Here is a 72,089-nt window from a genome sequence, read left to right on the forward strand (position 1 = left end):
ATCATGTGGAAAAGACCTTGGCTATTCACCCTATCCATACCTCTCATGATTTTAGAAACTTCTCTAATGTTATCCCTCAACCTTCTACACTCCATCCAATACTAACTTCAAGAACATCTATTTAAAGATAAATAGTGCAAATTTGAAACTATAGTAAACATGACAGGTAAACAATACTGAGCCCAAACTTCATACTGTGATTTGTTTTTTTTCCCCATTACGATACTAAGGCAGCATGAAACGCTTACTAGTGCCAATAAGAAGTCAAGCACCTGATATCCTTTGTCTAAAGGAGGTGATGATCTCGACAGTGAAAACGCATTTATGGCCAGATCTTTATAATGCCACATAGTCAACATTCTCCCTCCTGGCCTCCCTATGACCTTGTGTGCTTGTGTCTTCTTTATCTTGCACTCAATAGAGAGAACCTCCTACTCCTTAATTTAAACCCATTTTATATCAGCTTCTCGTTCACTACTGCTAAAAGCCGGTTTATCTTTGCCACTCCCTCTTTTCCCTGTCACCTCTGGCAAACTATTAAAAAACCAAGTTTCCAATGCTTTTCAGTTGTGAAGAAGTGTCACATTGGGCTTGAAATGCGAACGCTGTTTCTCTGTCTCTGCAGATACTGACAGACCTGCTGAGTTTCTCCAGAAATGAATAGGCACAGAACAAATTTTCACAACACAAATAACTATGGATACTGGCAATAAAAATGCCAAAATTGCTTGAGAAACTGGGAGCTTTGTCGAGGGTCACTGGACCTGAAAGTTTAACACTGCATTCATTCCAGAAGATGCTGCAACATCTTCAGCAATTTCTGTTTTTGGATAATTTTCAATGTAGGATGTCAAAGATGCTCAAACATCCTGTCCAACATGGAGTGACGAATATTGGGAACTGAACAATAACGCATGGTGCGCAAGTTCCTTGACTCTTAAACAACATAAGTCTGGCATCACTGACACTACGGAGCTCTTAATCATGGTCAAGGAGAAAAACAGAGGGAAACACATTCAATTCCAATACAGAAGGTGACATTGTGGAAGAGAAACGATTTAGATCATTACTTTAAATGGATTGAGTTAAAGTAACAAATTAGAGGCGTGACACCAGGGAGAGGCCCTCAGCAGAATGACAATGTGACAATGCAAGTGTTACCGCATCAGAAACCAGGTTAGGTAGAGAATACAGGGCTGATGGGTGAATGGGTCTCGGTGTGAACTGGGGGAAAGTCAGTAGAATTGAATTGTAGATATTGCAACTCAAACTGGGTTATTATTTGATGCTGTAGACCACAGCAGCAGCAGAAACAAAATTGTATTCAATGACAATATGTAATATTTTCCCGACGATAATTCATCAGTCTACCATTAGCATCAGCCGATCCATGGTTCAGTGATGAGTGTGGCTGAACATGCCAGGGTCTAAATCACGTGGACCTAAACCTGGTGACAACCCAATAAAGCTACCACACTTAACTGGTTATATTCCGACCAGCGGAACTAATGTCTGATGGAGAGGGGAAATGATCCTAAGACTAACAGATCAGATCTAAGCTCTGTCGTCCTGCCAAATCCAAACATAAATGTCGATGAATGATTAAACAATTTGCAGGAGGAGAGGACTCCACAAATATCCTCATCCTAAATATCTGAACAGCCCTGTACGTCATTGAAAAAAGTCAATGATGCGGTGTCTGCACTATCCTCAGCCAGACTTGTTGAGTTGATGGTCCAACTCACACTCATCATGATTCCTGTAGAATCACAGACGCCAGCCTTCAATCAATTCGATTCGCTGTACGTTCATGAGGAAACAGCTGAACACGACAGATACGACAAAGGCAATGGACCCTTACTCCATTACTGCAATAGGACTGAAGACTTGTGCTGCACAACAAGCCGTGCCCATGTGGAAGACGTTTCATTCCATCTCTAACTCTGACATCTCCCTGGCAATGAGGAAAATTACTCAACTATGTCCAGTCCCTGAATAGGAGAATAATTACAATCTGACCAATTACCACACCCTCAGTCCCATCTCGACTGTCAAATTGTTGGGAAAGTAGCACCAAAATGATCAGGTCAGTGTGGTTTCTGATCGGTCCCCATGTGGACATGGTGCTGTAGTGGACATAACATTGGATTACGAATCCAGACCAGGCCAATGCTCTGGCAGCTGGTGGAAGTTAAGAATAATTAATAAAATATCGAGACCTAAAATCTGGTGTCAGTAATAGTGTCCAATGTTGATTGTAAACATCGATCTCCTTCCCCAATGTACTTTCAGGAAGTTAATCTCCCGTGCTTTCCTGGTCTGGCCGAAAAGTGACTCCAGACACACAGACATGGTCTCTGAATCGGCCAAGTGAGACACGCAATAGTATCAAACTTCCCTGATGTCTTAAAGGATAAAACCTGACAGATCATCCGGCATCAACCTCGTTATCAGAAAAGTGAATGGGAAACACAGTCCTGTTGACCCTGCATGGACATCCTTCCTAACATCTGAGAGCTTGTGACAACATTTACAGAGCTTTCCCACAGACTGCACAGACACATCGGGAGAGGAGGAGGTCATTCAGCACATTGAGCTTTCCCCATGCTAATTCATGGCGGAACATTTCCTCAATGCAGTTTTCCCCACACAATGTTCATATTCTAAAATATGTTTAAACATGATGGGCCTTCGGCTTGTTTATTAAGTATGATTTGACTGCAATGCGATTCCTGAACCATTTTCTATAAAGTGAAATATCATCTCTGCTTCAAATCCGTCACACTCTGTCAGAGTTTTATATATCACAGAGATCTCCACCCATTTTCCTAAAGCCCGTTGTTTACAGTCCGAGTCACCCCAAACTCTGCTCCCACAACTAACCTGTCATCCCAGAGATCAGTCTGGTCATCCTTCACTGCACACCCTCAATGTCATATTTGCCCTTTATTAGGTAAGGACACCAAAACTGCACACAACACTGCACAATGTTCGAGATGGGGTCCCACCCTTTTACAGTTGCAGTAAATGAGCCTTACTCCAGTATTCTAAATCCCCCTGGAATGAAGGTGAATACACCATTTATCTGCCTACCTGCTTTCTGCTCCTGCAATATTGCTTTCAGTGACTGGGAAACAAGGAGATCCAGATTCTTTTCACTGTTACAGCTCCCCACTTTCTGGGTCTATGTTCACTCTATACAGCGTGCCATTGCCATTCCCAGTATTGACTTCTGTGTTCAGAACTCACTGCCCTACATGGACTCGGAAGGTTGGGCAGAAGAAAACTAAAATGCAGCATAAGTTCATTTATTGCTCAAAATTTTCAACCAATCACTTTTCAAATGATGGGCTGCCATTCAATTGATCCCATCAAAGTACATAACCTGTCATCTCTGCCATTGCTCTCCATCTGCCAGGTATTTGCCCAGTCACTCCACTTGTCTCAATCACCTTGGAACCATTTTTACATCCTCCTCATCCACTCACAAGCTGACATCATTTAGTGCTGTCAGTGGTCTTGGGAATATTGCAATTGAGCCCCTCAACCAAAAAATATGATGTGTATTAGGAGTAGCTAGATGCCAAATCTCGATCCTTGTTATATCCTCCAAGCCTTCCATTCAAAAAACATTGTTTTGTTCCTACTCACTGTTTCCTGTCAGCTCTCTCATTCTAAAACCATGATCATATATTAGCCCCAGTCCCACAGAATTCGAATTTGCACAAAATGCTTGGGGATTTATCAAAAAAATCTTTCTGATTTTCCAATCGTATTGCGTTGATACCTTCTCTATAATTTTGCTCAAATATGATTCCTATTTCATAAACCTCTGTTGACTTTGTCTATGCCTATTAATTTAAGTCCAATATTTTCTCTAAAACGTTTTAGTTGCTAATTTCATTCTATTCACTTTTTCTCACCAGATTAAAGTTCAGCAGTATTGCGAGGAATCTTTGCTTTTTTAAACAGTGGGTGGGAACCATCCCACATCTTGCTAAAGGTTCGGTTCAGTCTGATACATAGAGCCAAAGGTCAAGCAAACATCACACTTTCCATTCACTTCTACAAAGGGCTGACATCACATTTCTTCAGGATTTAAAGTATTTTATAAATTACTTATAAAATCATTTGTCACGTTAAAGAACTGGACAATAAATGTCATTGTATACAATAAGAGTGAAGCCTGTGACAGCAGAGTTAGCTTTGGAGGACAGTGTGTGCACTTTCTAAATTCTGGGAGCAGCACTTTGGGAGACTGCTCCCAGATGGTGATAGTGAGCATATCTGGAATGCACTGTTTAGATTTGGGAATCCATGGGAAACAATCTGTGGTTTCACTAATACTTGGCTTGCGTTGTTGGTGTACAGTAAGCAATTCATAAGTAGCTTTATGTATTGGTGTTGACTACCTGAATGGTATTCAAATCTGCCAGGTTGCCTTCAATAGTGTGAATGCATCTATTGTAAATATTTGGAATATTACAGAACTGCCCAGTGCTTGGCAAATTCAGGGGGGACAGAAAATCACTGAGTAATTTGAAATTAAGAATCCAAGAGGACGTAACCACTGAAGTATTCAATTCAAATAGTTAAATGAAATGCTCACATCTAAAATACCTGTAATCCATAGGAATGGATGGACTGACAGAATTGGGATCAAATTCCTGGCTGGAGAGTGTGAAATGTGCTTTGATAAAGTCACCTGCATTTACCAACAATAATTTGGCAAGCTCAGAAATTTAAAAAACAATACAAGCTTCATTGCTGCTCCAGTCGGGTCCCAAACTGTGAAAAAAAACAATGTTCCGGTTTATTGCATACACTCTGAAACATGTGTTTCTTCTACAGATCTTGCAAGTTTCCCCAATGAGCATAGTCCATCTGAATGATGTTGCTAACTTTGGCCAACTCATTTCTTTCCGAGCCTCTATAACCTGAAGAGTGACCAGAAGCAATTACTCCACATAGGTGGGAACATTACCGACGAGGATTTTTTCCTTCAGAATTGACTTCCATATATTCAGTGCCCAGAACAGACAAAAAGCTTGTTACCTTATATAGAGCAATGATTCAGTGGGAGTAAAATGCTAACCTTTTCTTGCTGAACAATCACGCTGCCTAAATTTTAAACATGAACACTTCTGAATAGTTCACCACATCCTAATGAAATATTTTGTGCGAAACAAATCACATGATCCATAGTTATTCAGATAATAAAACAAGTTTGTTCATTGAAGAAACCAGAGGAAAAGGTCATGAAACAATGTGAGTTTGACATACCTCAATCATCATTGCAAGTGCATTCTCTGCGTAAATTCTCCTTTTCCTCATCGAAGTATTTAACTTCTTGAATAATTGAGAGAATGAAGTCACAGTTGTACAACACAAAATCAGACCCTTCAGTCCAACTTGCCCATGCTGACCAGATATCCAAAATTAATCTAGTCCCATTTGCCAGCATTTGTTCCATATCCATCTTAAACCCTTTCTACTGATTATCAGTTTATTTTACATATCAGACTTGAAATACTGAACTTTTGTTTCTCCCAACATTGGTGAAAGAAATCATAAGTTCATTCATCCAAATTAATTTTGTAATCTTTCACAAAGAAACAAGTGAGAACAACATATAGCTGAGTGCAAAACAAAATACTGCAGCTGCGTGATATCGAGAAAAACTCTAAAGCTGAGGCACTGATATTGCACAGGTTTGTCAGCACGGTTTCAATTATTAACAATAATTTAGTAATGTCGTAGCCTTCACATAGTAAAGGTAAATGTGAGATATATGAATTTCATGAATTGATTCCTATTGCACTTTGAGAAGATTTAACCAAGAATAATTTTTGTTGATAAAAGGAGAAAGTGACGACCAAAGAAGCTGGACATCAGAGTCGAAAAGTGTCATGCTGGAAAAGCACAGCAAGTCAGGCAGCATCCGAGAAGCAGGAGAGTTGATGTTTCGGGCATAAGCCCTTCATCAGGAATCACAGGCTTCAGAAAAATAACTGGCATAACTTATGCCAATCCATATGCAGAAGGGTCAGAGCATGTTACTATCAGATTAGAGACTAATTTCAGATTTGGTACCATTCATGCAACATTTCAGTATGATATTTACATATGTACCTAAAAGAGAAGTTGTCTAAAATTACAAGCTCTAGAATGATTATACGATTAAACCTGGAAATAAAGCTGGTGAACAAGAATGGCAAAGTGAAGTCCCATCAGTATCGCCTTGGGCAGTGTCAAGTAAGAATTTGACAACAGAGTTATCACTTTGGTGTAACCTGCAGTCTGGCCAAATTGCAGCAAAAATCTGTTCAATTTTATCTGCAAACTATAGAATGCAAAATCCTCCTTGCATAATAATGAGGCAGCATTTTGGGATGTCATTTTTAAAATATATTATTTTCAAAGTTACTCACAATTAACAGTGATCACTTGGTGCTGTCTGCATAACACAGTACGAAAAGGAATTAACAAAAAAAACATTATAACCCAAATTCAGAGTCACTAATTCATTGATATTGCATGGGTCCAGCATTTATAAGTAATCAATTTTTAAAAATAAATACAGATACATTTACTAACTATATTGGAGTACAGTCAAGTTTCTTACTGAACAGTGACAGGATTGGACAGAGTCCGCATGGATTTAAGAGAGGGGAATGATACTTAGCAAATCTACTGAAAGAATCTACAGAGTCGAGTCTTAAAGAAAAAATTGCAGGACATTTGGAAAAGCTTATCATTAAACATGGTAGACTGGGTTTTGTGAAAGAGAAACTATATTTGACAAATTTACGACAGTTCATTGAGGAGATAACAAGCAGGGCTGACAAAGGGCAATCCAATGATGTTCCGTATTTGGATTTTAAAAATGTAAATGATAAGGTGCTACATAAAAGTTAATTGCACAATTTAGGAGCTCATGGTATCGGGGTAATGTATTAGCATGGACTGAGGATTGGTTAACCACACTGGCTGTTGCTGAGTCCTCACTTGGAGTACTGTATACAATGTTAGCTCCCATATTTAATAAAGGATAAAGTAACATCGGAGACCATTCAAAAAAGATTCACTTAGCTGCTTTGAGGACAAAAGGGTTGACCTATCAAGAATAGATGAGCAGGGGTGATCTTATGGAAACAAGATTCTGAGGAGCTTGACAGGGTAGATGTTGACTAGATCTTCGAGCACCAGTGAAGTCTCAAACCAGGGGATATTACGAAGGGAACATACATTTTAGAAAAAGTAAAGAATTTTTTCTCTCAGTGAATGGGTAGAATTTTCTCGCCCAAACAATTGTGAAAGTTAAATGTGGGAGGGGAATGGTTGGGTTACTCTTCGGTGGGTTATTCTGGCTTGTTGGGCTGAAGGGCCTGTTTGTTTCCACACAGTAGGGAATCTATGATTCAATCACAAATTATTTTAAAAGAGGGCAGATAGATTTTTGAAATATTGAGCAGTTGAGGGCTATGCGGATCAAGCACAAAAGAGGTGTTGAGGTCTGGGTTGGCCCAGCCATGATCTGATAGAATGGGGGAACAAGCTGAAGGGGATGAATGTCCTACTCCTGCTCCGATTCCTTGAGTCTCCGTTTCATGTTTTTTTTGTTTCCAAAGAAGAGTGTGATACAATGTGCTAAAGATCTCACATGTTGTGAAAAAGTGGTGTTTATGTACTGATTCAGGTGGCATTGATTCATCAATCACAGCTATACAGTCATGAGTAGGAAGGCAATTCCCTCCATGAATAAAGGAAATCTCCTGCAGAGCTCACACAAAGGGAATCCTTCCCCTCAGCAAACTCTCCCATCACATTACCCAACATATCAGCTAAAGCAGGACACACTGCGCATGCTCTAGCCAACAAAGGGACCCGGGTGATTGATGTCAGCACCGGACCAATGAAAGGACGGTGGGCGGAGCTGGAGGACCGAGCGGGATGTTAGTCCTCCAACCAATCAACGTGAATGAAGGGCGGAGCTAAACTAAACCATGTGATCCCCCTCGCGCGCGGCGCAGAGTCGCTGTAATGAATGCTCGGGAAGTTGTGGAGAGAAAGGATACGGTAAGGAAAGAAATAAACAGGGAAGCGGAGAAAAACTGTGTTGATATGAGCGGAGAGGTTTTACAAACAAATTGTGCGCATCGGAAAATACAAATTTGAACGTCCCAGTCCCGTGTTTGCAGTAAATGGGGAATTGCCTCAGCGCGGCTGCAGGCCTGAGTGAGCGCCGCCATCTTTATTCGGGACAACGATTCACTGGACACGTGCGGAGCCGCCATCTTTGTAGGGGGCAAGGTGCAGCCAGGCGCATGTGCAGCCTTTCTCTGGTATAGAGTCATTGTGATCATAGCAGCCCATACTGCTCTGATTCACCTCTGGGCTCCCTCATCACCACTTTGTCAATATCTAGCTTCCTCAGTCTCGAACCATGGGTGTATTTTTGGTCTGTTTACTACTGTATTATTACTTTTATAGACCTTTGCAAATGAGTTTTTCACTGTGGCCCAGCCCCTGACTATGTACTGCTCTATTATCAGATTACTTTTTTCTTGAATATTTTTGACAGTCAAGAATTCTTTTCTCCAATAAGCAAATGTATTTTCCTTCCATTTCTGATTATCAAATTCTGCACCATTTTCATTCCCTGTAAATCCATTTTGCACTCCATGAAACATCAACTGTGTTTCTCCTTCCACAGATACCAGTGATTAATGCCAAAACCCTGTTGCCTGTGGAGAGGGTGATGTTTGACTTTCTTGTACAGCTGCAGTTTGTGTGGTGAAGGTGCTCCGACAATGTGGTTGGGTAAGAGACATTACAGAGTATTCATTACAGCAACAGTGATGATTTGAAAATAATGTCAAATCAACAACAGTTTGTATTTTTATTATCATGCTTATAATTTCACAAAAATACTATTGAGAACTTTAGACATAAGGCCAGAGATGGAGATATTAGGTCAGGTGACTAAAAGCAGGTTTTCAGGGATGTCTTAAAGGTGGAAAGCAGACCTGTGAGATTTTGGCTGCGAATTTCAGACCATGCTGCTTCAGCAACTGTAGAAACAGCCACACAGATGAAGTAATGAATTAACAAATGGTTGGGAGTCTCAAAGAAAATGGGTTGTCGAGGTCTCAAAGGGTGTGTGGTGCAGGAGGCTAGGGATTATCACAGCCAGGAATTAAATCAAGTGTGAGAAATTTAAATTGAGGGATATTGGCCACATGCTGGCAGGTGAGACTAGATTGGGTTGGGATATCTGGTTGGCATGGACGGGTTGGACCGAAGGGTCTGTTTCCATGCTGTACATCTCTATGACTCTATGTTGTTGCTTATGAATAGGAGACTTTTGATGAATCAACAAGCAGATATTTAGATGTTCTTGAGATTAAAGGGAGGTTGAATGTGGGAAGCTGGCCAGGGAGTGAGTTTGGATAATGAAGTCTAGAGATAACACAATGTGGATGAAAGTATATGAGCTGAGACAAGGGTGAAATCAGCTAGAAATAGTGATCTTGGAGTGGGACTGAGCTATCACCCTCACCTCACCTCTGGGATTCAGCTGGTTGTCAGGTTGTGAATCAGGCGGTGACACAATCGGGAGCTGAGTGGCCCTGGTGGAGCCTAAAGTGAGTGTCGCTCAGCTGGCTGTTGTTGAGCAGCTGCTGCTTGGTAGCCCTGTTGATGACTACTTCCATCACTTTACTGCTGATCGAGTGTGGACTGCTAGATGGAAATTGCCTGGGTTGGATTGCCCTGTGTTTTTGTGTTGAACATCCCTGGGCAATGTTTCGCATTTTTGGTAGATGCCAGTGCTGGAGCGGTACGTGGCTTGGTTGGTGGCAAGTTCTGGAGCACAAGCCATCAGTATTATTGCCAGAATATTGGCAGGGCCTGTAACCTTTGCACGACTTAACCATTTCTTGATGTTATTCAAACTGAATCGAACTGGCTTAAAACTCACATCTGTGATGTTGGAAACCACTGGAGAAGGCTGAGATGGATCATCCCACTTTGCACTTCTGGATGCAGATTGCTGCAAATGCTGTCATCTTATCTGGTGAATGGATGTGTGAGGCCCCTCCATCAGTAAAGGTGGGGATATCTGTGATGCTTCCATCAGTGAGTTGTTTAATTGTCCATCATCGTTCACAACTGGGTGTGGCAGAACTGCAGAGCTCCGATCTGTTCCATTGGATGTTGGATCACTTAGCTCTGTTGCTTGCTGCTGATGCTGTTTGATATGCAGGTAATTCTGTTTGATAGCTTCACCAGATTAGCACTTCATTTTTCGGTCTGCCTGGTGCTGCTCATGGCATGCCCTCCTTTACTGTCCATTGTGATGGGTGAGAGCAGGATTTACAACCCCATGAGATTACAGATTGTGCTGGAGTACAGTTCTGCTGCTGTTGATGTCCCACAGTGCCTCATAGATACCCTGTTTGAGATCCTACATCTCTTTGAAGTCTGTCTCATTTAGAACTGTGATGGTGCCACTCAACACAGTGGAGGTTTTCTCAACTTTAAGGCAAGGCATTGTCTCCAAAAGGAACATGTGATGGTCGTTCTTACCGATACTGTATGGCCAGGCGTATCTGCAGCTGGTCAATTCATAACAATGAGATCAAGTATGTTTTTTTCCCTCTTGTTGGTTCCCTCACCACCCGCTGCAGACTCAGTTGAGCAGCTATGTCCTTTAGGACCTGGCCAGCTCAGTCAGTAATTCTGTTGCAGAGCTAGTCTCGATTGTGGACATTGAAATCCTGTACCCAGAGTACGTTTGACACCATTTTATTGCCTCAGTGCTTCCTCCAAATGTTGTTCAACACGAAGGAGAACTGATTCATCAGCCAAGGGAGGACAGTACGTGGTAATCAGCAGGAGCCATGAGACTCCCAGGGCGAATCCTCCCTGTCTGTACACCACTGTGCCACCACCTCTGTCTGGTCTGTCCTGCCGGTGGGACAGGACATATCCAGAGATTTTAGGAGAAATTGAAGACTGCAGATGCGGAGGTCAGAGTCAAGAGTCTGGTGCTGGAAAAGCGCAGCAGGTCAGGCTGATGAAGGGCTGAGGCTCAAAACGTCGATTCTCCTGCTCCTCTGATGCTGCCTGACCTGTTGTGCTTTTTCAGCACCACACTCTCGATATCTCGGGATGGTGATGGTGGTGTCTGGTCATTGTCTGTAAGGGATGATTCCGTGAATATGACTATGTCAGGCTGCTTCTTGACTAGTCTGAGGTACAGCTCTCCACGTTTTGGCACCAAAAACTAGATGTTAGTGAGGAGGACGTTGCAGCATTGAGAGGGCTGATTCTGTGATTGCAATTTCTGGTGCCTTGTTAGATGCCACATGGTCCATTCAGTTTCATTCCTGTGTTGAGACTTGGCAGTGATTAGTACAATGAATAGCTGGATGGGCTGCTGTCAGGTTGGCAGGATTTTTTTCACCATTGACAATGATTCCATGGAGATCAGGAGATTCCTAATTCCAGTTATTTCTCGTGAATTCAGATTCTACCATCTGCCAAGACGGGATTCGAACCAGGACTTCAGTCGTTTGTTTTAATATTCTGGATAAAAGCTAAATACATCAGGTTTGTTCACTCATTTTAAATATCACTAACCCTGGATTTGTTTCTTGTAAAACACTGTCCATCATCCTGTCTCCTCCATCCTCCCCTCCAACAACGAGTGAGGGGCACATGGAGTTTCTCTGTCACTAAGACTGAGATAATCCGATCTGCTGCTTCCCTCCCTCCCACTAGCCCACTGAGCCAAACTGCCTCACGTGGTGTTCCTGGTTTTTGTCCTAAACCTACATCTTTCTCCAGTCTCTTGTTAAGCCTTATCAGAGCTCATCTTAACAATTTACCCAACGCTCGCTAAATCACAGACTTTCCAACACTCTGTCTCCTCCTCCTCCTCACCGATTCACAGATCTTGTTCTGTCGGTCTGTCTTTTCTGGTTATGCCCTTCTCTCCCCTTCTTTGAAAAACCTCCTTTTGACCTCACGGTTTTTGGAAAATCCTGCTCCATTTCCACTCTCTCTTTCCTTTCTGAATTCCTTGCATTTGGTGTCCCTCCAGTATCTATCCTTGCTCTCTCCTCTATCTCACCTACATACTGCCAGGAGTTGACATTGTGAAAAAGCACCATGTTAGGTTTCACATGTACACTGACACTGCCCAGCTCTCCCTCCCCATCATCCCTCTCCATTGTTCCACTGTTACTCAGTTACCAAACTGCTTATCACATTCCCACTACTCGATTAGCTGCAGTTTCCTCCAGTGAAACATTGTCACGGTTAAACCCATTGCCTTCAGTTGTTATTCCAAATTCCTTTCTCTTACTGCTGAGCCTCTCCCTCTCCCTGGTAACTGTCTGAGGCAGAAATATGTTCTTCACAATATTGCTGTTATATTTGACCCCAAGGTGACCTTCTGATCAGACATCTGCACAATCCCAAACACCAGGGAATTCCAATCTCTTAAACATTGTTTGTCTCCACCTCACCCCAGCTCCATTGCGACTGAAACCCCTTACCCGCCTCTGTGTCGCCTTAAACTTGACGAATCTGAAGCAGAACCCTTGATTCCGCGACTGACCCAGAATCTGTTTCCAGACTCCCTTTTCAGTATTAACACTCGGAAACATCCACTCAGTATTTATCCTGTCAAACCCCTTAAGAATCCCATCTGTCTCAATGAGATCACCTCTCTTTCTCCAAAATCCAGTGAGTAGAGTCCCAACCTGTTCAGCCTTTATTTAAAAGATAATCCATCCAAACCAGGGATCATCCCAGTGAATCTTCCCTGCTGAAAAATGTGTTGCTGGAAAAGCACAGCAGGTCAGGCAGCATCCAAGGAGCAGGAGAATCAATGTTTCGGGCATAAGCCCTTCTTCAGCTTATGCCCAAAACGTTGATTCTCCTTCTGCTTGGATGCTGCCTGACCTGCTGCGCTTTTCCTGCAACACATTTTTCAGCTCTGATCTCCAGCATCTGCAGTCCGGACTTTCTACTCGTGAATCTTTCCTGAAATGCCTCCAATAAAGTGACACATTTCCGTATCTAAAGGGACCAAAACTGCTCACTTTACTCCAGATATGGTGGTCTCACCACCACTTCCTCATGTTACTCTCAGGTATATACTCCAAACTCTCATACTGAAAACCCTCTAAACAAAACATTCCATTCCCCTTCTTGATGACCTGTTGTAACTATGTACAGTAATCCTGCGCCAGGAGGAGGGGATGGTGTGGGTTTCTAACTTGAACTGAGAGTGACAGATTTTATAAACTTGTATTACAGGATATTACAGGTGGACATTCAGATGGTAATCTCAGTAAATGTTCTGCCAAACTCTGAATTACTCAGTACATCAGGACCTGGATATTCGCATTGTGAGTATTGCATTCCAGATTAATCCCTTTTGCTGCTTAAAAATTCTCCTTTGAATCATCACATTCTCTCAAAAGGTCTCCCCAAACCATCATGTGTTATGTAATCTTTTTATAATGATGTAATGAGTGTTAGGTTTATTATTCGAATGTGTAATTTTTGTATAAGAATGTCTCAGAGAGGGAGAGAATATTCTTCAAGGGGAGAGTAACCATTTTGAGGGGAGGCTGTTGTTTATTGGTATCAATGACATAGGAATAGAAGAGTTCACATTGTTGGATCATTCGAATCTCTTGTGGGGTAGAATTGACCTCCATCAGAAGGATGGATTGTACCTGCACTGAAAGGGAAGAGTTGCTAGTGCTATTCAGGAGGCATTAAACCAGTGAAGGAATGGAGGTAAACTCAAAAGAGTGAGGAAAGAGCCAAGTCTGAGGCTGGTATAGTTCAGGCGTCAAACAGTCAAGGCAGGCAAGGGCAAGGCACAGAATGAGGTAGGACTGAGCAGTTACACTGCATTTATTTCAATGCAGGAGGCCCGATAGGTCAGGCAGAGGAGTTCAGGGTATGGTTTTGAAAATGGCACTGGGATATTACAGCAATTACAGAGGTATGACTTAAGCTACTGGTCCTAACAATTCCTAATGTTCCAAGGTATAGATGCTATAGCAAGGATAGAAAGGGGGCAACAGAGCAGGGGGGTGAGGTGGTTTTGATGAGGGATAACATTATGGCTGGGCTTCAGGAGGATATTCCTGGAAGTACATCCAGGCAAGTTGTACAGGTGGAACTGAGAAATAAATAGTCAGCCGGGAATTGAGAAGCAAATTACCAACAGATCACTTATCTGTAAGAATAGTATGATTGTATACAAGACTTGACCTTTTTTAATTCATTCACAGGATGAGGGTGTCACTGGCTGGGCCTCAAGGGCAGTTAAGATTCAACCACGTTGCTGTGGGTCTGGAGTCACATGCAGGCCAGACCAGGTAAGGATGGCAGATTCCTTCCATGAAGGATATTAGTGAATCTCATGGTTTTTTTTTTGCAACAATCAACAATGGATTCATGGTCTTTAATAGATTCTTACTTCCAAATTTTTATTGAATTCACATTCCACTGTCTGCTGTGACGGGATCCAAATTCTAGGCCCCAGAACGTTATCTGGGTGTCTGGATTATCCATCTAGCGATAGTATCACTAGACCATTGGGCAGGGTGAGTGACTGAGGTATCAGTGGGGCAGCACATCAGCACCAAATATCCCATGGTCTCTGTGGAAGGGCTGGGGAGGGAAATATATCCCTGGTGGTGGGGTCTGACTGTAGGTAGCGGAAATTTCAGAGGTTAATGCGCTGTATCTGGAGATTCGTGGGGTGGCAGGTGAGGACCGGTGGATTATATTCTTATTGTGGTTGGAGGGGTGAGGGGAAGGTGGAGGTACAGGAAGTGGAGGATATGCATTAGAGGGCATTGTTGATCACGTGGGAGGGAAATGCAGTCCTTGAAATAGGAATCCTTTCTGGGATGTCCTGGAGTAGAATTGCTTCTCCTGGAAGCAGATATGGCAGAGGCGGAGGAATTGGGAGTACAGGTTCATGTTTTTACAGGAATATACTCAAGGGAAATCAGATGAGCAAAAAGGGAACATGAAATATCTCTAGGAAATGGTTTAAGTAGAATCCAAAGCGATTCTACAAATATATCAAGGATAAAAGAAAAAACAGACAAAGAATACAACTTCTTAAAGATCAAGAAGGCCATCTGTAGAACAACAGGAGGTGGGAGAGATACTATGCTACTCTTTTCTGGAGAGTTTGGAGAACTTGATAGTTAACAACAGTGATAACTTGAAAAGTGGAGGTGGTACTGGATGTCTTAAATGGCATCAAGGTGGATAAATCTCTGGGTCCTGATCAGGCGTATCCCAGAAATTTGTGGAAAGCTAGGAAAGCAGTGCCCCTCCCTGAGGTATTTATATCATCGTTTGTGACAGATGAGGTGCTGGAAGACAGGTGTTGTTATTTTAAAAAGGTGGTAAGGAAAGGCCAGGGAACAAGAGAACAGGCAGCCTGAAGTCAGTGGTAGGCAAGTTATTGGAAGGGATTCTGAGGGATAGGATTTATATGTATTTGGAAAGACCAGGAAAGATTAAGGATAGTCAACATGACTTTGTGTGAGTAATTCTCTCTTTCTAACTTGATTGAGTTTTTTTGAAGATGTGACAAAGATGATTGATGAAGGCAGACTGTGGACGTTGTCTATATGGGCACTGAACGATGTTCCACAAAGCAGACTGGTTAGCAAGGTTAGATAACATGGAATGTTGGGAGAACGAGCCATTTGGATACAAAACTGGCTTGAAGGTAGGAGGCAGAGGGTGGTGATGGAGGGTTGCTTTGCGGACTGGAGGCGTGTGAGCAGCAGTGTGCTGCAGGAATGGATATTCGGTCCTCAAATAAATGACTTGGATGTAAATATGAGATATAGTCAGTGGGTTTACAGAAGACACCAAAATTGGAGGTGTCGTGGACAGCGAAGAATGTTAGTTCAGAATACAACAGGATCTTGATCAGATGGGCCATTGGAGCAAAGAATGGCAGACGGTGTTCAATTTAGACAAATGCGAGGTGCTGCATTTTGGAAAGGCAAATCAGGGCAGGATTTATACACTTAATGGTAAAGTCCTTCGCAGTGTTGCTGAACAAAGAGACCATGGAGTTCAGATTCATTGTTCGTTGAAAGTAGAGTCGCAGATAGTCAGACTAGTGAAGGTGGTGTTTGGTATACTTATATTTATTGGTCGATGCATTGAATACAGAAGCTGGGACATCATATTGTGGCTGGACAGGACATTGATTAAGTCATTTCAGGAATTCTGTTTTAAGTTCAAAATCCCCTGTTCTGGGAAGGATGTTCTGAATCTTGAAAGAGTTCAGACAAGATTGACAAAGACTTTGCCAGGGTTGGAGGATTTGGGCTACAGGGAGAGGCTGGGGGTAATTTCCCTGGAGAGTCAAAGATTGAGAGGTGACTTCATGTAGATTTGTAAAATCATGAGGGGTATGGATAAGGTGAACAGCCAGGGTCTTTCCCCCCCCAGGTTAGGTGGTTCCAAAACAAGATCACATGGGCTTAAGTCAAGAGAGCAAAGATTTAAAAGGGATCTGAGGAGCAAAGTTTTCAAGCTGTGTGTGGTGTGTGTATTGGATGAGCTGCCAGATGAAGTAGTGGAGGCTGATACAATTACAACATTTGAAAGGCATCTGATTGGGTACATGAATAGGAAGGGTTTCGAGGGATACGGATCAATAGCTGGGAATAGGATTCCATTAGTTTAGGATTCCTAGTTGGCATGGACAAATTGGACCAAAGATCTGTTTCTGTGCTGTACATCTCTGTGACACGAATAAATGAAAATAAGATGTGTTCCTCTTTTGTAGAGAGCTAGCAGAAGCACAGATAATTGTATGTGGAGCTGAGAAGGTTAAGCAGTGAGTTTGACCAGCTGCAAATTTGTGTCTAGGATATTTAATTTGCAGAGAGAAGGGAATTGTGAACAATGTCACAATTTTAGTAACTATTTTCAGGTAATTGGCAAACAATATGTGAACATGTGAACAATATTTTATTCAGTAAAGTCTGAGCATCTGGAACTGTCTGATTGGCAGCTGGACACAGACTCGGCAGTTATTCATAAAAAGATTTGGAATTTTACTTTTTAGGGGAAGATTTGGGGGGGCTATGGGCAAATGGGAAGGGAATTGGGACAGATGTGCAGCATCTCCAGAGGGAGAGAGTACAGTCCCAATGGGCTGAATAGCTCCCAGCCCCTGTGCTCTTTGATACTGCCCCATTCACTATGAATGATGAAGCTCATCCCAGGACAGAGAGAGGGAGGATCCCACCACTCACCTCACAATGGGTCTCGTGTGATTGATGTCAGCGCAGGCCAATGGGGGCAGAGGGCAGTACTAGAGGACCAGGTCGTACCAGTTTGTCTTCCAACCAATCAGAGTGAATGAGGGCATCCTCAAGGCTGGAACTAAAGAAAGGCACTTGTAGCAGAGATCTGAGAAACTGGAGGACATGAGATAGGGAGCGTTCTGTGGCTGGTGAGGAATTATATAAATAAGGAAGAGTTGTGAGGCTGGATGAGGTGACAGTGATCAGGAGAGTTGAGGATGGAGGGATTTAGAGTTAGTGAGGATTAGAGTCATAATGTTATACAGCAAGGAAACAGACCCTGTGGTCCAACCAGTCCATGCCAACCATAATTGCAAACTGAACTAAGTGTACGTGCCTCCGCTTGGTCCACATCCATCCAAATATTTCCTATTTATGTACTTATCTGAATGTATTTTAAATATTGTAATTGTATTCACAGCTACCACTTCCTCTGGAAATTCATTCCACACGTATATATATTTTTTAAAACCCTTATGTCTTTTCTCAAACCTTTCTCATTTCTTCTCAAAATGAATGCACCCGAGTTTTGAATCCCCCTCTCCCCTGGCTATTCACCTTATCTACACTCTTTCTGATTTTATAAACCTCTAATAAGGTCACCCCTCAACCTCGTGCACGCCAGTGGAAAAAATTCCCAGCCTATCCAGCCTCTCCTTAGAACGCAATCCCTCCATTCATGGCAACATGCAGGTAAATCTCTCCTGAACCTGCTCCAATTTAATAATATCCTTCCTATAACAGCACAACCAGAACTGGACAGAGTATTCCAGAAGAAGCCTCCCCAACGTCCTGTACATTCTCAACATAACGTCCCAACTCCTGTACTCAAAGGTCTGAACAATGAAGGTAAGTGTGCTAAGCACCTTCTTAACCACCCTGTCTACATGTGACACAAACTTCCAAGAGTGAAGCCCTCGGTCTCTTCGTTCCCATATCACTACTCAAGGCCCTACTTTTATTGAGTGTAAGTCCTACCCTCGTTTGTTTTGTCAGAATGTAGTATTTTGCATTTATTCCAATCCAAAAGTCCTTCAAGTATAAAGGCAGTAAGAGTATAATTAAGAGGGAAATCAGGAGGCAAAAAGGGGACGTGAGATAGCTTTGGCGAATAGGGTTAAGGATAATCCAAAGGGCTTTTATAAATACATTAAGAACAAAAGGCTAACTAGGAGAAAATAGAGATCAGCAAGGCAGTCTTTGTGTGGGGCTTCAGGCGATGAGCGAGATAGGGAAACAATACTTTGCATCAGTGTTTACTGTGAAGAAGTACATGGGCGATATAGAATGTGGGGAAATAAATGGTGACGTCTTGAAAAATGTCCATATTACAGACGAGGAGGTGCTGGATGAGTGGCTAAGGAGCTGGTGCAGGGGAAAATGATTCACATTTTTGCATCATTGTGATCTCCTCTGGAGTAGAGTTGACCTGATAAGAAGGATGGATAGTACCTGATTTGGAAGGTGTGTAATATCTGGGCAGGGAGATTTGTTAATGCTACTCAGGAGGCATTAAACCAGTGAGGGAGTGGGTGTGATTGCAAATAGATAGTGAGAAAAGAGGTATGTCTGAGGCTGGTGCAGTTCTGAGGTCAAAAGTCAAGGCAGACAAGGGCAAAGCAGAGAATGAGGTCAGACTGAGCAGTTACACTGCATTTATTTCAATGCAAGAGGCCTGACAGGGAAGGCAGGTGGGCTTAGGGTATGGTTTTGAACATGGCACTGGGATATTATGAGTATTACAGAAACGTGGCTCAGGGATGGATAGGACTGGCAGCTTAATGTTTCAGAGTATAGATGCTATAGGAAGAATAGAAACGGGGTCAAGAGAGGGGGGGAGTAGCGTTTTTGATCAGGGATAGCATTATGTTTGTGCTTAGGGAGGATATTCATGGGAGTACGCCCAGTGAAGTTATTTGGGTGGAACTGGGAATTAAGAAAGGCTTGATCACCTTATTGCGGTTGTCTGCGTGGATTGCATCCGGGTTCTCTGGTTTCCTCCCACAGTCCAAAGATGTGCAGGGTAGATTGGATTATCCAGGCTGAATTGCCCGTAGTGTTCAGGGATGTGTAGGTTGGGTGGCCCTGGAAAATGCAACGTTACAGGGGGAGGTTAGGAGGCTCTGAGCGTCAGTATCGATGTGATGGACCGAATGGTCTCATTCCACACTGTTGGGATTCTGGGATTCTCTGACAATTCTATTAATTTTAAAATAGTTACAGAAAATAATAGACCAGATTGTCCAATTTAGAAACTTAACTTTTCAAAGGACAATTTTGATGGCACAAGGCAAAAACTTTCATCTGACCCCTCAAACCTACTCTGCCATTCAATAAGATCAGGGTTGATCTTTTCATGGCCTCAGCTCCACATTCCTGCTCTCTCACCATAACCCTTAATTCCTTTCCTGTTCACAAATCTACCTTTTGCCTTAAAGGCAAATAAAGTTGATAGCTCAACTGCTTCACTCAGCAGGGAATTCCACAGATTCACAACCCTTTAGCTGAAGAAGTTACTCCTGAACTCAGTCCTAAATCTGCTCCACCTTATTTTGACGCTACGTTCTCTAGTTTCACCCACCCCTGGTGAAAATAAACTCCCTGCTTCTATCTTACTTACTCCCTTCATAATTTTGTTTTTTTACCCCATCCAATCTCCCATTCTTCTAAATTACAATGAGTTTTCTCAATCTCTCCACATACACCAACCCTCTCAACTCCAGGCCCAAATTAGTGACCCTCCTCTGCACCCCCTCCAGTGCCAGTACATCCTTGCTGAAGTAAGGAGATCAAACCTGTACACACCTGTACCAGGTGTGGCCTGTACAGCTGCAGCATAACCATCCCTCTAGCAAGGAAGCACAATATTCCGTTCACTGCCTTAATTACCTGCTGCACCTGCAAACCAACTTCCTGTGATTCATGCAGAAGGACACCCAGCTCCCTCTGTACAGCAGCATGCTGCACGTTTTCACCATTTCATCATCCAGTTTGCTGTTAGTCCGACCAAAATGGATGACCTCTCATTTCCCAACATTGTCCTCCATCTGCCAGATCCTTACCCACTCACTCAACCGATCTGTATCCCTGTGCAGACTTACGGTGGCCTCTGCACACATTGCTCTACCTCATCTTTGTATCAAATCTGAACTCTGACACCGTACACTTGGTCCTCAACTCCAAAACATTTGTGTAAATTGTAAACAGTTGTAGTGCCAACACTAATCCAAACACCCGTTTATCCCCATTCTTTACTTTTTGTTGGTTAACCGATCCTGTATCCATGCTAATACATTACCCATAACGCCGTGCAGCCTTTATCTTATACAGCAGCCTTTCATGTGGCAACTTGTCGATTACTTTCTGGAAATCCAGATACACCACATCCACCGGGTCCCCCTTGTCCAATGCATTTGTGATGTCCTCAAATAGTTCAAGTAAATGCGTTAAACATGAGCTGCCTTTCATGAATCCATGCTGTGTCTGCTCAATGGGGGATAGTTTCTGCCCAGATAACTCGCTACTACTTCCTTGAGAGGTTCAAGCATTTTCCCCACTACAGAAGTTAAACTAATGGGTGTTTTTTTTTAAAATAGTGGCATCACATTTGCAGCTTTCCAATCTGTCAGATACGTCCCAGAGTCCAGCAAATATTCGGGAATTATCATAAACACATTTGCTATTTTCCTGGCCATCTCTTTTCGCCCCTGGGATGCATTCCATCACGGCCAGGCACCTCTTTTACCTTTAGGCTGTTCCCATTCCCAGCACTTCCTCTTTACTGAGAATGATTGATTCTCTGTCCACATCTGCCATTGCCTCCGTAGGCCTGTAAAAATGAGACAATGACAGTACACAGACAGTATGTTCCTGTTAAGGGCAAGGCTGGGAGGCGTAGAGAATGCTGCCTGTCAAGAGAAATTGAGGCTCTGGTCAAGAAAATGAAGGAGGGATATGACAGCTACAGACAGCTGGGTTTGAGTGGATCCCTGGAGGAGTATAGAGACAGTAGGAGAATACTTGAGGGAAACCAGGAGGGCAAAAAGGGGACAAGCGATGGCTTTGGGAAATAGGTTTAAGGAGAATCCAAAGAGATTCTAGAAATACACTAAGGACAAAGAGTGACCTGGCAGAGAATAGGGACCCTCAAGGATCAACAAGACTGACTATGGAACCGCAGGAGTTTGGAAAGATTCTATATGAATATTACACATTGGTTTTTACTGAAAAACGATATGGAAGCTAGAGAATTTGCACAAATAAATAGCGATAACTTGGCAAGTGTCCATGTTACAGAGGAGGATACCCTGAATGTCTTAAAATGGATAAAGGTGGATAAATCCCTGGGACCTGATCAGATGTATCCCAGAAATTTGTGGGAAGCTAGGGAAGTGATTGTTGGGCCCCTCCCTGAGATATTTGTGTCATCAATAACTACAGGTGAGGTGCTGGAAGATGTGTGCCATTATTTGAGAAAGGTGGTAAGGAAAAGCCAGAGAACTATAGACCGGTGAGCCTGAAGTCAGTGGCAGGCAAGTTGTTGGAAGGGATTCTAAGGGACAGGATTTGCATGTAATTGGAAAGGCAAATAATTGGGGAGAATCAGCATGGCTTTGTGCATGGACATCGTTAACATGGACTTCAGGAAGACACAATGTTCCACATAACAACAGACTGGTTAGCAAGTTCAACATCATAGAATACGGGGAGAACTAGCTATTTGGATTAAAAAAATGGCTGAAAGGTCATTCATCAGAGATATACAGCACAGAAACAGTCCCTTCGGTCCAACCCATCCATGCCAACCAGATATTCCAGCCCAATCTATCCCACCTTCCAGCACCCGGCCCATATCCCTCCAAATCTTTCCTATTCATATACGTATCTAGATGCCTTTTAAATGTTGCAATTGTACTAGCCTCCACCACTTCGTCTGAAAACTCATTCCATACACGTACCACCCTCTGCGTGTAAACGTTGCCCCTCAGGTCTCTTTTATATCTTTCCCCTCCCACCCTAAACCTATGCCCTCTAGTTCTGGAAGCCCCCACTCCAGGGAGGAGACTTTGTCTATTTATCTTCTTTATCCTATCCATGCCGCTCATGATTTTATGTACCTCTGTGAGGTCACCCCTCAGCCTCCGACACTCCAGGGAAAACAGCCCCAGCCTATTCAACCTCCCCTTGTCGTGATTTCGACCAGGAGCAGATTTGTCTCCAGGATATTTAGTTGACAGAGAGGGAAAGTAGAAAGTTTGTCACAATTTTTAGTAACTGCATTCATGTAACTGGCAAATAATGCAAGTTAAAAATGAGAAGATTATTTTACTGAGTCAGTTCTGAGCATCTGGAACAGTTTGAACAACAGCTGAATGCAGATTCAACAGTTACTGTCAAAACAAATTTGGAATTCAACTTTTTAAGGAAAGATTTGGAGGGCTATGGACAGATGGGAGGGGAGTTGGGACAGATTTGCAGCATCTGCAGAGGGAGAAAGTACAGCTCAAATGGGCTGAATAGCCCCCAGCCCTTATACTCTGTGATAATGCCCCATTCACTGTGAATGATGAAGCTCATCCCACCGCAGAGCCATCGAGCCATAGAGATGTACTGCACAGAAACAGACCCTTCGGTCAAACTCGTCCATGCTGACCAGATGTCTTAACCTAATCAAGTCCTATTTGCCAGCACTTGGCATATATCCCTCTATACCCTTCCTAATCATATACCCATTCAGATGCGTTTCAGATGGTGTAATTGTACCAGGCTCCACCACTTGTCCTGACCGAAAATTCCATGCATGCAGCATCCTCTGATTGACAGAAGTTGCCCCTTAGGTCCCTTTTAAATATTTTCCCTGTCAACTTAAACCTATGCCCTCTCGTTCTGGACCTGTCTATTTATCCCATTCATGCCCCTCATGGTTTTATAAAACTCAATGAGGTCACCCTTCAGCCTCCAACACTTATGGGAGGATCCCACCAACATGACACAATGGGGCCCAGGTGATTGACAGCAGCTGCAGACCAATAAGAGAGTTGGCGTGATCCTCCAGCCAAGAAAAGTGAATGAGGGGTGTGGCCAGCAGGCCAACACGTGACCATGAGCTGTGCAGGCGCAGTGTCACTGTGAGGGGGGGACTCAGTGAGTGTGATGGGAGTGGCATAGACTGGGAGAAAAATGGGGTTTGTGGGTACTGGGGCGGTGATTTTGAGTGGGAGCAGCGGCCGAGTTGAGGTGAACCCGGGAGACTACAGCTAAGGTAAGAGTTTTTTTCAAAATTACTTACCTGTAGCGGGCATCGGTGTTTTGTTTTCTCTCTCCTTCACAGAAAGAGCGGGAGCAGCAGAGGAAGTGACGGCAAGCAGAGGGGCAGCCGAGACCCGGAAGCAGTTAGTGTAAGCTTAGCTGGGTTAGTTTTTTCCCCCTTTAAAAGCGCGAAGGAGAGGAACCCGAGGCACTACACGGGTAGTGCCTCCCACCCGCCCTCCTCCTCTAACCTAATAATAACATCTGTTGTGGCAAGCAGGTAAGTGCTGAATTTTGCTTGTATTATTTAGACACAGTTTTTGTTTAAACAGTTAGCTTTAGAGGGATGGCAGTGAAGGCAGTGCAATGTTCCTCCTGCAACATGTATGAGGTGAGGGATGCCATCGACGTCCCTGCCGATTACACTTGCAGGAAGTGCACCCATCTCCAGCTCCTCCAAGACCGTGTTAGGGAACTGGAGCTGGAGTTGGATGAACTTCGGATCATTCGGGAGGCAGAGGGGGTCATAGATCAGAGTTATAGGGAAGTAGTAACTCCAAAGATGGCAGATAGATGGGTGACAGTGAGGGGGACTGGGAGGAAGCAGCCAGTGCAGGGACCCCCTGCGGCCATTCCCCTCAAGAACAAGTATACCGTTTTGGATACTTGTGGGGGGGATGACTTACCAGGGGTAAGTAACGGGGCTCAGGTCTCTGGCACGGAGCCTGTCCCCGTTACTCAGAAGGGAAGGGTGAAGAAGAGCAGAGCAGTAGTAATTGGGGACTCGATAGTTCGGGGCACAGATAGGAGGTTTTGTGGGAACGAGAGAGACTCACGTTTGGTATGTTGCCTCCCAGGTGCAAGGGTACGTGATGTCTCTGATCGTGTTTTCCGGGTCCTGGAGGGGGAGGGGGAGCAACCCGAAGTCGTGGTCCACATTGGCACCAACGACATAGGTAGGAGGAGTGCTGAGGATGTTAGACAGGCTTTCAGGGAGCTAGTTTGGAAGCTTGGAGTTAAAACAAACAGAGTTGTTGTCTCTGGTTTGTTACCCGTGCCACGTGATAGAGATTCGAGGAATAGGGAGAGAGAACAATTAAATGCGTGGCTTCAGGGATGGTGCAGGAGGGAGGGGTTCCAGTTTTTGGATAACTGGGGTTCTTTCTGGGGACGGTGGGACCTCTATAAACAGGATGGTCTACACCTGAACCTGAGGGGAACCAGTATCCTTGGGGGGAGGTTTGCTAGTGCTCTTGGGGGGGGTTTAAACTAACTCGGCAGGGGCATGGGAACCCAGATTGTAGCTTCAGGGTGCAGGGCCTGGAGTGTAGGGAGGTGAGGAACATGGCATCAATTTCCAAGGAGGGTGCCTGTAAACAGGGAAGTTGTTTGAAGTGTGTATACTTCAATGCAAGAAGTATACGAAATAAGGTAGGTGAACTTGCAGCGTGGGTTGGTACCTGGGACTTCGATGTTGTGGCTATTACGGAGACATGGCTAGAACAGGGACAGGATTGGCTGTTGCAGGTTCCGGGATTTAAATGTTTTAGTAGGTTTAGAGGTGGGGGTAAAAGAGGGGGAGGTGTGGCATTGCTTGTCAAAGATAGTATTACAGCGGTGGAAAGGACGATGGATGAGGACTTGCCATCTGAGGTAGTTTGGGCTGAGGTTAGGAATAGGAAAGGTGAGGTCACCCTGTTAGGAGTCTTTTACAGGCCTCCTAATAGTCCTAGAATCATTGAAGAAAGGATTGGGAAGGTGATTCAGGAGATGAGTGACAGTAATAGGGTGGTTGTTATGGGGGACTTTAACTTTCCTGATATTGATTGGGAAAGCTATAGCTCAAGTTCGTTAGATGGGTCAGTGTTTGTTCAATGTGTGCAGGAGAGTTTCCTGACACAATATGTAGACAGGCCAACAAGAGGTGAGGCCATACTGGATTTGGTTCTGGGTAACGAACCAGGCCAGGTGTTAGAATTAGAGGTAGGTGAGCACTTTGGGGATAGTGACCATAATTCGGTGATTTTTACACTCGTGATGGAGAGGGATAAGTGTGTACTACAGGGCAAGAATTATAGCTGGGGTAAGGGAAATTATGATGCGGTGAGGCATGACTTAGGATGTGTGGCTTGGAAAAGTAGACTCCAAGGCAAGAGTGTAAATGATATGTGGAACTTGTTCAAGGGGCAACTATTGAGTGTCCTTGATAATTATGTACCTGTCAGGCAGGTAGGAAAGGGTCGTGCGAGGGAGCCGTGGTTTAATAAGGAATTGGAATCCCTTGTTAAATGGAAGAGGGCGGCCTATCTCAAGATGAGACGTGAAGGTTCAATTGGGGCGATTGAGAGTTATAGGGGAGCCAGGAAGGACCTGAAGAGAGAGCTAAAAGCAGCAAGGAGGGGACACGAAAGGTCCTTAGTAGATAGGATTAGGGAAAACCCTAAGGCTTTCTATAGGTATGTTAGGAATAAAAGAATGACTAGGGTAGGAATAGGTCCAGTCAAGGATAGTAGTGGGAAGTTGCGTGTGGAGGCGGAAGAGATTGGGGAGACACTGAATGAATACTTTTCTTCAGTATTCACTCAGGAACAGGGCATTGTTGTCGATGAGAATACTGAAGCACAAATAAGTAGAATGGATGGCTTTGAGGTATGTAGAGAAGAGGTGTTGGAAATCCTGGAAAAGGTGAAAATAGATAAGTCCCCTGGGCCTGATGGCATTTATCCTAGGATTCTCTGGGAAGCAAGGGAGGAGATTGCAGAGCCATTGGCCTTGATTTTTATGTCCTCTTTGTCTACAGGAGTAGTCCCAGAAGACTGGAGGATAGCAAATGTGGTTCCCTTGTTCAAAAAGGGGAGTAGGGATAGCCCTAGTAACTATAGGCCGGTGAGTCTCACTTCTGTTGTGGGCAAAGTCTTAGAGAGAATTGTAAGGGATAGGATTTATGCACATCTAGATAGGAATAATGTGATCAAGGATAGTCAGCATGGTTTTGTGAAGGGCAAGTCGTGCCTCACAAACCTTATTGAATTCTTTGAAAAGGTGACGAAGGAGGTTGATGAGGGGAAAGCGGTAGATGTGGTATATACGGATTTTAGTAAGGCGTTTGATAAGGTTCCCCATGGTAGGCTACTGCAGAAAATACGGAGATATGGCATTGAGGGTGAGTTGGAGGTTTGGATTAGGAATTGGCTGGATGGAAGAAGACAGAGGGTAGTAGTTGATGGCAAAGTTTCTTCATGGAGTGCCGTCACTAGCGGTGTTCCGCAAGGATCTGTTTTGGGACCATTGCTGTTTGTCATTTTTATAAATGACCTGGAAGAGGGGTTAGAAGGTTGGGTGAGCAAGTTTGCGGATGACACGAAAGTCGGAGGAGTTGTTGACAGTGAGGAAGCATGTGGCAGGTTACAGCAGGATATAGAGAAGCTGCAGAGCTGGGCAGAAAGGTGGCAGATGGAATTCAATGTAGCTAAGTGCGAGGTGATTCACTTTGGGAAGAATAACAAAAAGATGGGGTACTGGGCTAATGGTCGGATACTTGGTAGTGTGGATGAGCAGAGGGATCTTGGTGTCCATGTACACAGATCTCTGAAAGTTGCCACCCAGGTAAATAGTGCGGTGAGGAAGGCATATGGCGTACTGGCTTTTATTGGTAGAGGAATTGAGTTCTGGAGTCCTGAGGTCATGATGCAGTTGTATAAGACTCTGGTACGGCCGCATCTGGAATATTGTGTGCAGTTTTGGTCGCCATACTATAGGAAGGATGTGGAGGCATTGGAACGGGTGCAGAGGAGGTTTACCAGGATGTTGCCTGGTATGAAAGGAAAATCGTATGAGGAAAGACTGAGGCACTTGGGGCTGTTTTCACTAGAGAAAAGAAGGTTTAGGGGTGACTTGATTGAGGTGTACAAGATGATTAGGGGGTTAGATAGGGTCGACAGTATGAACCTTTTCCCGCGTATTGAGTCGGGTATTACAAGGGGGCATAGCTTTAAATTAAGGGGGGGTAGATATAGGACTGATGTTAGGGGTAGGTTCTTCACTCAGCGAGTCGTTAGTTCATGGAATGCCCTGCCAGTAACAGTGGTGGACTCTCCCTCTTTATGGGAATTTAAGAGGGCATTGGATAGGTATATGGAGGATAGTGGGTTAGTGTAGTTTAGGTGGGCTTGGATCGGCGCAACATCGAGGGCCCAAGGGCCTGTACTGCGCTGTATTCTTCTATGTTCTATGTTCTATGTTCTATAAACACATGATGTAGGCTGCTTGACATGAATTACAAGCTCCCGCTAAATAAAAACCAGAAAAAACTGTGGATGATGGAAATGATAAACAACAACCAGAAAGTGCTGGAAAAGCTCAGCAGGTCTGGCAGCATCTGTGAAGACAAATCATAGTTAACATTTCTGATCCTATGAACCTTCCTCAGAACTGATGTGACTGAGGAAAAAATGTTGGTTTATATGCAGAAGGTATAGGTTAAAGAGTAAATGATTGGGAATAGAGCCCAAAGAGAGAGAGAGGAGAAATTGGACAAAGGAGTGTATATCGATCTGGCTGGGGGAGAGTGAATAGCTGTTTATGGGGACTGTTAGTGGCTAATCACAGTGTGTAATAGCAGGCTATATAATAACAAGGCCTGGTGTGTGGGGTAGGGGGCTAGGATGCTAGGACGTGGGAGAGTTCAGGATCTAAAATTATTGAATTTGATATTGAGGCCAAAGGGCTGAAGGGTCCCCGAGTGGGTGATGAGGTTTTCTTCTTCCAGCTTCGTTAACATGTGGCACTGGAAACACACAGCAGGTCAGGCAGCATCCAAGTAGCTGGAGAATCGACATTTTAGGTATATGCCCTTCATCAGGAATGTGCGGTGTGGGAAAGAGTGCTGAGAAATAAATAGGAGGGGGTGTGTAGGTTGGGGGGGAAGGGAGCTAGGAAGGCAATAGGTAGATGCAGATGAGAGGTAATGGTGAGAGGGTGGAGTGGATAATGGGGAAGGAAGATGGACAGGTGGGTCAGTTCAAGAGGCCAGTGCCGAGTTGGAGAGTTGGAGCTAGGATAAGGTGGGGTGAGGGGAGATGAGGAAACATTGATGCCGTGTGGTTGAAGGGTCCCAAGGCGGACGATGAGGTGTTATTCCTCCAGGCTTCGGATGGGTCGATTTGGCGATGGAGGCAGCCCAGAATCTGCATGTCCTTGGCGGAGTGGGAGGGGCTGTTGAAGTTGTCGGCCACAGGGCAGTGTGGTTGGTTGGTACGTGTCCCAGAAGTGTTCCCTGAAATATTCCGCAAGTTGGTGTCCTGTCTCCCCACTGTAGAGGAGACCACATCGAGAGCAAAGGACTCAATAGGTGAGATGTTTGAATGTAAGAACTATCTCTGCTGAATGTGGAAGGATCCTTTGGTGTCTTGGATGGAGGTGAGGGGAAGGTGTGGGCACAGGTTTTCCACCTCTTGCTATGGCGAGCGAAGGTGCCTGGGAGTGGAGGATGGGTTGGTGGGGAGCGTGGATCTAACAAGGAAGTCACAGAGAGAATGGTCACAGAGAGAATGGTCTCTGAGGAATGCTGAAAGGGCTGGGGAGGGAAATATATCTCTGATGGGGTCTGATTGTAGGTGGTGGAAATGGTGGAGGATGATGTGTTGTACCTGGGTGGAATGTGAGGACTTGGGGGATTCTATCCTTGTTGCAGTTGAAGGAGTTGGGTTCAAGGGCGGAGGTGTGGGAAGTAGAGGAGATACAGTGGAGGGTATTGTTGACCACATGGGAGGGGAAATTGCTGTAATTAAATACGGATCCATTTGGTATGTTCTGGAGTGTTCTGCCAGTTTGTATCAAGCTTCACTGGAACATTGCAGTAAGTATGAGACAGGGATGCTGGCCAGGGAACAGGCTCGTGTGTTGAAGTGGCAGGCAACTGGAAGCTCAGGGTCTTTTTGCGGCAGAACGTACATCAGCCACCATTTCCATCACATCCACTGAGATGCTGCCAGACACCGGTTCCTGTTCCCTCCATTAACAGCTATGCACTCTCCCAGCCAGATCGCTATCCAGTCCTTTTTCTTTCCAAATGTTCCTTTGGGCTCTGTCCCCACCTATTATTCACTCTTTAACCCCTATCTCCTTTGCCATTGCACTGGGAGCTAAATTGCCCCTAGTTTTCAGAGACGTGTAGGTTATGTGCAAGATAAATATTTGTCTTTACTATTCATCCTGCACTGACTGTGAGTTTTGTTGTGTGAATTCATTTTATGGGATATTAATTGAGACTGGGATCTCAAAAACAGGTTTTTACAGTCAGCAGAGACATCAGGACCTGAATATAATTGGCATTTAACTGTGAAAACAGAAAGGTTTGTCTGTTCTGTCTATGAGAAAATATCATTTAGTGGGTGGCACGGTGGCACAGTGGTTAGCACTGCTGCCTCACCGTGCCTGAGACCTGGGTTCAATTCCTGCCTCAGGCGACTGACTGTGTGGAGTTTGCACGTTCTCCCCGTGTCTGCGTGGGTTTCCTCCGGGTGCTCCGGTTTCCTCCCACAGTCCAAAGATGTGCAGTGTCAGGTGAATTGGCCATACTAAATTGCCCGTAGTGTTAGGTAAGGGGTAAATGTAGGGGTATGGGTGGGTTTCACTTCGGCGGGTCGGTGTGGACTTGTTGGGCCGAAGGGCCTGTTTCCACACTGTAAAGTAATCTAAATCTAATCTTCAATACTTTTGTAAAGCAAAAATCAGAGAGATTGACAAATTTGTGGCTGGATCACCCTTTGGGTGTGTGCTCTGTTCTGGGCCCTGCAGCTGAGGAAGGAGATATTGCCCTGAAAGGGAGCACAGATTTATCCAAATTGCACCTCATCTCTTTGCAGGAACTGTCAGATTTAGTCCCCAATCACCCACTTCGTAATGTTAACCTGTAAACTCTTTATTTTCAGTTCTCTGCAAGCTACCCATTAAAATTCCTATGGACTAAAATTCCAGCATCTTTTCAGGTGGAATGTTCCAGATTCTGACAACTGAAAATGACAGGGCTGTACTGAGAATGCTGCTTGGCTCAGTGAGTGTGTTTTGGAGTTGGGTGAAAACAATGAGATGAGACAGGGAGAAGGTGAAGCTGAAACTCAGGTTTAGTTCAGGCCATTCAGAAATTCACATGGCCCCAATGGGAATAGCCAATTTTTATGAGATACCTGCTGAATATTTTGTAACAGATTTTAAAGTATAACATGTTAGCTTCAGTAAAGGTCAGGGCTTTAGATTATAATGGACATGCTTGAAGTGAAGAAAGGTTGCTAGCTCATTTAAGTTCTCGCGAGAGGAGAACTAGCTGAATCTAGAGAGACATTGTTACAGGAGACCTCAGATCCACGGTATTCTCCTCTTGTACAATGTGGGAAATAAGGGATGCTTCCAGTGTCCCTGGCGACAATATGTGCAGGAAGTGTGCCCATCTGCAGTTACTGGGAAACTGCTTTTCAGATCTGAAGCTGTGAATGGACTCACTGTAGCTCATCTGCAATTCTGAGGATGTTATGGACAGCACGTTCAGTGAGTTAGGAAAGGGAATGGATGACTATCAGATCAAGTAAAAGGCTCAGGAAGGAAATGCAGGAGTTCCCAGTGATCATCCCGTTATCAAACAGATACTGTATCCCGCTTCGGATTCTGCACAGAACAGGAGGAAAGAGAGGACGGGGATTCAATAGTCAGGGGTACAGACAGGTACTTCTGTGGCCACAGGCATGAATCCAGGATAGTATGTTACCTCCCTGGTGCCAGGATCCGCGATAGCATGGCTAGGTTATTGGACATTGTGGAGCTGGAGGGTAAACAGCCAGTGGTGGTGGAATCCTCTCACTATGCAGACTGTGTATCATTTACATTCTCCACTGCTTCTCACTCATGTCTGCTTCAAAAAGAGGGAATCACTGAGAAACACGGAATAAAATGGGGTCAGAGTCTCTGGTATTAAACTGTTGAACACAATGCCCCCATCTTCTCCATATTGGTCATCAAGCACACAGGCCCGCTGCGATCATCTCATACCTTTTTGATATTAGAATAGATGATAGATGATTGGTTAATGTTTTGGGGAGGCAAATGAGCAGAGAGGTTTAGTAGGAAATTCTGGAGCTCAGGGTGCAGGAATCTGAGTTAAAAATGGGCTATCCTCAAGGCTGGAATTACAGAAAGGCACTTAGCAGAGAGATTTGTGGGGATCGAGATTACAGAGATAGGGAGGATTGTGTGATTGGAGGATGTTACAGAGATGCTTATGATAGCAGAGATAAGGAAGAGTTGTGAAGCTTCATGAGGTGACAGTGATAGGGAGAGTTGTGAACACGAAGACACCGAGAGTTAAGAGTTTCAAAGTTATGTATCATGGAAATGGATCCTGTGGTCTAACCAATCCATGTCGACTATAATTCCACCTAAACTAATCACACCTGCCTCTGCTTGGCCTATATCCCTCCAAATATCTCCTATTTATGTACTTATTCAAATATCTTTTAAGTATTGTAATTGTATTCACAGCTACCACTTCCTCTGGAAGTTCAACCCATAAGTGCAAAAATAGAAAAACTCATGTCTTTTTAAAATCTTTGTCATCTCTTCTCAAAGTGTATGCACCGGTGTCTTGAATCCCCCTCCCATGCAGCCATTCATCTTATCTACATAGAACATAGAACACAGAAGAATACAGCGCAGTACAGGCCCTTCGGCCCTCGATGTTGCGCCGATCCAAGCCCACCTAACCTGCACTAGCCCACTATCCTCCATATGCCTATCCAATGCCCGCTTAAATGCCCATAATGAAGGAGAGTCCACAACTGCTACTGGCAGTGCATTCCATGAACTCACGACTCGCTGAGTAATGAACCTAACATCTGTCCTATACCTACCCCCCCCTTAATTTAAAGCTATGTCCCCTTGTAATAGCTGACTCCATACGAGGAAAAAGATTCTCACTGTCGACCCTATCTAAACCCCTAATCATCTTATACACCTCTATCAAGTCACCCCTAAACCTTCTTTTCTCCAATGAAAACAACCCCAAGTGCCTCAGCCTTTCCTCATACGATCTTTCTACCATACCAGGCAACATCCTGGTGAACCTCCTCTGCACCCGTTCCAGTGCCTCCACATCCTTCCTATAGTATGGCGACCAAGACTGCACACAATACTCCAGATGTGGCCGCACCAAAGTCCTATACAACTGCAACATGACCTCAGTACTCCGGAACTCAATTCCTCTACGAATAAAAGCCAGTACGCCATATGCCTTCTTCACCGCACTATTTACCTGGGTAGCAACTTTCAAAGATTTGTGTACATGGACACCAAGATCCCTCTGCTCATCCACACTACCAAGTATCCGACCGTGAGCCCAGTACCCCATCTTTTTATTACTCTTACCAAAGTGAATCACCTCACACTTAGCTACATTGAACTCCATTTGCCACCTTTCTGCCCAGTTCTGCAGCTTATCTATATCCCGCTGTAACCTGCCACATCCTTCCTCACTGTCTACAACTCCTCCGACTTTCGTATCATCCGCAAACTTGCTCACCCAACCTTCTAACCCCTCCTCCAGGTCATTTATAAAAATGACAAACAGCAATGGTCCCAAAACAGATCCTTGCGGAACACCGCTAGCGACGGCACTCCAAGATGAACCTTTGCCATCAACTACTACCCTCTGTCTTCTTCCAGCCAGCCAACTCCTAATCCAAACCTCCAACTCACCCTCAATGCCATACCTCCGTATTGTTTGCAGTAGTCTACCATGGGGAACCTTATCAAACGCCTTACTAAAATCCATATACACCACATCTACTGCTTTCCCCTCGTCCACCTCCTTAGTCACCTTCTCAAAGAATTCAATAAGGTTTGTGAGGCACGACCTGCCCTTCACAAAACCATGCTGACTATCCTTGATCACATTATTCCTATCCAGATGTTCATAAATCCTATCCTTTACAATTCTCTCTAAGATTTTGCCCACAACAGAAGTGAGACTCACCGGCCTATAGTTACGAGGGTTATCCCTACTCCCCTTCTTGAACAAGGGAACCACATTTGCTAGCCTCCAATCTTCTGGCACTACTCCTGCAGACAACGAGGACATAAAAATCAAGGCCAATGGCTCTGCAATCTCCTCCCTTGCTTCCCAGAGAATCCTAGGATAAATGCCATCAAGCCCAGGGGACTTATCTATTTTCACCCTTTCCAGAATTTCCAACACCTCTTCTCTACATACCTCAAAGCCATCCATTCTACTTAATTGTGACTCAGTACTCACATTGACAACAATGTCCTGTTCCTGACTGAATACTGACGAAAAGTATTCATTCAGTGTCTCCCCAATCTCTTCAGCCTCCACACGCAACTTCCCACTACTATTCTTGACTGGACCTATTCCTACCCTAGTCATTCTTTTATTCCTGACATACCTATAGAAAGCCTTAGGGTTTTCCCTAATCCTACCAACTAAGGACCTTTCATGTCCCCTCCTTGCTGCTCTTAGCTCTCTCTTCAGGTCCTTCCTGACTACCTTATAACTCTCAATCGTCCCAATTGAACCTTCACGCCTCATTCTTACATAGGCCGCCCTCTTCCATTTAACAAGGGATTCCAATTCCTTATTAAACCACGGCTCACTCACACGACCCTTTCCTCCCTGCCTGACAGGTACATACTTACCAAGGACACTCAATAGTTTCTCCTTGAACAAGCTCCACATATCAATTACACCCTTGCCTTGAAGCTTACTTTTTCAGGCCACACATTCCTAAGTCATGCCTCACAGCATCATAATTTCCCTGCCCCCATCTATAACTCTTGCCCTGTAGTGCACACTTATCCCTCTCCATCACTAGAGTAAAGGTCACCGAATTGTGGTCACTGTCCCCAAAGTGCTCACCTACCTCTAATTCTAACACCTGGCCTGGTTCATTACCCAGAACCAAATCCAGTATGGCCTCACCTCTTGTTGGCTTATCTACATATTGTGTCAGGAAACCCTCCTGCACACATTGGACAAACACTGACCCATCTAACGAACTTGAGCTATAGCTTTCCCAATTAATATCAGGAAAGTCCCCCATAACAACCACCCTATTACTTTCACTCTTCTCTTGAATCATCCTCGCAATCCTTTCTTCTACGTTTCTAGGACTATTAGGAGGCCTGTAAAAAACTCCTAACAGGGTGAGCTCACCTTTCCTATTCCTAACCTCAGCCCAAACTACCTCAGATGGCGAGTCTTCATCCATCGTCCTTTCCACAGCTGTAATACTATCTTTGACAAGCAATGCCACACCTCCCCCTCTTTTACCCCCACCTCTGACCCTACTAAAACATTTAAACCCTGGAACCTGCAACAGCCAATCCTGTCCCTGTTCTAGCCATGTCTCCGTAATAGCCACAACATCGAAGAACCAGGTACCAACCCACGCTGCAAGTTCACCTACCTTATTCCGTGTACGTCTTGCATTGAAGTATACACACTTCAAACCACTTTCCTGTTTACAGGCACCCTCCTTTGAAATTGATGCCATGTTCCTAACCTCCCTACACTCCAGGTCCTGCACCCTAAAGCTACAGTCTGGGTTGCCATGCCCCTGCAGAGTTAGTTTAAAGCCCCCCCCAAGAGCACTGGCAAACCTCCCACCAAGGATACTGGTGCCCCTCAGGTTCAGGTGTAGACCATCCTGTTTATAGAGGTCCCACCTTCCCCAGAAAGAACCCCAGTTATCCAAATACCGGAATCCCTCCCTCCTGCACCATCCCTGTAGCCACGCATTTAACTGTTCTCTCTCCCTATTCCTCGACTCTCTATCACGTGGCACGGGTAACAAACCAGAGACAACAACTCTGTTCGTTCTAACTCTGAGCTTCCAACCTAGCTCCCTGAAAGCCTGTCTAACATCCTCAGCCCTCCTCCTACCTATGTCATTGGTGCCAATGTGGCCCACGACTTCGGGCTGCTCCCCCTCCCCCTTAAGGACCCGGAAAACACGATCAGAGACATCACGTACCCTTGCACCTGGGAGGCAACATACCAAACGTGAGTCTCTCTCGTTCCCACAAAACCGCCTATCTGTGCCCCGAACTATCGAGTCCCCAATTACTACTGCTCTGCTCTTCTCCACCCTTCCCTTCTGAGTAATGGGGACAGGCTCCGTGCCAGAGACCTGAGCCCCGTTACTTGTCCCTGGTAAGTCGTCCCCCCCACAAGTATCCAAAACGGTATACTTGTTCTTGAGGGGAACGGCCGCAGGGGGTCCCTGCACTGGCTGCTTCCTCCCAGTCCCCCTCACTGTCACCCATCTATCTGCCATCTTTGGAGTTACTACTTCCCTAAAGCTCCGATCTATGACCCCCTCTGCCTCCCGAATGATCCTAAGTTCATCCAACTCCAGCTCCAGTTCTCTAACACGGTCTTGGAGGAGCTGGAGATGGGTGCACTTCCGGCAAGTGTTTTCAGCAGGGATGTCCATGGCATCCCTCACCTCAAACATGTTGCAAGAGGAACATTGCACTGCCTTCACTGCCATCCCTCTGAAAGTAACCTTTTGTAAAAAAAAAAACTAGGTCTAAAGAATAGAACAAGCAAAATGCAGCACTTACCTACTTACCACACCGGGTCTTATTATTTAGGTTAGAGGAGGAGGGCGGGTGGGAGACACTACCTCTGTAGTGCCTCGGGTTCTTCTCCTGCGCGCTTTTGAAGGGAAAAAAAACCTACCCGACTGCCCCTCCGGTCTTCGTCACTTTCCCCTGCTGCTCCCGCTCTTTCTGTAAAGAGAGAAAAAAACACCGCTGTCCGCTACCGGTAAGTAATTTTAAAACAAACTGTCTTACCTTAGCTGCTGCTCACACTCCATGATTTTATAAACCTCTAATAAGGCCACCCCTCAACCTCCTGCTTTCCAGTGACAGACATCCCAGCCTATCCATCCTCTCCTTCTAAAACAATCATTCCATTCATGGCAACATCCTGGGAAACATCTTCTGAACCTTCTCCAATTTAATAACATCCTTCCTCTAACGGGGACCAGAACTGAACACAGTGAAGAGGCCTCACCAACATCATGTATAACCTCATGAAAGGGTCCCAACTCCTTTACCTAAAGGTCTGAGCAATGAAGGTAAGCGTGCTAAACACCAACTTAACCACCCTGTCTACATGTGACACAAACTGCAAAGACCTGAACCCCTCGGTCTCTTTGTTCCACATCACTACTCAAGGCCTTACTTTTAATTAGTGTAATTAATTAATGAGGCTAAAGGAGATTTTGTTTTATTAAATATAATATCTTACATTTATTCAAATTAAATTCCATCTGCCACATTTCAGCCCATTCACCCAATTGATCAGGATCCCTCTGTATTCGTGGATAACCTTTTGTTACTGTCTACCTTAACAGTTTTTGATGTCACCCACAAACAAACCATGCCTTGTATATTCTAATTCAAACCATCTACACACATGACAAACAAAAATGGACCCAGCACCGATTCCTGGAGAACACTGCTGGTCACGGGCCTCCAGTGTGAAAAACAACCCTCCACTATTACTGTCTCCTATTGTTAAGCTAATTTTGTATCCAGTTGGCAAGCTCTTGCTGAATCCCATGGGATCGAACTTTACAACTTCGTCTCCCCTGCACAACCTTTTTAAAGGCTTTACTAAAGTCCAAATAAACAATGTCTGCCACTCTGCCCTCATCGATCTTCTTGGTGACTACCTTAAAAATCTCAATCAAGTCTGTGAGACACCCTGTTAAGTAACCATGTTGAGTGTCCCTAATCATTCCTTAACTCTCCAAATACATGCAAATCCTATCCTTCTGAATCGCCTCCAACGGCTTACCCACCACTGAGGTCTACAGTTCCTGGGCTGCTCCTTATACCCCTTCATTAACAAAGGTACAACATTAGCCACTCTCCAGTCATCAGGCAGCTCACCTGTAGTTATCGATTATACAACTATTTCTCCATGGTGCCCACAATTTCCTCTCACCCAAACTGTTCCCGTCCTATCACTTCAGTCACTTGCCCTGTCTGATCAGACAAGAAAAGGTCAGGTGTTGCTTGCTTCCTGATAGGAACATTTAAATATTGATAAAGAACATTTCTTGAACTCATTTAACACATTCTTTACCAACCAAACCTTTCACACTATCGTAATCACCTACTACTATAACCTTATTGTTGTGACTGTATATCGGAGATCTCTCTGTATATTTGTTCCTTATATTCTCCCTGATTATTGCAGCGTCTATCGTGCCATCTGACCAAGGTGATTTTTTTAAAGTTTGAAAACACCATTTTGTTTTTAAAAAATCTTTCCTCTGCGATTTAAATATAAATCTCTTTTTGTTTATTCACTCAGATGTGGATGTTTACCCTGAGGGCAGTTAGGAGTTAACCACATTGCTGTGGGTCTGGAGTCACATGTTGGCCAGACCGGGTGAGGAAGACAGTTTCCTTCCCTAAAGGGCATTAGTGAACCAGATGGGTTTTTTCCTAACAGTCGACAGTAGTTTCATGGTCATCATGAGCCTTTTCATTCGAGATTTTATTGATATCAGATGCCACCATCAGCCATGGTGCTACCATCTAACCGTAATCCTCGGAAGATTGCTCATTTTACTCGTCTAGCAAGAATATCATCTGGCCATTGCCTCCCTTTTTAGCAATGTATTATTTTTAAAAAAGCTCCATCATTCTCAGTGTACAATTTGAGGTAAAATTACACACATGCAATTTCTGAAGCTGGAGAGGGATTACAGAGACAAGGAGGGATGTGGGTCTAGTGGGGGATTGTTGTCCAAACATCACTGTGGTGTACATGGACTGCAGCATTTCAGGGCGGCCGTTCACCACCACTTTCTCCAAGACACATAAAGGTGGCCAATAAATACTGGTCTGGGCAGCAAAGGCAACCTCCAGTGAATAAAACCGAGCAGTGACCTCTCCCAGCTGACTGGTTGTGCAGGTATAAACCGCTCGGAAATGCAGCTTGGAGAAAAGAGAAACAAACAGTGACATTTCACAGCTGCCCTCAGAGAGACCTCTCTCTTTGAGCTGCTCACAGCCGAATCAGCTCAGTGGGTTTCAGTCTCTTGAAACATCAATTTTAGACAGTTTTATTATATTAATAGTGAGAAAGGGGAGGGTTTCTTTTTTATGTCTTTCGGTCTGCTGTTTAAATGTTTAAAATATAAAGCGTAAGCATTAAGTTATTCTCGGGCAGTATTTTTCGAGCAGTAAGACTGTGCCTTTGTCTTGGTCTGTAGATTGTTAAGGCGGAGAGATGGCCTGTTGTAGAGTGGCGTGCTGTTCCTGTCGGATGTTGGAGATTAGAGAGAGTTTCAATGATCCTGATGATTGTGTCTGCAGGAAGTGTGTTTGCAAATCCTATCAGATCACATGGATTGGTGGAGGAGTGATTAAAGGCAGTGAGGTATTGATAGGAGCCGGGGGGTGTGATAGGTGGCAGTCTCAGGATTACAGGACACTGCAGATACAGTCAGGTAGATGGGTTACCTCTAGGAAAACTAGGAGGGGTAGGCAAGTACTGCAGGAATATCCAGTGGTTATCCCCAGCTCAAACAAGTGTACTGTTTTGGAAAATGTAGGGGGTAATAGACTTTCAGGGGAATATAGCACTGACTGCCAAGTTACTGCAACTGAGACTGGCTCTAACATAATGTAAGGTATACCCAGTTCCACGCAAACGATGGTGTTAGGGGACACTCTAGTCAGGGGCACAGTCTGCCATTTCTGCAGCTGACAGTGAGACATCAGAATGGGGTGGTGCCTCCCTGATGCTAGGGTCAAGGATGTCTCACAGAGGGAGCAGAATATTCTCAAAGGGGAGAATAGCCAGTGGGAGGACATTGTACATTGGTACCAATGGCATAGGAAGGGGAAAGCATGGGGTCCTGATGAGCAGGGAGATTTGCTAGTTCCACTCGGGAGGCATTAAACCAGTGAGGGAGTTGGGGTAAACCTAAAGAGATAGTGAGAAAAGAGGGATGTCCGAGGCTGGTACTGTTCAGATTAGACTGTCAAGGCAGGCAAGAGCAAGCCACAGAATAAAGTGGGACGGACCAATTACACTGCATTTATTTCAGTGCAAGATGCCTGACAGGTCAGGCAGATGGGCTCAGGGAATGGTTTTGAACATGGCACTGGGATATTATAGCAATTACAGAGGCATCACTCAGGGATGGATAGGACTAGCAGCTTAATATTCCAGGGTGTAGATGCGATAGAAAGGGGGCAACTGTACAGGGGGAGTGGCGTCTTTGATTAGGGATAACATTACAGCTGGGCTTCGGGAGGATATTCCTGGGAGTACATCCAGGCAAGTTACTTGGGTGGTACTGAGAAATAAGAAAGGGATAACCGTCTTACTGGGATTGTATTATAGACTCTCTCCCAATAGTCAGCGGGGAATTGAGACACAAGTTTACCAGGAGACCTCAGTTATCTGTAAGAATAATATGGATGCAATTTTAAGGGGTTTTAACTTTACCAACATAGCCTCGGAGTGCTGTAGTGTTAAGGGTTTGGATGGAAAGGTATTTGTTCAGTGTGTACGAGAACATTTCAGATTCAGTTTGTAGGATGTACCTACTAGAGAAGGAACAAAACCTGACCTGTTTTCTTTATTCATTCACAGGATGAGGCTGTCACTGGCTTGGCCAGCATTTATTGCTTTGTTTAACCGGAGGGCAGTTAAGAATCAACCACGTTGCTATAGGTCTGGAGTCACATGCAGACCAGAACAGGTAAGGATGGCATTTTCCTTCCCTACAGGTCATGAGTGAACCAGATGGGATTCCCAACAATTGACAATGGATTCATTGTCGTCACAAAATTAATTTTTCCAGATATTTATTGAATTCACGTTCCAAAATCTGCTGTGATAGGATTCAAACCCAGGTCCCCAGAACGTTATCTGGGTCTCTGGATTAATTGTCTAGCGATAATTTCACTCTGTCATCGCTGCCTCTTAGGAAATGAGGCAGGGTGAGTGACCGAGGTATCAGTGGGGCAGCACATCAGCACCGAAGATCCCACAGTATTGTGGCTTAGTGGTTAGCGCTGCTTCCTCAGCACCAGAGACCTGGGTTTAATTCCAGCCTCTGGCGACTCTGTGTTGGAGTTGGCACGTTCTCCCCAGTGTCTGTGAGGGTTTCCTTCGGGTGTTCCAGTTTGCTCCCACAGTCCAAAGATGTGTAGGTTAGTTGGATGAACCACGTTAAATTTCCCATAGTGTCCAGATGCAGTAGATGAGGTTTTGGGATGTGCGGAGAAATCTCTGCCTGATGTGAAAAGATCCTTTTCGTGTCTTGGACAGAGGTCAGAGGGAGGTGTGGCCGCATGTTTTACATCTCCCGTGGCAGCAAGGGAGGGTCGAGGGTGTGGAGCATGGGTTGGTGGGAGGGGGTGGGCCTAACAAGAGGGTTGCCGAGGGAATGGAGAGGGAAATATGTCTGTGGTGGTGGGATCCGACTTTAGGTAGCAGAAATAACAGAGGTTAATGCACTGTATCTGGAGATTAGTGGAGTGGAAGGTGAAGACTGCAAGGTTATAATCTTATTGTGGTTGAAGTGGTGGGATAAAGGTGGAGGTGTGGGAAGTGGAGGGTATGCATTGGAGGGCATTGTTGATCAAGTGAGAGGGAAATTGTGGTCCTTGAAGTAGGAGGCCTTTCTGGGGTGGAATTGCTCCTCCTGGGAGCAGATATCGCAGAGGCAGAGGAATTGGGAGTACAGGATCACGCTTTCATACTTGAAGGAAATCAGGAGAGCAAAAAGAAGACATGAAATAGCTTCAGGCACTGGTTTAAGTAAAATCCAAAGAGATTAAACAAATATATCACAGACAAAAGATTAACTCGACCAGAGAATAGGCCCCCTTAAAGATCAACAAGGCTGTCTATGGAACCACAGGGAGTGGGAAAGATATGCAACTATTTCTTGCCATTTTTTACTGGAGAAGGATATGGAAGCTCAGGAGTTTGGAGAAATAAACAGAGATAACTTGAAAAGTGTCCATGTTACAGAGGAGGTGGTACTGGATGTCTTAAATCACATCAAGGTTGATAAAGCCCTGGAACCTGATCAGGTGTATCCCAGAACTTTCTGGAAATCTAGAAGTGATTGTTGGGCCTCTCCTGAGATATTTGTATCGTTGATAGCGACAGGTGAGGTGCCCTTATTTTAAAAAGGTGGTAAGGAGAGGCCATGGAACAAGAGAACAGTGAGCCTGAAGTCAGTGGCAGGCAAGTTGTTGGAAGGGATTCTGAGGGACAGGATATCCATCTATTTGGAAAGGTAAGGAATGATTAGGGAGTGTCGATGTGGCTTTGTACGTGCACAATTGTGTCTCACTAACTTGACTGAGTGTTTTGAAGTGACAAAGAAAATTGATGAAGCCAGGGCGGTGAATGTTGTTTATGTGGACATTCAACAAGGTTCCACAAAGCAGACTGGTTAGCAGGGTTAGGTAACATGGAATGCAGGGAGAGCAAGCCATTTGGATACAAAACTGGCTTGAAGGTAGGAGACAGAGGGTGGTGATGGACGGTTGCTTTGCGGACTGGAGGCCTGTGGTCAGCACTGTGCTACAAGGATCGATATTGGGTCCTTAAATAATTGACTTGGATGTGAATGTGTAAGGTATGGTCAGTAGGTTTACAGAAGGCACAAAAATTGGAGGTGTAGTGGACAGTGAAGAAGGTTAGTTCAGAATGCAACAGGATCTTGATCAGATGGGCCAATGGCGCAAGGAATGGCAGATGGAGTTCAATTTAGACAAATGTGAGCTGTTGGATTTTGGAAAGGCAAATCAGGGCAGGACCTGTACACTTAATGGTAAAGTCCTGGGGAGTGTTGCTGAACAAAGAGACGTTGGAGTGCAGGTTCATAGTTCCTTGAAAGTAGAGTCACAGGTAGGCGGGGTAGTGAATGCAGTGTTTGGTACACTCCCCGTTATTGGTCAATGCATTGAATGCAGCTGTTGTAACGTCATATTGTGGTTGTACAGGACATTGATTAATGCTCTTCTGGGATTCTGTTTTCAGTTCCAATCTCCCTGTTTTCGGAATGATGTTGTGAAACTTCAAAGGTTTCAGGAAAGGTTTGCAAGGACTTTGCCAGGGTTGGACGGGTTGAGCTATTGGGAAATGCTGAATAGGCTGGGACTATTTTCCCTGGAGAGTTAGAGACTGAGAGGTGACCTTCTAAATGTTTATAAAATCATGATGGACCTGGATAAGGTGAGCAGTCAGGGACTTTTTCCCGGGTTCTGTGGGTTCAGAACTAGAGGACACAGGCTTAAGATGAGAGGGAAAAGATATAAAAGGGATCATTTTTCTCAATGAACAGAGTTATCAGAATCTGGAACATTCCACCTGAAAAGGTGCTAGGATTCGAGTCCATAAGGAGTTTACAGGTTAACATTATGAATTGGGTGATTGGGACTAAATCTTACAGTTCCTACAAAGAAATGAAGTGCAATTTGGATCAATCTATGCTCCCTCTCAGGCCAAAAAAGACCCTGAGCTCCTGGTTGCCTGCCACTTTAACACGCGAGCGTGTTCCCTGGCCAACATCTGTCTCATGCTTAGGTGCAGTGATCCAGTGAAGCTTGTTGCAAGCTGGCAGAACACTCCAGAACATACCAAATGGACCATATTTCAAGGACTGTAATTTCCCCTCTCATGTGGTCAACCCCAATGCCCTCCAGTGTATCTCCTCCACTTCCGACACCACTGCCCTTGAGCTCCACCCCTCCAACCCTTAACTCTCACACATTGTTATCACATTGCCTGCCATTACACACTACCCACGATTAACCACTAATTGTCTCCGTTGACAGCTATTCCCCACCTACATCACTCCACGATTGGAGCTGCCAAGGACACAAACCTCTAGAATATCCTCCCTAACCCCCTCTGTCCTCCATTAAGATTGTTGGGCCTCTCCTGAGATATTTGTATCATTGATAGCGACAGGTGAGGTGCCATTATTTTTAAAAAGGTGGGAAGGAGAGGCCATGGAACAAGAGAACAGTGAGCCTGAAGTCAGTGGCAGGCAAGTTGTTGGAAGGGATTCTAAAGGACAGGATAAACGTGTATTCGGAAATGATTAGGGAGAGTTAAAGTGGCTTTGTTTGTGCAAAATCGTGTCTCACTAACTTGAGTGTGTTTTTTTTCTTGAAGAAGTGACAAAGATGATTGATGGCAGCCTGTGAACGTTGTCTCCATGGGAATTGAACAAGGTTCCACAAAGCAGACTGGTTAGCAAGGTTAGATAACATGGAATGCTGGGAGAATGAGCTATTTAGATACAAAACTGGCTTGAAGGTAGGAGACAGAGAGTGGTGATGTAGGGTTGTTTTGTGGACTGGAGGCCTGTGAGCAGCAGTGTGCTGCAGCAATGGATATTGGGGCCTTCAATAAATGACTTGGATGTGAATATATGAGATATGGTCAGAAGGCACTAAAATTGGTGGTGCAGTGGGCAGTGTAGAAAGTTAGTTCAGAATACAACAGGATCTTGTTCAGATGGGCCATTGGAACGAAAAATGGCAGACTGAGTTCAATTTAGATAAATTTGAGCTATTGTATTTTGGAAAGGCAAATCAGGGCAGGACTTCTACACTTAATGGTAAAGTCCTTCGCAGTGTTGCTGAACAAACAGACCATGGAGTTCAGATTCATTGTTCGTTGAAAGTAGAGTCGCAGATAGGCAGACTAGTGAAGGTGGTGTTTGGTATGCTTATATTTATTGGTGGATGCATTGAATACAGAAGCTGGGACATCATATTGTGGCTGGACAGGACATTGATTAAGCCATTTCAGGAATTCTGTTTTAAGTTCAAAATCCCCTGTTCTGGGAAGGATGTTCTGAATCTTGAAAGAATTCAGACAAGATTGACAAAGACTTTGCCAGGGTTGGAGGATTTGGGCTACAGGGAGAGGCTGGGGGTAATTTCCCTGGAGAGTCAAAGACAGAGGTGACTTTATGGAGATTTATAAATCATGAGGGGCATGGATACGGTGAACAGCCAGGGTCTTCCCCCCCCAGGTGAGGTGGGTCCAAAACAAGAGCACATGGGCTTAAGTTGAGAGGGCAAAGATTTAAAAGGGATCTAAGGGGCAACGTTTTCAAGCTGAGTGTGGTGTGTGTGTGGAATGAGCTGCCAGATGAAGTAGTGGAGACTGATACAATTACAACATTTGAAAGGCATCCGTGAATGGGATGGGTTTTGAGGGATAGGGCCCAATAGCTGGCAAATGGGACTCCAGTAGTTTAGGATTCCGAGTCGGCATGAACGAATTGGACCGAAGGTCTGTTTCTGTGCTGTCCATCTCTATGACACTAATAAATTAAGATGCGTTCCTCTTTTGTGGAGAGCGAGCAGAAGCACAGATAATTGTCCTTGGAGCTGAGACGGTTAAGCGGTGATTTGGACCAGGTGCAGATTTGTTTCCAAACAATTAATTTGCAGAGAGAGAGGAATTGTTAGCACGATCACAATTTTTCGTGACTACTTTCAGGTAACTGGCAAATAATGCAGAGTGAAAATGGGAACATTATTTCACCCAGTAAGTTCTGTGCACCTGGAATAGGCTGAACGGCAGCTGGACACAGATTCAGCAGGTATTCTCAAACAGATTTATAATTTTACCTTTTAAGGAAAACTTAGTGGGCTTTGAGCAAGTGAGAGGGGAGTTGGGACAGATTTGCAGCATCTCCAGAGGGAGAGAGTACAGTCCCAATGGGCTGAATAGCCCCCAGCCCCTGTGCTCTGTGATACTGCCCCATTCACTGTGAATGATGAAGCTCATCACAGGGCAGAGAGAGCGAGGATCCCACCACTTACCTCACAATGGGGCCCGGCTGATTGATCTCAAACAAGTACACTGTTTCGGAAAGCGTCGGAGGTCACCCTCTCAGGGGCATATCGCACTGACAAGCAAGGTACTGGGGTACAGAGACTGGCTCCAATGTAATGTGAGGTATATGAGGTTCCTGGTGATCGATGGTGATAGGGGATTCTCTGGTATAGGGCACAGACTGCCGTTTCTGCAACTGACAGTGAGACATCAGAATGGGTGGTACCTCCCTGGTGCCAGGGACAAGGATGTCTCTGAGAGGGAGCAGAGTATTCTCAAAAGGGAGTATGATCAGTGGGAGCTCATTGTACATTAGTACCAATGACATCGGAAGAGGAAAGGATGAGGTTCTGACGAGAGAATATAGCAAATTATCCTGGAGGATAAAAAGTAGGTCTTCGTGGGTAGTAATATCTGGATTACTCTTTGTGCCGCATGCTAGTGAGAGTAGGAACAGCAGGATAGAGCAGATGAATGTGTGGCTAAGGATCTGGTGCAGGGGAGAAGGATTGCCATGTTTGGATCATTGGAATCTCTGCTGGGGTAGAATTGACGTGCATAAGAAGGATGGATTGTACCTGAATTGGAAGGTGTCTAATATCCAGGCAGGGAGATTGGCTAGTGCTACTCAGGAGGCATTAAACCAGTGAGGGAGTGGGGGGTAAACCTAAAGAGATAGTGAGAGAAGAGGTATGTCTGAGGCTGGTACAGTTGAGAAGTTAGACAGTCAAGGCAGGCAAGGGCAAGGCACAGAACGAGGTGGGACAGAGCAGTTTCACTGCATTTATTCCAGTGCAAGAGGCCCGTCAGGGAAGGCAGATGAGCTGAGGATATGGTTTTGAACATGGGACTGGGATATCATGGATATTACAGAAACGTGGCTCAGTGATGGATAGGACTGGCAGCTTAATGTTCTAGGGTGCAATGGGAAGGATAGAAAGGGGGAACGAGAGGAGGCAGAATGGCGTTTTGGATTAGGGATACCTTTATGGTTGTGCTCAGGGAGGATATTGGGAGTATTTCCAGTGAAGTTACTTGGATAGAATTGGGAAATAAGAAAGGGGTGATCACCTTGTTGTGGTTGTCTGCTTGGATTTCGTCTGGTTGCTCTGGTTTCCTCCCACAGTCCAAAGATGTGTAGGATGGGTGGGTTATCCAGGCTGAATTGCCCATAGTGTTCAGGGATGTGCTGGCCAGGTGGATTGCTCATTGGAATTGCAACGTTATAGGGGGAGGGTAGAAGGCTCTGATGTTCAGTGTGGATGTGATGGGCTGAATGGCCCGCTTCCAAGCTGTCTGGATTCTCTGATAATTCTACTAGCTTTAAAATAGTTACAGAAAATAATAGACCAGATCTAATAGGTAGCCTTCTAAATTGGACAATTTCGATGGCACAAGGTAAGAACTTGCAAAATTTGTTTGCGGGAGGTTATTTCCAGGGAAAGGGATGGCTGGATAAAAGAGTAACCAGGCAGAGAATAGCAACCCTCAAAAATCAGTAAGGCTGTCTATGGAACCGCAGGCGGTGGGAGAGATTCTGTAAGTATTTCACATCAGTTTTTACTGAAAAATGATATGGAAGCTAGAGAGTTTGGAGAAATAAATAGTGATAATTTGGCAATTGTTCATATTACAGTGGAGGAGGTACTGGATGTCTTAAAAAGCAGAAAGGTGGATAAATCCCAGGAATCTGAGCAGGTGTATCCCAGAACTTTGTGGGAAGCCAGGGAAGTGATTGCTGGGCCCCTCGCTGAGGTATTTGTATAATCGATTGCCACAGACAAGGTGCTGGAAGATGGGTGCCATTATTTGAGAAAGTTAAAAATCACACACCAGGTTATAGTCAAACAGGTTTATTTGGAAGTGTACTTCCAATTAAACCGTTTGGACTATACCCTGGTGTTGTGTGATTTCTAACTTTGTACACCCCAGTCCAACACTGGCATCTCCAAATCATTATTTGAGAAAGGTAGTAAGGAAAAGCCAGGGAACTATAGACCGGTGAGCCTGAAGTCAGTGGCAGGCAAGTTGTTGGAAGGGATTCTCAGGGACAGAATTTACATGTCATTGGAAAGGCAAGAAAAGGTTAGGGATAGTCAGCACGGCTTTGTGCATGGAAGTCATTAACTTGGACTTGAGAAAGACACAAGGTTCCACAGAACAGGCTGGTTAGCAAGTTCAACACCATAGAATAAAGGCGGAACTAGCTATTTGGATACAAAATTGTTTGGAAGATCAAAGAGTCATAGATGTACAACACAGAAGCAGAGACCCTTCGGTCCAACCAGTACATGCTGACCAGATATCCCAACGCAATGTAGTCCCACCTGCCTGCACCCGGCCCATATCCTTCCTATTCATATACCCATCAAGATGCCTTATAAATGTTGCATTCGTCCAACCTCCACCACTTCCTCTGGCAGCTCATTCCATACACGTACCACCCTCTGTGAAAACGTTGCCCCACAAGTCTCTTTAAAGTCTTTCCCCTCTCACCCTAAACTTATGCCCTCTAGTGCTGGGATCCACCACCCCAGGGAAGAGACTTTGTCTATTTATCCTATCCATGCCCCTCATGATTTTATATACCTCTATAAGCTCACCTCTCACCTTCCGACGCTCCAGGGAAAATAGCCCCAGTCTATTCAAAATCTATTCAACCCCCAGCTGAGCTCAAATCCTCCAATCCTGGTAACTTTCTTGTAAATCTTTTCTGAACCCTTTCAAGTTTCACAACATCCTTCCGATAGGAAGGAGACCAGATTTGTACGCAATATTCCAATAGTGGCCTCACCAATGCCCTGTACAGCCACAACATGACCTCCCAACTCCTGTACTTAATGTTCTAACCATATGCCGCCTTCACTATCCTATCTACCTGTGGCTACACTTTCAAGGAGCTATGAACCCGCACTCCAAGGTCTCTTTGTTCAGTAACACTCCTCAGGACCTTACCATTAAGTGTATAAGTCCTGCTAAGATTTGATTTCCCCAAATGCCACTCCTCAGCTCATTCACTCATCTGATCAAGATCCCGTTGTACTCTGAGGTAATTGTTTTCACTGTCCACTACACCTCCAACTTTGGTGTCATCTCACTAACTATGCCTGCTATGTTCACGTCCAAGTCATTCATATAAAAAAAGGAAAAGTAGTGGATCCAGCACCAACCCTTGTGGCACTCCACTGGTCACAGGCCTCCAGTCTGAAAAACAACCCTCCACCACCACCATCTGTCTTCTGCCTTTGAGCCAGTTCTGGATCCCAATTGGCTAGTTCTCCCTGTATTCCATGAGCTCTAACCTTGCTGAGCAGTCAGTGTCTTGGTGGAGGGTGCTTTTAGGACTGGAAACCTGTGGTGAGCAAAATGCTGTCAGGCTGGGTGCTGGGTCCACTGCTTTTTGTCATTTATATCAGTGATTTCCATGTGAATATAACAGCTATGGTTAGTAGGTTTACAGTAGGCACCAAAATTTGAGGTGCAGTGGACAGTAAATTTACCTCAGAGTACAATGAGACTCCGATCAAATGGGCTGAGGAGTGGCAGATGAAGTTTAATTTTGATAAATGTGAGGTTCTGCATTTTGGAAAAACAAATCAGGGCCGGACTTCTACACTTAATGGGAAGGTCCTGGGCAGTGTTGCTGAACTAAGAGATCTTGGAGTGCAGGTTCATAGTTCCTTGAAAGTGGAATCATAGGCAGGGTAGTGAAGAAGGTGTTTAGTATTCTTGCCTTCATCGGTCAGTGCTTTGAGTACAGGAGTTGTGACGTCATTTTGCGGCTGTACAGGACATTGATTCAGTCACTTCTGGAATTCTGCTTTCAGTCCTGGTCTCCCCACTATCGGAATGATATTGTGAAACTTGAAAGGATTCAGAAAAAATGTGCAAAGATGTTTCCAGGGTTGAGGGATTGAGCTATAGGGAGAGGCTGAATAGGCTGAGGCTGTTTTCACTGGAGAATCGGATGCTGAGGGGTGACCATAGAGGTTGATAAAATCGTGAGGGGCATGGATAAGGTAAACAGCTCGGGTCTTATTCCTGCTTAAGTGAGTCCAAAACTAGAAAGCACAGGCGTGAGGGAAAAGATTGAAAAGGGATATTAGGGACAAAGTTTCAAGCTGAACGTGATACGTGTATGGAATAAGCTGCCAGAGAAAGTGTGGAGGTTGGTATAGTTACAACATTTAAAATGTATCTCATTGGATATGTGATTGGGAAAGGTTTAGAAGGTTATGGACCAAGTGCTGGCATATGGGACGAGATTAATTTAGGATATCTGGTCGGCATGGACAATTTGGACTGAAGGGTTTGTTTCTGTGTTGTACATCTCTACGACACTAATAAATTAAAATTAAGATAGGTTTCTCTTTTATGGAGAGTTAGCAGAAGGTCAGACAATTCTCCTGGGAGCAGGGAAGGTTAAGCAGTGATTTTGACCAGTAGTTGATTTGTTTCCAGGATATTTCATTTATAGAGAGACAGAGTGAGAAATTTTTAACGTCACAATTTTTAGTAACTACTTTCAGGTAACTGGCAAATAATGCAGGTTAAAAATGTGAAGATTATTTTACTCACTAAGTTCTGAGCATCTGGAACAGTTTGAAAGACAGCTGAATGCAGATTCAGTAGCTATTGTCAAAACAAATTTGAAATTTAACTTTTTAAGGAAGGATTTGGAAGGCTATGTCCAAATGGGAGGTGAGTTGGAACTGACTGGCACTATCTCCAGAGGGAGAGAGTACAGCCCCAATGGGCTGAATAGCTCCCAGCCCCTGTGCTCTGTGATACTGCCTCATTCACTGTGAATGATGAAGCTCATCACAGGGCAGAGCTGTAGAGATGTACAGCATGAAAATACATCCTTTGGTTAAACTGGTCCATGCTGACCAGATATCCCAACCTAATCTAAGTCCCATTTGCCAACACTTGGCACATACACCCTTCCTATTCATATACCCATCCAGATGTCAAATGGTATAATTGTACCAACATCCTCCACTTCCCGACAGAAGATTCCATACACGCACCAACCTCGGTGGGAAAAAAAATTGCCGCTCTGATCCATTTTAAATTCTTCCCCTCTCATCTTAAACCTATGCCCTCTCATTCTGGACTCCCCCACCCCAGGGAAACGACCTTGTCTATTTTTCCTATCCATGCCCCTCCTGATTTTATAAACCTCTGTGAGGTCACCCCTCAGCCTCTGATGCACCTGGGAGGATCCCACCACTCAGGTCACAATGGGGCCTGGCTGATTGACACAGCTTCAGACCAAAAGGAGAGTTGGCATGATCCTCCAGCCAATGGGAGTGAATGAGGGGTGGGTCCAGCAGGCCAACACATGACCATCAGCTTTGCAGGCGCAGTGTCACTGTGAGGGGGGACTCAGTGAATGTGAAGGGAGTGGGAGAGAATGCAGAGACAGGGAGAGAGATGGAGGTGGTGTGGACTGGGAAGGTTGATAAACACTGTTTCAGTCTGCTAGACCCGAATTAGATACTCCGGGTAAATTGAAAGAACTGTGGATGCTGTAAATCACACATATCAACTGAAAGTACTGGAAAAGCTCAGCAGATCTGGCAGCATCTGTGAAGTGAAATCGGTTCGCATTTTGGATTCGGTGACTAATCCTCAGGAACTGATGCTACTGAGAAAAAATGTTGGTTTTTATGCAGAAGGGAGAGGTTAAGGAGTAAATGATGGGGGGAATAGAGTCCAAAGAGAGAGATAAGAGCAATTGGAGAAAAAGAGTGGATAACGATCTGAGGGGGAGGGTGAATAGCTGTTTATGGAGACTGTTAGTGGCTAACCATAGGTAGTGTGTAATGCCAGGCTATGTAATAACAAGGCCTGGTGTGTGGGGTAAGGGGCAAAGACACTAGGACGAGGGAGAGTTCAGGACCTAAAATTATTGAATTTGATGTTGAAGCCAGAGGATTGTAGGGTCCCCGACTGGGAGATGAGGTGTTGTTCTTCCAGCTTGTGGTGCTGGAAAAGCACAGCAGGTCAGGCAGCATCCAAGGAGCAGGAGAATTGACATATTGGGCATGTAAGCACTTCATCAGAAATGTGGGAGGTGGGGGAAGAGGGCTGAGAGATAAATAGGGAGGGGTGTTTGAGGTTGGAGGGAAGGGAGCTATGAAGAGACTAGGTCGATGTAGATGGGGTAGTGGTGAGAGGGTGGAATGGATAATTGGGAAGGAAGATGGACAGGTGGGACAGTTCAGGAGGCCAGTGCCGAGTTGGAGGGTTGAGTCTGTGATAAGGTGGGGGAGAGGAGATGAGGAAACCTTGATGCCGTGTGGTTGAAAGGTTCCAAGGTCGAGGATGAGGTGTTCTTCCTCCAGGCGTGGGGTGGCTTGGATTTGGGGGTGGAGGACACCCAGGACTTGCATGTCCTTGGCAGCGTGGCGGCGGAGAGGATGTTGCTGAAGTGGTCAGCCACAGGGCGGTGGGGTTGGTTGGTGCATATGTCCCAGAAATATTCCCTGAAATATTCCATAAGTTGGTGTCCTGACTCCCCGGTGTAGAGGAGACCACGTTGAGAGCAAAGGACACAACAGTTGAGGTGTTTGGGTGGGCAGGGAATTCTCTGCTGGATGTGGGAGGATCCTTTGGTGCCTTGGATGGAGGTGAGGGGGAGGTGTGGGCACAGGTTTTACACCACATGCAGTGGCAAGCGAAGGTGCTGGGAGTGGAGGATGGGTTGGTGGGGAGCTTGGACCTAACGAGGAAGTCACAGAGGGAATGGTCTCTGTGGAATGCTGAAAGGGGAGGGGAGGGAAACATATCTCTGGTGGGGTCTGATTGTAGGTGGTGGAAATGGTGGAGGATGATGTATTGTATCTGGGTGGAAGGTGAGGAGTGGGGGGAATCCCATCCTTGTTGGGGTTGGAAGGGTGGGGTTCAAAGGCAGTGGTGTGAGAAGTGGAGGAGATACACTGGAGGGCATTGTTGACCACATGGGAGGGGAAATTGCAGTCCTTGAAATAGGAGATCATTTGGTATGTTCTGGAGTGTTCTGCCAGCTTGTATCAAGCTTCACTGGAACACTGCAGTAAGCTTGAGACAGAGATGTTGGACAGGGAACAGTCTTGTGTGTTAAAGTGACAGGCAACTTGAAGCTCCGGGACCTTTTTGCAGCCACAATGTAACTCATCAGTCACCATTTCCACCACAGCCACTGAGATGCTACCAGGTTCCTGTCTCCTCCACTAACAGCTTTCCACCCTCCCACCAGATTGTTATTCACTCCTTTGTCTTTACAAATGTTCCTGTCTCTCTTTGCACTCTGTCCCTACCTATTATTTACTCTTTAACCCTTATCTCCTGTAGTCCAAAGATGTGCAGGTTCGGTGAATTGGCCCAGCTAAATTTCCCGTAGTGTTCAGGGATGTGCATTAGTCTGGGGAAATGGAGAGGAAGAGGGAGGGGAATGGATCTGGGTGGGATGAACTTCAGAGGGTGGGTGTGGAATTGTTGGGCCGAAGAGCCCGTTTCCACGCTATAGGGATTCTACTTTTCCCAGCTGTTTTCGGTTCTGATGAAGGGTCACAGAACCCGTGATGACCCTTGGTGTGTGCAGGAGGCGGAAAGGGGAGAGTGGCAGCAGAAACCGGATGAGATGTATCAGTGTAGACTGGGAGGGTTTAGTTACACTCTGTGCAGGTCGTTAAACTGAATTAGAAAATCTTGGTCCGACATTTGCAGCAAAGAGGAAAACAGCTGTGGGCCTCAGGCAGTGAGAGGTCCTGGGTTATGGCCGCCATCTTTATTTGGGGTAAGGTACAGCAAGGCGCATGCACATGTCCTCTTTTTGGGGGGGGGTGATTTCAAGAGGAGTGTTTACACATCAAACACATACCAAGAGAAGTGTTCGCCTTCACTATTCACCTTGCACTGATTGTGAGCTTTGTTTTGCGAATTCATTTTCTAGGATATTAATTGAGAATAATTGAGACTGGGATCTCAAAAACAAGTTTCTACAGTCCACGGAATAATCACGATCTGAATATCATTGGCATTTAACTGTGGAACGAGAAAGGTTTGTTCAGTCTGGGAAAATATCACCAATAGTTTTGTCAAGCAAAAAGCAGAAAGATGTTCAAGTTCATGGTCAGAGCACCCTTTGGGTATGTGTTCAATTCTTGGCCCTGCAGCTGTGGAAGGAGGTATTGGCCTGAGAGAGAGCACAGATTTATCCAAATGCCAGATTTAGTCCCAGTCACCCACTTCATGATGTTAACCTGTAAACTCCCTACTTCCAATTCCCTGCAAGCTTCTCATTGAATTTCCTTGTGGACTCAAATTCCAGCACCATTTCAGGTGGAACATTCCAGATTCTGACAACTGTCTGTTCATCCAGAAACTGCTGAAGTCCATGTTGACTCTGGGGTTACAAAGGGCTGAACTGAAAGATGAGATGCTGTTCCTGAGCTCCCATTGAGATGCATTAGAACAGTACAGGAGGCTGAGGGCAGTGTAGGTATGAGCAGACATTGAAAATGACAGGGCTGTACTGAGAGTGCTGCTTGGCTCAATGAGAGTGTTTTGGAGTTGGGTGTAAACAGAGTGAGGTGAGACAGGGAGAAGGTGAAGCTGAAACTCAAGTTTAGTTCAGGCCATTCAGTAATTCACGTGGTCCCAATGGGAACAGCCAATTTCTCAGTGATACCTGCGGAGTATTTAAGTTTTTAACGTATGACATATCTGCTGAAGTAAAGATTTTTTTTATTATAATGTACATGTTTGAAGTGAAGGAAGGTTGCTCACGCGTTTAAATTTTCTTAATGGGAGTAACGAGATGCATGTAGAGAGATGTTGTGATAGGAGACCTCAGACCCGTGGTGTGGTCCTCTTGTACAGTGTGGGAAATAAGGGACGCTTCCAGTGTGCCTGACGGCTATGTGTGCTGCAAGTGTGTCCATCTGCAGTTACTGGGAACCTGCTTTTCAGACCTGGAGCTGTGAGTGGACTCACTGTGGAGCATCTGAGAATGTTATGGACAGCATGTTTAGTGAGTTAGTCACACTGCAGGTGAGGGCTACACAGGCAGAAAGGGAATGGGTGACCATCAGATCAAGTAAGAGGCTCAGGAAGGGGGTGCAGGAGTCCCCAGTGGTCATCCCCTTCTCATACAGATACTGTATCCCGCTTGGGATTCTGTAAGGGCGGGAATGGGTGGGGTAGCTTCTCGGGAAATCAGCACCAGTCAGGGTCATGCCACCACAGAGAGCTCCGCTGCAAAGAGCGGGAGGAAAGAGAGGAAACACGGCTATAGTGACAGGGGATTCAATGCTCAGGGTTAGGGCGGGCACTGCTGTGACCATAGACATGAATCCAGGATGGTATGTTACCTCCATAAAGCTAGGATCCGCAATATCATGGAGCGGCTGCAGGACTTTCTGGAGCTGGAGTTAAACAGCCCGTGGTGGTGGAACACACAGATACCAACGACATTGCTAAACAGAGGGATGAGGGCCTGAAAGCTAGATATAGGGAGAGCAGAGATGCATTAAAATGTAGCTCCTGAAATGTAATAAGGTCAGACTTACTCCCAGTGCCATGTGCTCGTTTAGAGCAGGAATAAGCGGGTAGATCAGCTGGATGTGTGGCTGGGGAAATGGTGTACCAGAGAAAGGTTTAGATTCTTCAGGCACTGGGACTGTTTCTGGGTGGGTCCTATACCAGCCTGACCGGTTACCCCTGGGCAGAGCTGAGACAAATCTGATGGGGGCTTTTGCAGTTCCATTGGTGAGGTTTTAACTAGTCTGGCAGGGGGTTTGGAAATCAAGTGTCGGCTTAGATGGGTACGATTCAAGTCAGGGAATGGGAGGTAGAATATTAGTGATGTAGTCAGCAGCTCAGAAAGCCAAAGAAAAGGAGGATTAAACGAGATTGAGTCCCTCTTCAGCCATCAGTCCTGCCATCTCAGAAATGTGAGTCAACAAAATATGGAGCTGTATACATGTCTATGACTCTATGTGCTTCAGCAAAATGGTGGAAATCTGCAATAAGAACATAAATTGCTGGACATCCTCAGCAAGTCTGTCAGCATCTGAAATGGTGACAGATGCAGGAAACATCGCAGCCTTGAAGAAGTGTTTAGATGATCACACCAAGATGTTACACGGAGTGCCAGAACGTGGGACTAGAATAAATAGGCGTTTGATGACCAGCATGGATACGATGGGGATGGAAAGTTGATGTTTCGGGTCAGGACTATTCATTCGGACTGACAAACTGTCCTGACCCAAAACATCAACTTTCCTGCCCCTCTGATGCTGCCTGACCTGCTGCACTTCCCCAGATCCACATTGTATAAACTCTGACTTCCAGCATCTGCAGCCCTTAACTATCTACACATCCCAGGACTCAGGCTGGTGACCTTCCTTTACTCAATCTCAATAACCAGGATAGCTCCCCTTGGGAAAGGGGAACAAAGGTGCACGCAGTACTCCAGGTGTGGTCTCACCAAGGCCCTTCCAGAAAGGGATCCCTGCTCCTGTACTTGAATCCTCTCACTAGGAAGGTCACACATCATTTACATTCTCCACTGCTTCCCACTCCTGCCTGCTTCTGAAAAGAGGGAATCTCAGAGAAACACGGAATAAAATGGGGTCAGAATCTCTGGTCTTAAACTGTTGAACACAATGCCCCCATCTTCTCCATATTGGTCATCAAGCGCACATGCCCGGTGTAATCATCCAAACACTTCTTCAAGGCTGCAATGTTTCCTGCATCTGTCACCATTTCAGATGCTGCCAGACCTGCTGAGGATCTCCAGCACTTTTTGTTTTCTCTGTTGTAGAGTACTGAAAGGGGGGATTTGTAGTTGAGAAATTCACAGTGAATTTCATGTTCAGTTTTGATATTTACTGGATCCGTGCCGATCTGGATATCATTGGCCTTTTCGTCTGGATGGAAAGGTGTGCATTCTGCCCGTGAACGAATATTTCAAATGTCAGCGTGACTGGAAAAAGTACTGAGACAGCGAAGTCCGTGTTAGCGTGGGGACTGTGGAGAGAGATTTCATTTGGTTTTTGAAAGTTTAAAAAATCATGGCACATTTCCCAGGAACAGTTAAGCCCCAGATTGGTTTTGTATGAGGGCAATTTACCATGAAACCAGAAAGACAAAAGGATTCCTGCATCATGGAAAAAGCTGTGAAAATGGAATTGTTGTAACGGAGTGAATTATCGATCATGGATAGTAATCCATTGGTGTTGTCACGTCGGTTCCAGTGCCATGGGGAAACACGGGAAATGTGATGGATGCAGTGTAGGTTTCAGTCATTAAACTGGAAAGGTGCAGAAGAAATTTACAAGGATGATGCCAGGTCTCAGGGGTCTGAGTTATAGGGAGAGGTTAGACAAGTGAGGGCTTTTTTGTTTATAGTTGAAACTTTATTGCTGGAACAGCACAGCAGGTCAGGCAGCATCCAGGGAACAGGAGATTCGACGTTTCGGGCACAGGCCCTTCTTCAGGAAGAAGGGCCTGTGCCCGAAACGTCGAATCTCCTGTTCCCTGGATGCTGCCTGACCTGCTGTGCTGTTCCAGCAATAAAGTTTCAACTTTGATCTCCAGCATCTGCAGACCTCACTTTCTCCTTTTTTGTTTATCGCAGAGGAAACTGAGGGGGAATATATTAAAGAAGTGTATAAGATCATGAGAGGTCTGGGTAATATGAATGCACTCAGTCTTTTTCCCAGGGAACTAAGGACTGGAGGGTATCAGTTTAAGGTTAGAGGAGAAAGACTAAAAGGGAACCTGAGGGGCAACTGTTCTCCACAGAGGGTGGTATGTATATGGACTGAGCTGCCAGTGGAAGTGGTTGAGGCGGGTCTGTTAACAACATCTAAAGGGCATTTGGACAAATACATGGATAGGAAAGTTTCAGAAGCAGATGAGTCAAGTGCATGGTAATGGGGTTAGCATGGATGGACATTCTGATCGGCATGGGCCAGTTTAGGCCAAAGGGCCTGTCTCTGCTGTAGGATTCTATGATTAAGTCCATTTGCTATTTCTCCCCCTAACTCTGTTGGTATCTTGGGATGTATTCCATCAGGGCAAAGAGACTTGTCTACCTTTAGCTCCATTAGCTTGCCCAGCTCTAACTCTTTCATGATAACTGTTGTTTCTAGGTCCTCACCTTCCTCAGTCTCCTTATCAATTACTGGCATGGTCTTCATATCCTCCACTGAAGACTAACTGCTGTGTACCCATATTCCTGAACCCTGCTGGATAGGAATAGCTAGGCACAGAACTCTGAGAGCTCTTCTTTGAGTCTTTATTGATGAGACATGGCAGTTACCTGGATAGTGTACATGCAAAACACCTCCAGGCAGCATCAGGTAACTCCCCGCCTGTCCGATGTGCCGCTCCCATTCTTATACCTTTGTGGTTTGGGACTTTGAATAGAAACTGTCTCTCAGTATTATCTCCATGGCAACGGCAGTTTGAAAGTCTAGTTCAGTTCAGCATTTTGTGGTTAAACCACACACCCCTCCCCCACGCCCCTTTGGCTGCCTCAAGTGCCTGACAGGTGCTTTAGTTTCAGTGGGGCTGTCTATCAGGATTCTGATGTGGAGGAGCCAGTGGTGGGTTGGACAAAGTTTAAAAACCACACAACACCAGGTTATAGTCCAACAGGATTATTTGGAAGTACAAGCTTTTGGAGTGTGCTGTGATTTGTAACTTGATCAGGATTATCTCTATGGTAACAGTTAAGTGCTTCAACAATTACAGAGGCCATATGTTCCCCACACAATAGGTTCCCCTCTAACAGTGTAAACTGCTATTCTGGCCCAGGGGATAGCTACTCATCACTTTTCTCCCCCAATCCCATCTCGCTTTCTGTTGATCTTTAAAGTTTTTCTAATCTCCTTGGTCTTTGGCAATTTGTATGCATTCTATTTCAGTTTGATAGACTCTCTTATTTCCTAGGAGAAATTGAGGTCTGCAGACGCTGGAGATCAAAGCTGAAACTTTATTGCTGGAACAGCACAGCAGGTCAGGCAGCATCTAGGGAACAGAAGATTCGACGTTTCGGGCACATGCCCTTCTTCAGGAATGAGCAGAGAGTGTTCAGGAGGAGAAGATAAAAGGTAGGGAGGAGGGACTTGGAGGAGGGGCGTTGGAAATGTGATAGGTGGAAAGAGGTCAAGGTGAAGGTGATAGGTCGGAGTAGGGTGGAGGCGGAGAGGTCAAGAAGAAGACTGCAGGTCAGGAAGGCGGTGCCGGGCTGGAGGGATTCGGCTGAGACAAGGTGGGGGGAGGGGGGATGAAGAAACTGGTGAAGTCCAAGTTCATCCCCTGTGGTTGGAGGGTTCCCAGTCGGAAGATAAGACGCTCCTCCTCCGACCGTCGCGTTGTTGTGGTTTGGCGGTGGATGAGTCCAATGACCTGCATATCCTCGGTGGAGTGGGAGGGGGAGTTGAAATGCTGTGCTACAGGGTGATTGGGTTGGTTCGTCCGGGTGGCCCAGAGGTGCTCTCTGAATCGCTCCGCCATGGCAGATTATTCCTTTTCCTACAGTCCTTCCTTTTCCCTGATATATACTTTTGCTGAGCACTTCAAAAAGTTGCTTTGATATTCCCCCACTGTCCGTCAACTTTCCCACCATAAAGTCTTTGTTTCCAGTCTACATTAGCCAACTCCTGCCTCATCCTATTGTAGTCTCCTTTTGTTTAACCACTTGGGAGTGGATCTAATCTTCCAGCTTTCCATCTATGTTCGAAGTTCAGCCAGACTTATCAGAAGTCTTTTATCAGATTACGAGGTGAGGCGATGTTTCCTGGGTGTTTTGGTTTTCATTATCAGTGACCTTGGCTTTGTAATAAAGTACAGAATAGATATTCACAACAGCGTACACTGGACGCTGCGAATGTACGACGCAATCTAAAACCATAAATCACTGTCTCCCCTCAGTTTAAAATTGCAAAATCATTATCTCCTACATACTTCCTCACTATCTAAGCTTGGAATGCTAATCCACCTGACTATCTGTCATTTTCTGAAAATCTCCTTTGGTGAATGTGGTGAGTTTTGGATTCAGCATTCCAGTTATTACCGTAAGAAGGTGAGCACTGGGCACAGGAGAACCAGCCCCACTATTTAATATGGTGATGATTGAGCTCACATCGGTCTCAGCTGGGTTTTCCCACCTGCTCTCTCTCGCCCTTCATCTCATTCAAATTCAACATCTGTATCTCTTCATTACATTGGCTCATTGTCCTGGCATCCACCGCATTTTCTATCAAGAATTCCACAGATTCACAACACATCGAGACAAGTACATTCTTCCTCATGAGAATAGAATAGAGTCCCTGTAGTGCAGAAACAGGGTATTCATCCATCGAGTCCACACCAACCCTATGATGAACATCCAATTCAGACCCACTCATTCCCTGTAACATTGCATTTCCCATGGCTAATTGTCTAACCGGCACATGAATGGACACTGTCAGCAATTTAGCATGGGCAATCCACCTAACCTGCACATCTTTGGACTGTGAGAGGAAACTGGAGAACTGCACGAAACCATGCAAACATGGGGAGAATGTATAAACTCCACATAGTCGCCTAAGGTCCCTGACGCTATGAGGCAGCAGTGCTAGCCACTGAGCCACCTCTGCTTAAAACCAACTGCGCCTTATTAACCTCCCTATCCCACACTTTTCATTCATGTTCCAGAGACAGGGCTCCAGTGCCTGCATGAGGAGTGCAACTCGCAAATTCCGAGGCAGGGACCAAACGTCTGTGGGGAAACCTGGCACTGCACAAGTACAGAATGTGGATGAGTTTTGGAGCATGTGCTTTGGGGTAACTAGTGGAAAGTATTTCACACTTTGATTGTCTGGAGTAGGAACTTATTTGCTTGTAGTATTGATTTGTTGGAGGGTCAAAGTGTCAGCAAACCCACATGGGACCAAGGTCCATCCCCAACTCGTCATAACACTGGAATCGACCAATAAGAAACAAAGAAGGATCTGACCCATTCTGCAAGACTGAAGGTTCCTCTTCTGTCCAGGATCTTCCACCTCCCTTTCTGTTTCCTTTGGTTTCATTCTGCTGTTACATTATTGACTTGCAGCAACTGAGGGAAAGGAAGTGAACCCAGAAAGGGTGCAGAGTCTAACCAGGGACGTAAAGTGGTGGCATAGACCTATTTATCAACAACTCCATGAGAATGGGGAGGGTGTACATTAGGGGGTAGCAGAGTCAGAATGGTGGGAGAAAGTAAGTGGGCTGGAGGGTTTCAGCTTTGGGGGAAGAAAGGGGAAAAAGATATTCCAGAGAAACTAGAATTGTCTGCTCTGAATTTCTAATCTGTGCATATTTCTTTATACAGGGTGCTAGATGCTGATGGTTTGCAGACTGAAATCTCAACATCATTTGCCGATCGTGATAAAGTTAACCAGAATTTGAAGAACCAAAGATGGAGAATCACTCGGCCAAAATCCTGCAACACTCTCCCTCCCAGCATTGTCGGTCTATCTGCACCAAATGCACTGTGAATGATACAAGACAGCAGCTCACTACCAACTTCTCAAGGATAACGAGAGATGGGGAATAAATGCTGGCTGAGCCAGTGATGCCCATATCCTGGAAATGGTTTCTATCTCTAGTTGCTGAATCCTGGTTGATGTTTCTGCAGGATGATGAGGGACGCTGAGTGCATCCTCCAGTAGGCAGCACCATTACATTACCCCTGCCTACACCCACACAGTAACACCGCAACGTCACTGGAACAAAAGGCAGTGAAGCCAAAGGAGGACTTAGATATAGTTCTTTGAGGTAAAGTAGTGAAAGGGGATTGGAACACAGCAGGAACAGGAGACTGCGCTGCATGGTCAGCTGTTTTCCCTTGAATGGTGGAGCAGGATTGAAAGGCCGAATGGCCTCCTGCTGCTATCTCCCAGGTATGTATATAGCCTTGGAGCCCGGGTAGGAAGAAGTGGGCAGGGATTCTCCAGGAGATTGCACCTCCACATCAGTTTTCAGTGAGGGACGGTTTGATGGATTTTATTTAACATTTGTCTTTAACACCTGGTTTGTGAATTTTTGGTTTTAAAGTATTGTAGCTATTTATTCCACAATAAATAAAACTAAAAGAAAAAAAAATGAAACTATCTGAATATAACAGTTTTTTAAAATTTCAAACGCCCTGTAAAACAAAATCCTGTCTATTCCCGGACACCATCACTTTCCAGTTACTCAAACTCCAGGGAAATAGTCCTCCCTGTCTGAACCTTTGGTTTGATTTAACTGTTTTTCAGTTCTCCTTCTGTGAGCTGTGAAGCGTTCTTTTTCCCCCATTTCTCCTACCCAGAAGTGTTATCACACACAGCTGAGCAAACTTCTCACGTTCATCATTACGCCATTTTGGGTTTTGTTAATATATAATCACCAGCAGGAAACCACCCGTGTAACCAATTGAATATTTACAAACAAAGCCCATTACAGGCAAAGCAAACCATAACAAAAGACAGAGTCGGAAGGGACCAAATCAAAGTAGAGTTGGGGTGAGGGGACAGCAGTGGAGATAAAGCACGGTATCCCCTGCGATGCCAACCTCTATCTAAAGGCATCGAGAGCATTGATACATACCAGATGCTCCTTCTTCAAGGACACCCTGCTTTCTCCTCAATCATAGAATAGAATCCCAACAGTGTGGCAGGAGAGCATTGGCCCATCAAACCCCACCAACCATCCAAAGAGCATCCCACCTGGAGCACTCCATCCCTGTAACACTGCATTTCCCGTGGCTGATCCACCGAGTCTGCACATTCCTGGACATTGTGGACAATTTAGCATGACTGATCCACCTAACCCACAAATATTTGAACTGTGGGAGGACACCAGAGCACCTGGAGGGGGCCCACACAATCATAGGGGAATGTGCAAACTCCACACAGGCTGTTGACCAAAGCTGGACTCCAACCTTGTACCTGGTGCTGTGAAGCAGTAGTGCTATAATCCCAAGTTATAGAACATAGAAGAATACAGTGCAGTACAGGCCCTTTGGCCCTCGATGTTGCACCGATCCAAGCCCACCTAACCTACACTAGCCCACTATCCTCCATATGCCTATCCAATGCCCGCTTAAATGCCCATAAAGAGGGAGAGTCCACCACTGCTACTGGCAGGGCATTCCATGAACTCACGACTCGCTGAGTAAAGAACCTACCCCTAACATCTGTCCTATACCTACCCCCCCCTTAATTTAAAGCTATGCCCCCTCGTAATAGCTGACTCCATACGTGGAAAAAGGTTCTCACGGTCAACCCTATCTAAACCCCTAATCATCTTGTACACCTCTATCAAGTCACCCCAAACCTTCTTTTCTCCAATGAAAACAATCCCAAGTGCCTCAGCCTCATACGATCTTCCTACAATACCAGGCAACATTCTGGAAAACCTCCTCTGCACCCATTCCAGTGCCTCCACATCCTTCCTATAGTATGGCGACCAAAACTGCACACAATACTCCAGGTGCGGCCGCACCAGAGTCTGATACAATTACAACATGACCTCAGGACTCCGTAACTCAATTCCTCTACCAATAAAAGCCAGTACGCCATATGCCTTCACCGCACTATTTACCTGGGTGGCAACTTTCAAAGATCTGTGTACATGGACACCAAGATCCCTCTGCTCATCCACACTACCAAGTATCCGACCATTAGCCCAGTACCCCATCTTTTTATTACTCATACCAAAGTGAATCACCTCACAATTAGCTACATTGAAGTCCATTTGCCACTTTCTGCCCAGTTCTGCAGCTTATCTATATCCCGCTGTAACCTGTCACATCCTTCCTCACTGTCAACAACTCCTCCGACTTTCGTATCATCCGCAAACTTGCTCACCCAACCTTCGAACCCCTCCTCCAGGTCATTTATAAAAATGACAAACAGCAATGGTCCCAAAACAGATCCTTGCGGAACACCACTAGTAACGGCACTCCAAGATGAACCTTTACCATCAACTACTACCCTCTGTCTTCTTCCAGCCAGCCAATTCCTACTCCCAACCTCCAACTCACCCTCAATGCCATGCCTCCATATTTCTTGAAGTAGCCTTCCATGGGGAACCTTATCAAACCCCTTACTAAAATCCATATACACCACATCTACCGCTTTCCCCTCGTCCACCCCCTTTCACCTTCTCAAAGAATTCAATAAGGTTTGAGAGGCATGACCTGCCCTTCACAAAACCATGCTGGCTATCCTTGATCACAATATTCCTATCCAGATGTTCATATATCCTATCCCTTACAATTCTCTCTAAGACTTTGCCCACAACAGAAGTGAGACTCACTGGCCAATAGTTACTAGGGTTATCCCTACTCCCCTTTTTGAACAAGGGAACCACATTTGCTAGCCTCCAGTCTTCTGGCACTACTCCTGAGGACAACGAGGACATAAAAATCAAGGCCAATGGCTCTGCAATCTCCTCCCTTGCTTCCCAGAGGATCCTAGAATAAATGCCATCAGGCCCAGGGGACTTATCTATTTTCACCCTTTCCAGAATTTCCAACACCTCTTCCCTACATACCTCAAAGCCATTCATTCCACTGAATTGTGACTCAGTATTCACATCGGCAACAATGTCCTGTTCCTGAGTGAATACTGACGAAAAGTATTCATTCAGTGTCTCCCCAATCTCTTCAGCCTCCACACGCAACTTCCCACTACTATCCTTGACTGGACCTATTCCTACCCGAGTCATTCTTTTATTCCTGACATACCTATAGAAAGCCTTAGGGTTTTCCCTAATCCTACCAACTAAGGACTTTTCATGTCCCCTCCTTGCTGCTCTTAGCTCTCTCTTCAGGTCCTTCCTGGCTACCTTATAACTCTCAATCGTCCCAATTGAACATTCACGCCTCATCTTTACATAGGCCGCCCTCTTCCATTTAGCAAGGGATTCCAATTCCTTATTAAACCACGGCTCCCTCACACGACCCTTTCCTCCCTGTCTGACAGGTAGATACTTATCAAGGACACTCAATAGTTGCTCCTTGAACAAGCTCCACATATCAATTACGCCCTTGCCTTGAAGCCTACTTTTCCAAGCCACGCATCCTAAGTAATGCCTCACCGCATCATAATTTCCCAGCCCCCAGCTATAACTCTTGCCCTGCAGTGCACAATTATCCCTCTCCATGACTAGAGTAAAAGTCACCGAATTGTGGTCACTGTCCCCAAAGTGCTCACCTACCTCTAATTCTAACACCTGGCCTGGTTCGTTACCCAGAACCAAATCCAGTATGGCCTCACCTCTTGTTGGCCTGTCCACATATTGTGTCAGGAAACCATCCTGCACACATTGGACAAACACCGACCCATCTAACGAACTAGAGCTATAGCTTTCCCAATCAATATCAGGAAAGTTAAAGTCCCCCATAACAACCACCCTATTACTTTCACTCTACTCCTGAATCATCCTCGCAATCCTTTCTTCTACGTTTCTAGGACTGTTAGGAGGCCTGTAAAAAACTCCTAACAGGGTGACCTCACCTTTCCTATTCCTAACCTCAGCCCAAACTACCTCAGTTGGCGAGTCTTCATCCATCGTCATTTCCACCGCTGTAATACTATCTTTGACAAGCAATGCCACACCTCCCCCTCTTTTACCCCCACCTCTGACCCTACTAAAACATTTAAACCCTGGAACCTGGAACAGCCCATCCTGTCCTGTTCTACCCATGTCTCCGTAATAGCCACAACATCGAAGTCCCAGGTACCAACGCACGCTGCAAGTTCACCTACCTTATTTCATATACTTCTTGCATTGAAGTGTACACACTTCAAGCCACTTTCCTGTTTACAGGCACCCTCCTTTGAGATTGATGCCATGTTCCTAACCTCCCTACACTCCAGGTCCTGCACCCTAAAGCTACAGTCTAGGTTCCCATGCCCCTGCAGAGTTAGTTTAACCCCCCCCCCCCCCCCCCCCACCAAGAGCACTAGCAAACCTCCCGCCAAGGATACTGGTGCCCCTCAGGTTCAGGTGTAGACCATATTGTTTATAGAGGTCCCATCTTTCCCAGAAAGAACCCCAGTTATCCAAATACCGGAATCCCTCCCTCCTGCACCATCCCTGTAGCCACGCATTTAACTGTTCTCTCTCCCTATTCCTCGACTCTCTATCACGTGGCACGAGTAACAAACCAGAGACAACAACTCTGTTCGTTCTCCTGTGCGCTTTTATAGGGAAAAAACCTACCCGGCTGCCCCTCTGGTCTTCGTCACTTCCCCCTGCTGCTCCCGCTCTTTCTGTGAAGAGAGAAAAAAAAACACCGCTGCCCGCTACCGGTAAGTACTTTTAAAACAAACTGTCTTACCTTAACTGTAGCCTTCCGGGTTCCTTTACACTCTGCTGCTGCTCGCACGCAAAATTTAAATCAAAACAGATGATCCCTGCTCATTGTCACATTGCTGTTTGTGGAGAATTACTGCCCAGAGAGACATCCTGAGATTCAGAAAGAGACAATATAAATTCAGTCAACTCCATCTGAATTAATGTGATTAACAACAACATAATACTCCAACAGTGCCATTGGACCTCGTACCTACTCTATCATTTACGATTTTTAACCCATGGGAAGTTTGTTGCCAGCTTCGATGACAGCCATAATGCTCTGACCACTTTGACGGAGCCAGTACAAGTCAGTTCTAATAGTTATCAATAGATTGAATCAAAGCAGGATGCCCCACAACAGGACACTCAATGCCTGTAAGTTAAGGTCATTTTCCTACAACCACTCACGTCTGGCAATACCATTGAAGATATTTTATACAGTAACCTTTCAGTCTCAATTGCCAGTTCCAGTCCATGAAGCAGCCACTAGCCTGCACCCGTCAATTGAATTCTAACAGCAGCATTGCCCTGGCAGGAGAGATTGAGGAGCTTGAAGGTGTCTTCTCTGGAGTATCTAAACATGAAACCCTTCAAAGGAACAAAAATCTTCAAGAGCTCGAGAGGATAGATACAGGAAGGATGTGCTCCCTGGCTGGTGTGCCTGGAATAAAATCAGCACTAACTACGATATCTTTACCCAGCATTCCCTTTCGATGCATAAATGTTTAAGATTTATTTGCTGCTCTAATTACACTCCCAGTTTTAACTGCTGTAAAGTTGATGACTATGCAAATATATAAAATATAATTTAATCCGTCCCAAAACCTCTCTGTACCTGTGTCTCACTTGTGTTCACCGAGACACTCATTCAATCTGACGTCTTTATAAACCCTGCCAGGATATTTCCTTAGAGGGCTCAGAATGAAATATTCACTGAATTGTAACTGCGCAAAAGGAGGCTGATTGGCTCATCAGCTCTCCAAAGGATCATCTAACTGAATGGCTTTCTTCTCCCTTTACCCCATAAACCGTCCCATTCATCCTCTTCCAATAACACCGGCGAGTTCACAAGTAACCACGGCGATTGGATTTGTTTTGTTTGTTTGTGGGATCACGGCATCACTTGCCGGGACAGCATTTGTCATCCATTCTTACTGCCCAAGAGATGGTTCAGAGACAACCACGTTATTCAGTGTCTAGATTCACATGTAGGCTGGACCAGGTCAGAATTAAGTTTCTCAGACCCAATGGGCAGCACAGTGGCACAGTGGCTAGCACTGCTGCCTCATAGCGCCAGAGACCCCGGTTCAATTCCCGTCTCAGGCAACTGACTGTGTGGAGTTTGCACGTTCTCCACGTGTCTGTGTGGGTGTCCTCCGTGTGCTCCGGTTTCCTCCCACAGTCCAAAGATGTGCAGGTAAGTGAATTGGTCATGCTAAATTGACCGTAGTGTTAGGTATGGGGAAAATGTAGCGGTATGGGTGGGTTGCGCTTCGGCGGGGCGGTGTGGACTTGTTGGGCTGAAGGGCCAGTTTCCACAGTGTAAGTAATCTAATCTAATGACATGAAGAGCTGATTACTGGCCTATTATCTTATTTCTGGAATGATCATGATTAATTTTTGCAGTTGAATTAAAAGTGAAAGACCAAAATATGTTTTATTCTGATTGAGCACATCCTCCTATTTTCTAAGTTGTTATTGACAGTCTCATTCCCCTCGCACCAGAACCTGTTCCAGAGAGTGTTACAGAAAAGGCAGAATGGTGTACTGCAGCTGGTCACCTGACCGGTCACTGGAACCTAAGATTCACTCTCCACAGATGCTGCCAGATCTGTTGAATTTTTCCAGCAATTTCTGTTTTTGTTCCTGATTTCCCAGCATGTGCAGATGTTTCGTTTTTGAATATAGATCTTGTCTGTTGCAGAGGAGTTTATTGATGAGTTTGGAGAGCTTTGAACATTGCAACTTAGGCCACAAATCAGCCATGATCTATTGAATGACAGAGCAGTGTTGAAGGGCTGAATGGCCTCCTCCTGTTCCAATGAAAGTTATCCATCTGCAGCTTGTGGTAACATTTCCCCTCAATGCTCACTTCACATCCATGTCTAACACTGTTACTGACTGAACAAACCTCCTGTGTTTGAACTAAACCTGCTAATATTCAGTGGCTCCCTCCACTGCTACCCGGATTTAACTCTCATCATGGAATGCTGTCTCGTGTGACTACGGGAATGCCCACAAGGACTAATCCTGGAGTCTGTATCCCGTGGGATCCAAAAGTCTCGTTTATTTCCTTCTTCCTTTTTCATTCTGGCATTGAACTCACGGTTTAAATCCATTCTCCTGTCATGCTCTTCAACATGCCCATGTGGGTGGACTAGAGACAGCTGGCACCTGAGATTGAATCTGCCTCCCCCCACAATCAGGGATTCGGGAAATCACTCAGACAATGGCCTGTGCATCTGATTGTTGACTCAGACAGATCGGCAGAAAGAAAGATGCACATTTAGATAGCACCTTTGATGACCTGGGGCAATGAAACATGCTTCCAATCCAATGATTTCAACCTCAAATCTCTGAAAACACAGACACAAAGCTTCCTACCTGTACCAGGTTGTCTCTCAGCCTCCTCTTTTCTTAAGAGTTTTAAGCTGTTAAGCCTTTCCTGGTGATTATAACTACTGCGTTTCTGTCAGATTTGTGACTGAAACTTTATTTTCCTGTTGTGAGTGATGCTAGTAGCAGAAACAGTTCCTGACTTGTGAGGGGTTTCGGTTGGAGTATTTATATTTACACATTCATTCCCACCCTCACATACAGTGTGAAATTGATGTAAAACAGAAGGAAAGGATTGAGTGAGCACCCACAGAAACACAAAAGGCAGCATGTGTACCTGAGTTGAATGAACCTGGACTTAGGAAAATGTGACAACAATCACAACTAGTTATAAATACAGAATCCCTTAGGCGCACAAAGAGACTATTTGGTCCATCGAGTCTGCAATGACCAGCTGTCCCACCCTACCTCCATAACCCCACATTTAGCATGGCTAACCCAACCCACCTAACCGACACACGACAGGCCATGTTAGCACAGCCAATCCATCAAACCTGCACATCTGTGGGAGGGTCACATATTATGTCCAAGTCCTCAGGATTGTGGATGAAGACTTGCAAATACTTGACTCTGATGCAAATCCTCTTTTTTTTCCAAAATAAAATCTGGGGGAAACTGCAGCCAGAAAGATTTCCAATTATCTCATAAGGAAGAGAATTCAAAACTCGTGCCACTGACTCAGGGGGCGCTGTGAAGTCACAGAAGTCTGGGAACCATCAGAAATGTAACGAGTTGTGAGCAAGGTGGGGGTGAGACAAGGACAAAAAGACAGTCTGTCACACGGGGGAAGGCAGGAGAGATTAAATTGCAGAAATGGTAGTCCCTCAAGGCCATGGGGAATGGAGTTAGGGCTGGGAAAGAAACCAGGAAACAAGGGGAGCAGCTGTCAAAGAAATACATTGAAAAAACAGATTATAACAACATGGAGGGCAGAGGACGCAGTCTGAAATTGTTGCTCTCATTGGTGAGTACAGAACGCTGTAAAGCCTGGGTCATTCCATTACAGCCAACACATGCAGGATAGGCCAAGTGGCCTCGATCTGTGCTGTAACTTTCTGATAAATTTATTCTGACATTTGGAATTCAGGTTGGGTGATGTTCATAAATTCTCAAATTGGACTTGAGTTTAATATTCTGGAGAAATGTTAAATAAATCACAATGATCCCATTCTGCAGACTTTAGTCAGCAGCCCTGTATGTTCCAGCATCTCAGTTACATCCATGTCCTTTTATTCTAATGTGATGCAGGTTACTGCCCCATCAATGCGTTCCTGCTCCCCACCATCTCCGAGTGAAATGAATTCTCCCTTCCCCTTCTTTCTGGGAATTAGTTTCAATCCAAATCCTCCAGTTTCTGACCTCTCAGTTAATGAATAGCTCCTTCCTATCCACTCGATCTGGATTCTTCAGCATTTTATCACTTCAATTAAATATCACCTCATCCTCCTAGGAAATCATCCCCAGCCTATCCAACCTTTCGTCAGAGCAGAAATTTTCCAATTGTAGAAATATTCTGCTCAATCTCCTCTGTACCCTCTCTGGTGTGATCACATAAACCCTGGAATGTGGGGATTAGAAATGTGTGCAGTACTTTAACCGCAGTCAAACGAGTGTTCTTGACATTTCCCGTATCACCTCCGTGTTCTTGTGGTTGTCACTCACACAAGAGGTGTCTTGGATTTCCCACATGGAACTGGATGTGCACTCCATGGGGCTGGGATTCCCTACCATGTGTTTATTTGTTAACTAATCCTAAATTAACTTCAGATGAAAACAACATTATCAGCTACCCACCAATCAACTTCTTCCATTATACTCAAGTCACCATACTTTTTAAACATCTCTTTAAAATTATTACTATCTTGAAGAGAACTGTCCTCAGAACTCCAGCTGTGCTCTGACTTCATTCACAACTGGATTTGCTTGGACTGCAGATCTTAGATCTGTTCTGTTATTTCCCAGATTGCTTCACTCTGTCTATCGCTTGCTGCTTATGCTGTTAGGCACACAAGTAGTCATTTTTGAGAACTTCATCAGGTTTACACCTCATTTTTAGGTATTCATGCTGCTGTAACTGACATGCCTCCTGAATTCTCTCAGTTGAATGAGGATTGATACTCTAGTTTGATGGTAAGAGGTAAGTTGGGGGATATGCGGGACCGTGATTCTGTAAGTTTTGTTGGAGTACAATTCTACTGCTGTTGGTGGAAGGAAAGAGCTAAACTCTTACACTATTGGCCCATATACTACATGCAGTATCATGAACACAGATAGGCCAAGACATGAAATACGAGCAACACTGTACAATGATGCAGGACCACAACTGCAGTAAGGGGAGTTGAAGATCCAACTTGACACAGGATTAGGGAAAGAAGCAGCAGATCAGATTGTCTCATTCATAGTCACAAAGAGACTCTATGAGATTATTGTACTGTTGGGCGTGAGGGTGGAGGAGGTTGGGGAGATGGAGAGCCCTTCAAAAGAAACTAATCTGCCTGAGAGTTGTGAGATAGAATTGATTGCCATGCATTTAACAGAAAGCTAATTGAAACTGTTTTTATTCCCAAAAGATAACAAGACTGATGGTGCTTCCAATCATCACCAGAACCAAACCCCAGGATACATGGTTTGGAGATGGATGTCAATTTCCAATCAACATCCAACTCCTGCAATCATTGAGCAAACGTTTGTGTGATTACCCAGTTCTGATGAACCAGAAAATCACTGTTCACTCTGTGCAGATGGACAGCGATGTGGGGAAGTATTGGCCGAGTGGCATTGTCGTGAGACAGTTAATCTAAAACTCCAGATAGTGTTCTGGAGACCTGGGTTCAAAGCTTGCTGCAGCAGATGGGGGATTTGAATTCAATTTAAAAAAAAAACTTGTGAATTTAGAGTCTAATGATAACCATTAATCGATTGTCAGAAAAAAAAACATCTGGTTCACTAATGCCCTTTCAGGAAGGAAGCTGCCATCCTTACCTGGTCTGGCCAACATTGTGACTTCAGACTCACAGCAATGTGGATGACTCTTACCTGCCCTCTAGGCAATTAGGGATGGGCAGTAATTGCTGCCGGGCCAGCGACACCTTCATCCTGTGAATGAATAAAGGAACATAAACGTCTGTACCCAGTGTGAATCTATGCATGTTCAACGATGTTGTGAACATTTCCAAAGCTAAGATCTCTATGTGCACAACTTTATAAGCTGCCAAAACCATTGTTCATTACTTGGCATGAAAAAGAGAAAAAATCCTTCAACTGTGGCTATCAGTAAATTAACTGGTGTCTCAGCAGGATGGATGCCTGAGTGAATCCCTTCCCCCCCCCGACCCCCCCCCCCCCCGCCCCCCCCACTTACACACACACACAGAGCAGGTGAACAGCTCCCCAGTCTGACTGGTTTGGCCAGTTTCCAGGTGGGATGGGTAAATAATTCCCTTCTGGCATTCCCCACATTTCCAGAGTCGGTCCCTAGTGTGGCTGCACTGATGTTTTGCCATTTCAGATAAAGGCTCGCAGACTGTTACACACACCGT

At 45.0% G+C, this 72,089-nt stretch overlaps 1 long non-coding RNA gene across 6 annotated transcripts; it reads left to right on the forward strand.

The window, feature by feature from the left end:
• Positions 1-7,992: 7,992 nt before the first annotated feature.
• On the forward strand, positions 7,993-53,552 carry LOC148135002 (uncharacterized). Of its 6 annotated transcripts, XR_015755524.1 has the most exons (9): positions 7,993-8,079; positions 8,717-8,823; positions 11,534-11,616; positions 13,333-13,424; positions 14,325-14,411; positions 18,132-18,236; positions 38,035-38,112; positions 40,333-40,441; positions 53,501-53,552. It is a non-coding gene; the product is annotated as an uncharacterized LOC148135002 (long non-coding RNA). The 6 variants fall into 6 exon arrangements; XR_015755523.1 differs by lacking the exon at positions 38,035-38,112 and having other exon boundaries at positions 7,994-8,079; positions 53,501-53,542; XR_015755520.1 differs by lacking the exons at positions 18,132-18,236; positions 38,035-38,112 and having other exon boundaries at positions 7,995-8,079; positions 53,501-53,520.
• Positions 53,553-72,089: the final 18,537 nt, after the last annotated feature.

This window comes from Chiloscyllium plagiosum, unplaced genomic scaffold, assembly GCF_037043375.1.
Source record: "Chiloscyllium plagiosum isolate Xiang-an unplaced genomic scaffold, Cpla_swu_hap1 HiC_scaffold_51, whole genome shotgun sequence".
Classification (NCBI taxonomy): Eukaryota; Metazoa; Chordata; class Chondrichthyes; order Orectolobiformes; family Hemiscylliidae; genus Chiloscyllium; species Chiloscyllium plagiosum.